We start from the raw sequence: 72,089 nt of genomic DNA on the forward strand, positions 1-72,089 counted from the left end.
ATATCCGTCAAGCCCGTCCATCCGGGAAACATTCCCTCCTGCGAGTCCCACTAGCGTTGGATACCAATCAGTGATGTGGACCAGAGCTTTGCTAACTCTCTTCCTGCGTCTCAACAACGGACTATGGACGAATCCAATGCCTCGGACGCCTCCTTCCCAATACGTTCCCTTTCTTCCTCGTAGAGGCCAATTGCTTCCACCAAAGAGCGGCTGTCCGCCATTATCCGTAGAAAAGATAATGACACTGTTCTTATAGTACCCATACTTTCGGAGTGCATACGTCACGTTCCTTACCGCCTCATCTACAGCTGAAACCATCCCAGCATATTTGCGGCGAAACACATTCCCCATTTGCCGATACGGATAGACATATTCCCTCGGCGACTGCAACGGCGTGTGCACGGCTTGGAAAGAGAGGAAAATGAAAAGAGGCTGGGATGAAGGATCGTGAGCAGCAAGGATTTTTCGGACTTTTTGCGCATACAAATGGGTGGAATAACGCCCGCCCTGATCCCATGCCACACGCTCGCCCTCGTGAAGGTCGTACCCGCAAATTCCTGGCCCGTCACATGACTTGTAGGTGTAATAATCCACACTGCCTGTCAGAGAGCCAAAGTACGTTTGGAATCCGCGGCGGGTCGGGAGGCAATCGCGCTTGTAGAAGCCCAGGTGCCATTTGCCTACCATGTGCGTGGCGTATCCTGCCTCCTGCAGCCTCTGTGGCAATGTCCGGAGGTCAAAGGGCAAACAGCTGGGCTGCCGAGAGCGGATTATCGAGTGCTGAAGACCCGTATGGATTTGATATCTAGAGCGGAAAGGGAAAGGAAAATAAATGGATCAGAATTCACAAACAAATCTGGTTACAAGCACAGACATGGATTGATTTATTGATTTCACTCTTTGAACCTTTCCATGATCCCTATTTTTATGTAAAGTGCTTTTTTTAGAATTGTATGAAATGTGCAATTAAATTAACCCTCTTTGCGCTATCTTCGCTCAATGACCGTATGAATTTGAGATCCATCTTTTCACACTGACGACAACTGAGGGACTCATATGCAACTATTACAGAAGGTACAAATGCTCACTGATGCTCCAGAAGGAAACAAAATGCATCAAGTGAAAACTTTTTTAATTTGAAGATCAAGGTAAATTTAACTTATTTTGTCTTCTGAAGAACATGTAAGCATCTTCTGTAGCTGCTGAAGGGTAATACTAAATATATATATATAATATTTAGGCAAAACAAGAAAAATGTACATATCTACATTCTGTTCAAAAGTTTTCACCCCCCAGCTCTTAATGCATCATTTTTCCTTCTGGAGCTTCAGTGAGTGTTTGAACCTTCTGTAATAGTTGTATATGAGTCTCTCAGTTGTCCACAGTGTGGAAAAATGGATCTCAGAATCATACAGTCCTTGTCGGAAATGCTGAAAAACCAAAGAATTTGTGGGATCTGAAGAATTTTTCTGAAGAACAACAGGCAGTTTAACTGTTCAGGACAGACAAGGGACTCATGAACAACTATCACTAAACAAAAAAACACAGCTGTGGATCATTCAGGAAACAACACAGTATTAAGAATTAAGCATATGTAAACTTTTGAATGGGGTCATTTTTATAAATTCAACGTCTTTTATGTGAAACATCTTATCCAGGTCAGTACTAATTAAAAAATAACATGCATTTTGGTAAAATAATTAACATTTTGCAGATTCTGCAAGGTGTATGTAAACTTTTGACCTCAACTACACATGTATGTTTGACCAAATAGACTGTTGTTGATAAAAATAAACTTATTTTTAAATTACGAGTAACTAATTTACTTAAATTATACTTATAGTATAATACAGTATTTTATTGATTAGATGTTTTAGATATTTTAATGCTTGTTTTGACTTATTTTAAACAAGGTTAGGTCATCTTGAGGCCTCTTTATAAGTCTGAATGGGTGAATTAAAACAAGAAATATCTTGATGAATTGTTTTAAATTATTTTAATGCTAATTTTAAATCATTTTAAAGGGACAGTTCACCCAAAAATGAACGTTCTGTCAATAACTAGTCACTAATTGTTGACATTACTCATTAATTGTTGAATAAAGTCGTTATTTTTATTTTCTTTGCGTACAAAAAGTATTCTTGTAGCTTTATAAAATTAAGGTTGAACCACTGATGTCACAAGGACTATTTTAATGATGTTTGAACGTGTTTAATGATGCTTGAACATGTTCTATGCAGTGGATTTCATCAAAAAATATCTTAATTTGTGTCTTGAACGAAGATCTTACGGGTTTGGAACGACATGAGGGTGAGTAATTAATGACAGAATTTCATTTTTGGGTGAACTACGCCTTTAAGTCATCTTGAAGCCCACTGGAACCGCTTCTGCCACTGTAAATTGCTTTATCATAATAATAACCCTTACAAACGGTACTACAGTGGTGGCAATACCACGGTGCTTTGACAACTAATTAGCATATTTCTAACACGTAAACGTTTACAAACATGTACAAACAGCTGATTGAAGCGACTGTGTGAGTGAGTAAATTACCTGCCAGTGATGAACTGACTGCGGGATGGAGTGCAGATGGGCTGGATGTAGTAGTTCTCCAGCTTCACTCCTTCCGCTGCCAGTTTGTCCAGTGTCGGTGTGTGGATGTCCTTGTTGTGGTAACCGATGTCGTTGAAGCCCTGATCATCTGTCATGATGAAGATAATGTGCGGACGCGGATGGTTCGGCTGCTCGACCTGGTTCGGACTCGTCCAGTCCTGGGACAGATAACCCAGACTTAACAAACTCATCACGAAGAGCGCCGTTAGAGCCGGTGCTGCCATGGCAACGCGTTCAAGCGACGGTACGTGAGGAAAAAAATCATGAATGACCGTCTGAACTGCAGAAACGAGCGTAAAGTTTGTGTGAGGAGGCAGCGCGATGTATGTGCTCGCAGTGAGGGGTCTGGCTGTGTCTCAAAAACTAGTGAGCTGCCTACCTAGAGCGCACTTTTTTTTTCTCCTGCACGTGCCCAAAAAATGCTGCACGCGCAGACAGTGGCCAATAATATCTGAAGATCTAGTGAGATTGATACTTACACAGTATTTTACTACTTACTACTTTTTACTACTTAAATTTTCTATTGAGGGGCAATGTTTGCCCCCTGGATTTCTTTTTTTTTCTTTTTTACATTTGTATGTATTTCTTTTTTAAATCACCTTATTATATACAGACTATGTTGTCTTTAATGTCAAATACTTAAATTTACCCAATTACTTTAATCAGTATTTTAAACTTTTGTCAATAACAATATACTGTTTAAATATCGTTGTTAATATCAATATAAAAAACAATATAAAAGTTTTTGTTTTTGTTTTGAGCACAATGTCAGTCTGCGATGTAAGTTTAGTCTAGTGTAAGTTATCCCCTTATAATCACTTTAAAGCTACGAAATTAATATTTAATTTACATCGAATCTTCACCGTGTTGTTTATGATGAGGGAATTCGCGGGCGTTCACATTCAACAACAGCTCCGTCGTTTTCAGCGCTGACTAATCTAAACACCTCTGATTGGTCAGTGCAATTGCTAAATTCAACAGAAACGCATTTGATTGGTTATAAGGCTCAACTCTTCTCAAAGAAGCGCGTAATCAGATGCAGTGTGAGCAAATCTAAATTGACACTTTTCATTCATTTTCACCTTTCATTGTAATCGGGACAGCCGTAATACAGTGTATAAATCATTGCCCCTTTGTCTTCAATTTATGTGGCATTTTTGTTAGTTTTGCAAATTTTGCCACAAGCCCTCATTAATTTCAGACCCTGTTACACAGTAGCTACATGCTTTATGGCAGTGTTGCCAAGTCTGTGGTTTTCCTGCATTACCGGGCTACTATAACACCGTTGCCGCGGGTTGTTTTTCATGTCTGCGAGTTTAAGCAACCCCAATAATGTGATATTTATCCCCTGAAATTCGTATTTTACCAGGGGAATCCCACCAAAAACGCGTATTTTACACATTAGAACACTATTTTTACCTAGTTTTTGCTAGTTTTAGGTAGCAATTGGCAGGTTTGGTTGTGAAAACCTGGCAACCCTGCTACATGCTGACAAATCCTGCAAACAAGATGGCACCCTATAAAGTGAACAATGCATTTCTGATGCTGCACATCTTCTAAATAACACTGTAAAAAATAAAGTGTAGGCTAATTTATGGTTTTAAAAAATGTGGTTGCCAAATCTTCACCATTTTTTATAGCTTCTTTTACATTTACGTTATTTACAAAGTTAAATGTACTATAAAAACGTATATTTTATAATGTTAATATACTAATTTACCACTGACCAATATACTTAATAGTTTATAATATACACAAAACACCATCATGGTAACACATGACAAAAAAAAGTAGGTAAAACACTAATTTAAGGGGGGAAAGACAGGGGAAACAGTCATTTCAACAAATGTGAGGATTTCCCAGAGGATTCTGGGAATGCCAGTACTGCAAATTCTAAGATAAAACGTTCTTTTTCACTTCTGAAAACTGCACATTTGCAAGTATTTTACTGTAGAATATTTTTTTAGGCCTACAGTGTACTGCATTTGTCCTTGATACCCAAAAATGGTGTACATGACATTTCCACTCCAAATCTTTTTACTGGTGTTTCGCGACACTTCTAAGCAAGCAGCTCACTAGATTTTGACACACAGCCACAGTACAGGTTTTTTTCCTGCCCCCACCACCCCTTAAGTGCAACAAAAAGGCATATTCAAGAAAGATATCTTCTCTCTCGGTGTGTGATGTCTTGCCATTGTTTAAAACAAACTGCCTATAAAATAAATGCATTACGCCAATGTCTTTCATCAGTGGTTTGGAGCCATTTGCGCCTAACTCTTGATTTATATTATCGCTTTATCATCATGAACATATTATGACCTGGCTATAGATGTATAGGAAGTACGATCATTTTTAAAACCTGTTTATTAGCTCAGTAAATGGAAGACATTCTTTGGATTTGCTGTTATTCGTTCAGTCCATGTTTTTTATTAATCTCCAAACACAAGCCGAGGCCCCTAAGGATTCCTGCTATTAAAACACGCCGTAGGGGTATTTAGGGGGACCAGAGGTACAAACCGTGCTTGAACAGAGACAGCGTTTGTGCGCACAAGAGCTCTTTTATTGGGACTTTGAGCGTTGTTATTATATATGAGCTGGCGCTCACTGAATTCACTGTGTGCACATCACCTGAAGCCACACACGCTCAGCTGATAAGATCTGAGAGAGAAACATACGTTTCTGCTCACATCTGTGTCCATTTAGCATGGTGTCAACAAATTGTGCAATGAAGTCAACATTCTTTGTTAAATAAATGCTACAAAGATGCCAGAGTGCTCCAGCCCAACTATCACGTCATGTTGTAGGGAAAACAACATGTGTCAAATTATACATTTTTATAATTTTGTTCTTAATAAAAAAGTCAAACAATAGGTTAAAGATGATTAAAGATGTTATGATGTCACTTGGACTGGTCATGAATGACTCATAATTAAAGAGATAGGTCACCCAAAAATGATAATTTGCAGAGAATTTATACCTTCAACCAATCCAAGACGTAGATGTGTTTGTTTCTTCATGGGAACAGATTTGGAGAAATGTAACATTACATCAATTGCTCACTATGGAGAAAGTGTTATTATGGATTGTGAATTTATATTTTGGCCAAAAGCAAATGTATTCTTACAAATACGCAACTTTTGACTTCACAAAATGTTAACTGATTGACTGGAGTCGTTTGGATTACTTGTGGATTACTGATCAGCTGTTTGGACTCTCATTCTGACGGCACCCATTCACTGAATTTATAAAAATAAAATGAAATTCAACTGATTGAAAGTTTAAAGTTTAACAAAAACAAACGAAAACTATTTGTGCAGTGCAAGACGTACACTTTCTAAGAGTGATCTGAGTTTTCTCTCTTACTTAAAATATTTGACTATGAAAATATCTTACATGAGTGTGTACACATTCCTTTCCTCAAAAACAACAACAACAGCAAATCCACCTTAAATTTCTCTGATGTCAGTTTTAGCTCAAACCTCCACGTTCTGAGTTGCTGCCAGGCTGTTACTATCTTTAATGTTGACTTTGCAGAACAAATGTACACAAGAGCTTTTAGATCTGTCTATTAATAGAACAACTGCTCATAAATCGACCAAATATTATGTCTGGTATTTAAATAAAGAGAGATATTTTAAAAATCTGACCTTTATGGGCACCTCTTCCAAATTCCTTTGGTCACAGTCACCTGGTCACATTGACTCAGTGATTGTTTTGGGATGAATGTAGACATAACAAATCTAAATAGATTAGAATAAATCAAACTAATTTTGTTATTCTTTACAGGCACATTGTGGCATATTGTGACTGCTTTTATTTTTTAATAAATTATCTGTAGATTGAGGAAACCAAATATTTCATTTGAACAGTACTGACACTATAACAGCCAAATTTGTTACATTAGCATTGTTTTCCACGTCGCTCTCGAGTACACAGCCAAACTGTTAGGTTTCGGTGTCGCCTACAGGAGCTAAGCACAAGTAGAAGATGAGTTTTTTAAGCAAAAAGCTATTGTTGCATAGACAGGTTATTTTATTTCAGCTTAATTTGATCAACTTTAAGTGGAATTCTCTTTTGAATCGGCTATCTGTCATGTTTTGACTGTTTAAAATTGGTATAATGTTAAACAAATGCACTTACATCAAAATTTGGTCAGTTACCCGGATGCGTGGCCATATTGGCAATACTCAGATGTAAACAACAGCATTTATTGCATGGTTAATGTATTACTGAATACATTGTTCTGCTAATTTATGATGTCTAAACCATGGGAAAAACGTGTGAAAACTGTTAAATCATATAGAGAATGACTTAGTGAGCAGGAAAGGGTGCAATATTTTTGCAAAATAAAGTTATTAGGTGGTAAAGATAAGTAGGAGCACAGTATTAATTAAGATATCACCCTAATATTTCACCTACCTGACCAGAAATTATGAGAACAAGCACAAATGTTGTCAAGAATCTTGCCCTGGAAATCCTGGTTCAGTTTGGTCAACCACAAATGTGTCAGACCCCTTGGACTGTTTGTGTTGTTTTTGCCCTTTGTCACACCCCCGTTGGACTGTTTTGTTGGCTTCTCCCTCTTGTGTCCATATATGGTTTTTCCTGTTCCGTTCCTTGTTAACTCATTATTGGTTAATCACCCACACCTGTCCTTGTATCGTTAGCACTCCTTTATAAGTTGTATTCAGTTCAGTGTTTGTCGTTGGACCTTAAAGTATGTTGGTGTTGGCTGTTCCTGTGTACCCTTGTTTTGGATTTTATTAAAGACTGTTCATTATATTACGTCTTCGTTTGTCTCAGTCTCACACAACTGTGACAAAATGTCTTTTGTTCCTCAGGGGGGTTTTTTTGTACTCTTCTCCTTGATTTGTTGTATCTTTTGGCATTCTATAGTACTATGTTTTTCCCGGTCCGACCGATTAGTACAGCTGAAATAATCAGCAAAATATGCAAATTTAGTTTGGTTCAGCAGCATTGTTTACGTCCAGTGCCGGCAGTATGGCCTATTGATGTTTCAAACTGGTGTTTGAATTGTAAGCTATGGTTGCAAGTTCCAACTCTAAATATTACTTTTGGGAAACGTACCATTGAATGTGTATCAAATTACCAAAGTCACATGATTTCAGTCAACGAGGCTTTGTTACGTCATAAAGTTCAATGGTTTGCCGCTAGGGGGCAATTTTAGCAAACGCTTGAACCAGTATCTATGGCAGCTTAGCTCCAATACTAATTAAACACACCTGAACCAGCTAATCAAGCTCTTACTAGGCATGCTAGAAACGTCTAGGCAGGTGTGTTGAGGCAAGTTGGAGTTAAACCCTCCAGGACCAAGTCTGGACACCCCTGCATTAAAGGGTATTTATTATGCCCATTTTTACAAGATGTAATATTGGTCTTGGGTGTCCCCAGTATGTGTTTGCATACCTACAGCAATAAACAGTTGGTAGAAGCAACATGACTGAGAGCGAGAGAACTGGCGTTCAGCCGTACATATGAGAAACCAAACGCACTGAAAGTGGGACGAAACAGCGCAATGTTACAGAGCTCGCGAACTAATCTCACCAGCGTGGTGCTGATTAATTAAAATGCTTCAATAATGTACACACACGCATACGTTTAAAATGTTAGCTAAGCACTATAACGACATGACATTCACAAAGCAGACTGGAGTGAAATGATTTGCACAGACATAAACGTTTTTTAAAATTTAGGTAGATTCTGAGGCACATTACCTTCAAAAATAAAAGTAATCTACTGCGTCCTCAGTGCCTCAGAAGTTGGGGGAAATTGAAGACTCTTATGTTTAGTCTTACATCCAAAAACAGGATTGCTTACGAGACGTTGACGCTACAGCTACTCGAGTGTGGAGAAAATGGAAGACAGCGAACAGCTGAAGACAACCGGCAGAAAATATAGTGATGCAGGACTGTCTGTCAGCGGCTGTGGGTGGGGCCTAAACAATATGACATCACACTGCTTTGAGAATCAAAACAGCATGCCTAATGAGACTGATCCACAGCTCTGTGTTTTCTTTTTATTTCCTTGTTTGTCCTACACAGTTAAACTGCCTGCTGTTCTTCAGAATAATCCAGGTCCCACAAATTCCTGTTTTTTTTTTGTAGCATTTTCATGTATTTTAACCCTTTCCAACAACGACTGTGTGATTTTGAGATCCATCTTTTCACACTGAGGACAACTGAGGGACTCATATGCAACTATTACAGAAGGTTCAAACACTCACTGATGCTCCAGAATGAAAAACAATGCATTAAGAGTTGGGGGGTGAAAACTTTTTGAATTTGAAGATCAGGGAAAATTTCACTTATTTTGTCATCTGGGAAACATGTAAGTACCTTCTGTAGCTTCTGAAGGGCAGTGCTAAATGAAAAAATATGATATTTAGGCAAAATAATCTTCATTCTGTTCAAAAGTTTACACTCCCGGCTCTTAATGCATTGTTTTTCATTCTGGAGCATCAGTGAGTGTTTGAACCTTCTGTAATAGTTGCATATGAGTCCCTCAGTTGTCCTCAGCATGAAAAGATAGATCTCAAAATCATACAGTCATTGGTTCAAGGGGTTCAAATACACAAAAACGCCAAAAAACCCCAAAATTTGTAGGACCTTGAGGACTTTTCTGAAGAACAGCAGGCCGTTTAACTGTTCACGACAAGCAAGAGACTCATGAACAACTATCACTAAAAAAGAAAAAACACAGCTGTGGATCATCACAGTATTAATAAATAAAACTACTATTTTCTCATGTGGACTAAACGTCTTTTAAATGAAATATCTTATTCAGGTCAGTACTAAATAAAAAAAATAACATGCATTTTGTATGATCCCTCTTATTTTGGTCTTATTTTGCACATTCTGCAAGGTGTATGTAAACTTTTGACTGCATACATCAACGTACAATTGTACTGTTTAAAGACTTTTGACCCCATCGGCCTTCCATACTGTAGTTTTGAAGCGCTTGAAATGACACACATTGGTTATGCCTGCTGATACGCAACTAAAATGTGCACAGCACCCATAGAGACCAATTATTAACCTTTATTTATCAGCACTAGTGGATTACTGATATATAATATATCACAACCTTAAGCTCTCAGTGGTTAACAGATTGCTGTTGTGAAATGTATGTTTTAGAGTGGCTGTGTGCATATTATGATCTCACAGGGCAAATGTACTTCAGCTGCTGTTATTGTCACCTCTGAACATGTTCGTTAAACACACACTCTTCTGTACCTCCAAATCTGATCTTTTTTTTCTTTTATGGCCTGAGAGAAAGTGAGAAGATGAAAGGAAATAATTAGAAGAGAAGCCAGCAGAGTCTGAGGAGATGTTGAATTTGGCGTTGCGAGAGTGTTATTAAAAACCCTTCCCCTCATACTAACACTAACTCCATTTAATCATCTACCACTTCCAGTAAAACGGCACACTTTTCATTTTCAGGCTTTCAAAGGATCTCGGGTTCTCATATTTACATACAGTCCGTTCAGAGAGGGCTTTTTAAACTCAACTAATTTGGAAATGATTTTTTTCCCCTGCTATGAGCAGTCCAGTCGTTTGGTTCTGCTTCAAGAGTATTACACCATTTCTAAAAACCTTGGATCTAATGTCATCCAGTCCTGAAAGTGTTTTTGTGCAGAAATGACCGATCACATATCTGTTTTCATATATAAGGTAAAAAGCCAAGTTGTTATAGATCGAGAGGGGCCAGTAGTGAAAAGTGGGGCAGCTGTTAAGCAGTTTTCAGCAGAGGGTAGTTGTCAAAGAGAGGGATGTGAGGGGTGGTCAGACCTCTGAACAGCTAAATATGTGGAATGTGTGTTCGTTTTATATCCTGGGGAAACCGAATCTTGTTTTTGGATGAAACCTGAGAAAACGGTGCATACAGCACACACAAGCAGAGCTTTACGCTTAGGCAGCTCAGGGAAACATTACTATATTTACAAGAATATTGGAGAAACATTTTCACTATTCAATCGCCTGAGCCATAAGTAGCTTTAGAAACATTAGTCACATGACATTTACGGCTCAGGTGATTGGCTTAGAAAGTTCTACGGTTCTTCTCCAGGTATAGTCAAGACCTTCTTGGTCAAAATATGAGATGCCTGTTGAACGCCTGTCAAAAGAGAGAAATTTTATGCACACATAATTGTGTAGTTACAGCACCAGCAGATGATACCTGCAGAGGAACCAGCCAAACCCTGACCCCCTGGCAAAACCATTTACAAACTCTTTTTTTCTCCTCAGATACTCATGAATGGAGCTCTGTGAACGCTAGTTACCCCACTCCTCCTGTCAGCTGACCTGAACTGCTTACCATCACCCTAGTGAAGAGTTTCTCCTTCATTATTCATGCAAACACATCCAAATGTTAGGTAATTATTAGTTTTATCATAGTCATGATCAAACTGCTGTTGTGTTTCGGGTTTATCTGAGTTTGTTCTTCCCACCCTGAATCCTCTTTAGAGAAACATGTAAACACGAGTGGGCTGCATCGCCCTAAAATAAACATATCCACGCACACACACGCCCTTCGTGCGGGCATACACACGCTCACACACTCCACAGCTCAAACCCTAATCCAAACACACCTGCTCACACTCATTTCGCCACACTGGCGAGTTTGGACGTCTGGATTTGATTGGTCTTGATTGGTCGGAGCCGGGTGTTGGAGCAGCGGTCGTTTGTGGTTTTACACTTACACAGAGATGTTTTTTGCCTGATGTGACACGCTGACTATGCTGTTTTTGAAATCAGACAAGGATTCTGACCCCGGTGAACTGCACGGGTAACATGTTCAGATCAGACCGCAATATCTGCATTAGGTGCGGTGTCTCTCAAACCTATCAAAGCGTGTACTAGTACTTCTTGATCACTTGATATATTAAATTATATCAAATTGAATACAGTCAAATTCTATCATTTTTTCACAAATCATGCTTTTATAGTTAAAGGCACAATATGTAAGTTTTCGCCTAGAGGGTGCATGTTCAAAACAAACAGAGAAGTTGTGGTGAATGAGTGTGGAATCATGGGAGTTGTAGTCTTCATCCCCACAGCTGATGCAATCCGTCGGGACTCGGGCAGAAATCATGTTCATGGATGAGCTATTGTATTAAGGTCACTGTTGTATGAAGCAGGGTGGGGCTGAAAGTCGTGAAAGAAGTGAAACAAGGCTGCTGGAGCGATTGCTAATACAGGACAAGTGCGATACACAGCTCAAAAGCAGCGGAGCTTTTATTATGCCACAGTCGACCGGTTCCGCTTCTTCCGGTCATGCATATGGGAGGTAAAACAGTGCTGTTTTATCATACCAGATACATCTGAGTTTGTTAAAAGTTCTGTTATAATGCTACTTTGTGCATTTACCTGTCTAATAAAATGCATAACATATTAAAGTGTCTTATGTTTTCTACAAAATAAAACCGAAAAATCAAGGGTGTATGACTTCATTGGCAGGAGAAGCAGTCACTAGTTAAAATTCCTTATTTCTCTGGATTTAAACATTTTTCGAAACATTTGGGATAATGTAAGTACAAACATCAGCAAAATATATAACACTGTTCTAGTGGTTTTTGGATATTTTAATAAAAAAATCTTACATATTGTGCCTTTAAGGAACAAAACTGAAAAAAAACTGCAAGTTGAATCATGGCGTAGTAATTAGTGTATCATTACTCCTTAAGATCTTATAGTATAAAGTATTTTATAGAATATAGTTTTAATTGGATGTGTTCTTACTGAATAAAAATATATATGTAAATATTTTATTTTATTTTATCACACACAAACACACACACACACACATACACACACACACACACACACATATATATATATATATATAATGTTAAATTAAATAGATATATCTGTATAAGATTTATTGTATATTAATAATTAAATATCAATAATTTCCTAAAGGTTCACAATAATGTATTTAAAAATGCACCAGGATCTGTAAGAAGAGAAATACAATTTCAAACACTGAGAAAATACTTGATTTTTAATAATCTTTCATAAAATAATTAAATTGTATTAAATCTAAAATTAATATATGTAATATAATGTAATGTTAATATATACTTGTTATTTTATTACATTTTATAATCTATATATATATATATATATAAAACATATATATATATATGTGTGTGTGTAATGCTAAACGATTCAATTATAGAGAGAGAGAGAGATAGATAGATATATTTTAAGCAAATGAGCATTTAAATATATATTTATATAATATATAATATCTGCAAGAAGAGAAATACAATTTCAAAATGGGAAAATGGCAAGAAAAAACTTGATTTTTACCATTTTAATAAATATAAAGTCAATACATATTTAATTATATATTTCATTATTATAATCCTGAACTATTTACGCACTCCTTTCCTCTCTCTCTCTAAGACCATTTCGCTAGATGTAAACAACACTGGTCCAGAAGCGCTTCCTGTTTTTTGGGTTTTTTTTTTAATTTCACATATTCAAATACTTCTTAAAGGTGCTAATGTAACATTTTCATCCAGTCAAATGTTATGTTGGTTGTATTTTTTGTGATGTTTGTGTAAAGTAAAAAATAAAGAAAGAAAGAAACAGGAAGTGTATCGGGACCAGTATGTTTACATCTAGCGAAATGGTCTACTCTATACAGTAAAATAATCTCTCGTAAACTACGAAAACCGATCACACCATAAAGAACTACATTTCCCATGATGCATCGCGAGCAGTGGAGAGTTCAGGGGTCAGAGTGAAGGAACGCGCATGTCGCTGCTGGGCTGTTCGAACGTAGCGGAAATAGAAACATGCAGCAAAGTTTTTCCTAAGTTTGGCGCGCGCTTGTTTTTAAATTCACCCTCATCACAAACATGACCTCAAATATTACAGATGCCTCGCAGGACGAGCTGATCAATTTAATATATCACCATTTAAAGGACAACGGCTACAAGAAAGCAGCCAACGTGCTGAGAAAGCACGCGCCCCAGGTGCAGATATGTCTATGTGTGTTCGAGAGAGCGAGTGCATACTTGTAAATCAAGAATATGTATTATTGCATGCATTTTAAAACATGTCAAGAGAATTTAAAATAAAGCATTTAAACTCCTGCATTAGAACGTAATCCGATGCCTTTAACTACACCAACTTATTTAGTGTTTATTAGTGAAATCATTGCCTATCGGTGACAGTAGTTCATAAAGCTGTATTACCACTGTAGTTGACACTTACCTCATGTATGCGTTAAATATGACTTAAGCATGTAGTGCAAATGAGCTTTGTTCTGTGGTTAATGTTACTGATATTAGTGCACAGATATACTGTAAGCACCAAATAAGATTTACAGACACTGAGGTCAGTGCAACAGTTTACTGTGATTTATTTCTTCTGTTAGAGTCCATATCACACAAGCTCAGTACTGTGATATGCATAAACATATGAATTAAAAAATGTATTAAATGTGGCTGTCAATTACAGGTTGAAACTGAAGGAGTGAAAGCATCATTGAGTGATATCTTTAAGAAGTGGGCAAGGTAACATGATGCATGTGTGTCTTGTGTTTTAGGCTGCACTGAAATGGTTCAAAACTAATTTATATTTTTTCCTTCTTTTTTTAATGTGATGCATCTAGCTCAAGTGATGGAGATATTCCTCTGGTGCCTTCTGGTATGTACATCAACTGAGGCTTTACTTAGTATTGTTTATCAGAAGATTCACTCTGCAAATCTGAGCCCCATACATTGGATCATATGGAGTGATCACTAATATTAGTAGAAACCAACTAAAACATTTTAATCCCCAGGTGTTCGGACTCCAAAGAGAAAGAAAGGCTCTTCAACTGGAACCAAGTCTAAGATCACAGCCCCCTCTGCTGGTGAATAAGTTGTCCATTTTAATATTGTTTACACGTGTGTTTGAGCAGTGTTTTTGTGTGACATTTGTTAGGAGTTGCAACGGATTTGACAATCTTACTTAAAGTCTCACCCTCTGGACATCAAAGATGTAAATGAGTTTGTTTCTTTATAGGAACAGATTTAGAAAAATGTAGCATTACATCACTTGCTCACCAGTGGATCCTCTGCAGTGAATGGGTGCCGTCAGAATGAGAGTCCAAACAGCTGATAAAAACATTACAATAATCCACTCCAGTCTACCCATTCACTGCAGAAGATCCATTGGTGAGCAAGTGATTTAATGCAAAATTTCTCCAAATCTGATGAAGAAATAAACTCATCTGCATCTTGGATGACATGAGGGTAAATTTTTTGAAATTTTTCAGTTTTGGGAGATATTTTCTTTTGAATGTAAAGAATTCAGAGCTTTATTTTAAACACATATACGCACATCCCTTGTTTTGATAAAGCTGAATTGTGATCTCTTGGTTAAAGTTTCTATGTGTTGCTTATGTTTTTGGTTGTTTGTTTTGTGTATGGAAAGTAGTTGGTCCAAAAAAGTCTCTAAGCAACAAGACTTCAGGATTGGAGAAAAAATCTACGGTATTTAATTTAAAGCTGACCAAAATATTTTATCATAACTTAACTGTGCCTCCATACATAAGTCACCTGACACATTCATCACTAATTCTACTCCACAGAAGCAGAAGAAAAAAGAAACTGCGACAAAACCAAGAAAAAGAAAAAAGTCCACTTCTGAAGCCACTCCGGGGAATGATTCGGATTCAGACTCTAGTTTAGATGTGGAGAAATGGAGGAAAATGCTTTCTCAGTTATCAGGTGAGATGAACTGCAAACTGCAATATTGTTTTCATAAGTTATATATATATATATATATATATATATATATAGTATCTCACAAAAGTGAGTACACCTTTCACATTTCAGCAGTGTTTTTAGTATGTCTTCTTAAGGAACAATACTATAGAAATGAAACTTGGATATATTTTAGAGTAGTCAATGTGCAGCTTGTATAGCAGTGTAAATTTATTGTCCCCTGAAAATAACTCAACATACAGTCATTAATGTCAAAACAGCTGGCAACAAAAGTGAGTACACCCTAAGTGATATCAGCATTATGTCATTTAACCATGCAAAGCCACATGTCCTATTCATCATGTTCATGTTTTTGTGTGCTTGACAGGGCTATACAAAGTTGTGTATCTTGTATTAGAGCAGTTAAAATGTGGTGCTTTGAGTACAGTTCTCTCATACTGACCACTGGATGTTCAACAAGGCCCCTCATGGCAAAGAACTCTTTGAAGATTTGAGAATTAGAATTGTTGCTCTCCACAAAGATGGTCTAGGCTATAAGAGGTTCAGTAACAACCTGAAACTGAGTTACAGTACTGTGACCAGGGTCATACAGAGGTTTTCCAAGACGGGTTCCATTCGGAATAGGCCTCGCAAGGGTCGATCAACGAAGTTGAGTGCTCGTTCTGTGCGTCAGGTGCAAAACCTGGCTTCAAAAAACAGATGCATGAGTGCTGCCAGCGTTGCTTTGGAGGTTGCAGAAGTAGCAGGTCCGCTTGTCAGTGCTCAGACCATATGATGCACACTGCAACAAGTTGGTTTGCATTGGCGTCATCCGAGAAGGAAGCCTCTTCTGAAGCTGGCTTACAAGAAAGCCCGCAAACAGTTTGCTGAAGACAGCCTGTCCAAGAGCATGAATTACTGGAACCATGTCCTATGGTCTGATGAGACTAAGATAAACTTGTTTGGCTCAGATGGTGTCCAGCATGTGTGGTGATGCCCTGATGAGGAGTACCAAGAAAATTGTGTCTCTCCTACAGTCAAGCATGGTGGTTGTAGCATCATGGTCTGGGGCTGCATGAGTGCTGCTGGTACTGGGGATCTGCGGTTCATTGAGGGAAATATGGATTCCATTATGTACTGTACATTTCTGAAGCAGAACATGATGCCTTCCCTTCAGAAACTGGGCCGAACGGCAGTTTTCCAACATGATAATGACCCCAAACACACCACCAAAATGACAATTGCCTTGCTGAAAAAGGTGCAGGTGAAGGTGACCTGACCTGAACCCTAATGAGCACCTATGGGGCATCCTCAAGCGGAAGTGTGTCTAACATGCAGCAGCTCCATGATGTCATTATAGAGGATTTGAAGAGGATCCAAGCAACAACCTGTGTAGCTCTGCTGAATTCCGTGCACAGAATGATTAAGGCAGTGCTAGATAACAATGGTGCTAACACAAAATATTGACACAGTTTTGACTAGTACACTTAGGGTGTACTCACTTTTGTTGCCAGCTGTTTTGACAATAATGGCTGTATGTTGAGTTATTTTCAGGGAACAGTAAATACACACTGCTATAGAAGCTGCACAATGACTACTCTAAAATATATCCAAGTTTCATTTCTATAGTATTGTCCCTTGAGAAGATATACTAAAATGACTGCTGAACTGTGAGAGGTGTACTCACTTCTGTGAGATACTGTATATATTAAGCTTGCTGATATTTTAAATATCATTGTGGGTTTCAATAGATAAAAGAAGGATCTTAGTGAACATTTAACATTTGAAATCTTAAAAACTTTCAATTTAAATGTGTGTGTTTTTTGTTGTGGGACAGCAGCTTACACCAATTCTGTGGAGTGGCTCATATACATTATAAATGCCAGTGCGTTCTATTTGAATAAAAGTATTAATTTCTTTAATAAAAGACTGTACTGATGAGCAATGTGTGTATTATATATATTTCCCCTTCATTTTGATGTGACATGTTTACGTAAGATTCATACAGAATCCTGATTATAAAAGTTTATTTGTTGTTACCAGATTCTGATCGAGCGAAGATGGATGTTTTGTCAACCTTGGATGAATCTCCTGTCTCCTCACCCGCGAAGTCTTCAGCAAAGGGAAGGACGACAAAGAAGCCGGCAAGAGCTAAAAAGGAGGGAAACCCAGCCCAGAAGCGAAAGACCAATACACCAGCAAAGAAAGTGACTGCCAAACCTGATGACATTCCTGTAACAAGCGATGCATCTGAGACTCCTTCAAAAAAGTCAAAAGGCAAAGGTGCTGCAGCTATTTCTGAACATCCTGAAGTTAATACACCATCTAAAAAGGCTGGGAATAAGAAAAATAGTAGTATCTCAGGTCTTGATGTGGTTAAGACCCCTAAAAAAACTAAAGGTAAAAATGCTAACTCATCTGTTCAAGATGAGAACGATAAACCAGAAGCACATAGTGAAACTAATGGACTCTTGGAAACTGGCAAAATGGGCAAAGAGGTTGGTGTATCAGATTCAGAATCTGACAGGACTCCTAAAAGAGTTCATTTTAAAAAAGATAGTAGTTTATCAGAGCAAGTTGAGACTCCTAAAATAGCAAATAGGAAAGATAATGGTACCTCAGAAAGCAGCAGTACTGAAACTCCTTCTAAAAAGCCTAAAAAAAAGAAAGGCCAATCTGAAGCCAGCAATGTTGAAACTGACAATAGTCCCTCAAGTATTAAAGAGGTTAAAAAAGCTGCTAACAATATGAATGCGGACACTACCTCTGACCTGTCAGAGACCCCATCAAAGAAAGTGAAAAATAAAAAGTCTAAAAGCATTGTAGAGCCTGTTCCTGATGAGACACCTTCTAAGAAGGTAAAAGTTAAGAAACCAGAAACTGACCAAGAAACGACATCTGAGAAAGCTGACGAAGCTGAATCTGTTAAACCTGACACTTCACCTAAAAAAGCCAAAATGAAGGACAATTCAGACACAGTTGAGCCTGAAATGCCATCTAAAAAAGCTAAAGCCAAGAAAGTAAAAAGCACAGAAGAACCTGGCGAGGTAGAAACGACCGGTAACAAGCTCAAAGCGGTCACGTCAGATGATCTGCAGTCTGACTCCACAAACAGCGTTTTGAAAAAAAGTAAAAGGAAGGCTGCTGAGGATGTGGAGATCCACAATGACATTTCTTCAGAAACTCCGTTAAAAAGTAGTAAATCTCATGCAAAGACTCCAGACGGTGATGGTTTGGAAAATGAGGAAACCTCTAGTCATGAGTTAAAAAGTCCTTCTAAAAAAAGAAAACATAAAAGGGAAGAAGCTTGTGATGACCCAGCACCAGAGGAAGCCACACCAGAGCCCAAAAAGTCCAAGAAAGATAAAGAGAAGAAGAAAAGCAAGGAGGCTGAAAATGCAGATGGTCTTCAACCACAACCACCAGCAGAAGAAGAAGCATCTGTTCCTGTAGAAGTAATTCAGAAGAAAAAGAGTGAGTGATTAAATGTATGTATATCTTGGCTTGTGGTTTTATTTTACTGCACCTTTTAATTTGCTTGTGTTTCTGTTTACACTGAAATGATGTACAGAGAAGAAGAAAGAGAAGGAGAAAGAAGAAGAAACGGAGGAGATAATCCCTGATGATCCTTCTGCATCTGCTCCAGATGAGGAGGTGGTAGTGCATAAAAAGGTAAAATTGGTGGATTGATTGCATGTTCAAAATTATTTAAAAAAAAAAAAAAAAAACTACTAAATTGCGCAGTTAAAGGAGAAGTTCACTTTCAGAATAAAAATTTACAGATTATGTACTCCCCCCCCCATCATCCAAGATGTTCCTGTTTTTCTTTCTTCAGTCGTAAAGAAATTGTTTTTTGAGAATAACATTTCAGCATTTTTCTCCATATAGTGGATTTCTATGGTGCCCTGAGTTCGAACTTCCAAAATGCAGTTTAAATGCAGCTTCAAATGATCCAAAATGCGGTTGTAAATTATCCCAGCCGAGAAAGAAGGGTCTTATCTAGCGAAACAATTGGGTATTTTCATTAAATAATACAATTTAAATATTTTTTTAATCTCAAATGCTCGTCTTGTCTTGCTTTCCCTGAACTCTGTGTATTCTGGCTCAAGACAGTTAGGGTATGTGGGAAACTCCAATCGTATTTTCTCCCTCAACTTCAAAAATCATTTCAAAATCATCCTACATCACTGCAGAAGTACCGACCCAGTCTTTACAAAGTGAACATGCAAAGAAGATCAAACACCCTTAACAAAAAGGTAAAACAGCGATACAGGACGATTTTTGAGGTTGGGGGAGAACATGAGATGGGAGTTTATCGACATACCCTAACTGTCATGAACAGGAACAAAAACAGTCCAGGCAGAGTAAGACAAGACGAACGTTTGAGATTAAAAAGTATATAAATTGTATTATTTTTATGAAAATAACCGATCGTTTCGCTAGGTAAGACCCTTCTTTCTTTGCTGGGATCATTTACAAAGAAATCCACTATTTGGAGAAAAATGCTGAAATGTTTTCCTCAAAAAACAATTTCTTTACGACTGAAGAAATAAAGACATGAACATCTTGGATGGCAAGGGGTTGAGTACATTATCTGTACATTTTTGTTCTGGAAGTGGACTTCTCCTTTAACATTTGTAATTACTCTCAATATCTTTAATCTGTGATCTTTAATCTTTTATTTATTTATTTTTAGTTATTTATTTATTTTCCCTAACTGGAATGCCCAAATCACTTACTTTTCTGAGGGCGTCTGTGAGTCTTACTCCTGGTTTCATAGACAAGGCTTAAGCCTAGTCACAAACTAAAATGTAAATCTGAGCTGTTTCAACTGAAAGAAACTTGCACTGACTGATCTTATGTACACCAGTAATGTTTTTACTAAGGCATCTTTATAAAAATTACATAAATGTCCTAATTGAACTATGGCCTAATCCTGACTTAGTCTAAGCCCTGTCTGTGAAACCAGGCCGTAAAGTCTTAAATCAGAGTAAAAAGTCTTAAATTCATGAAGTCATGGCATTAAATGTTGCATGCACTTCAAAAAATAAATATCTTTCTCTGTATTTCTGTCTTTTTCCAAGATGCAAAATAAAGAAAATAAAGTTTTGTTTTCTGAGAAATAGAACAAAATTAAATTAGTTTTTTTGCCTAAAACAAGAAGAAATATCTGTCAGTGTGGTATGAAAACTTTGAATAACGAACCAAACATCTCTTTTTGCATTGTGATCAGAATGTACAACAAAATATTATTTCCATATTCGAGTGGTTGTGAGCCTTTAAGTCTTCAGCTATTTATTGTAAAATTAGTTAAAAAATAATGGTTGTGTTTTCAAATTCTGAAGTGTTGCCAGAAGAGCTCATTGTGTTGTTTAAACGGTTTTTACTTGATCTTAAACAATCTTTATCTTTATGAAACCTTTAGAAACCCTATAGCTGATTAAGATTGATTGTTCTGTAAGTAAATTACTTGTATTGCTCTTTAATTGTCCAGAAAAAGAAGTCTTCGAAGGAGAAACAGCCCGGTACTGATGAAACTCATGGACTCAACAGCACATAATGAATGTTACGGCCCTTGAGACTTTACAATCTCACAATGTTGAATGAAATAATGATTTAACCTGAGTGCATGCTCCGTCCCTACTGTGTAAATCATGTGTGTCATATGTATGTAAGTCAGCATTTGTATGTTTTCTTGTAATTTTATAAGGAGGTACTTTTTGAGAAATATTTCGTTTTTGGTTATCTTGCTTTTCTATTTTTGATAACTGGACTTTCTGTGATTAAGAAGGATTTTATGCCTTTTGTATTCTTTTAAAACCTTTTTTTAAAAAAAATATGAGATCCAAGAAAAAAAAATCATTTGGTCATATAAGTTTCCTTAATTTCACTTTAATTTAAAAATGTATAATTGCTTAAGATCAAGAACTGAATTCTATAAATGTCTTTTTGTGTTAAAATTTGTGAACTTTAAGAAAAAAAAATTGTCACATTGTATTTGTCTTTTTTTTGTGATTCAAAAATGCACATAAGATGGTTTTACTTACAATACGTCTCACTTCATTTTTCACAGAAAAGCACCGCAGTGGCAAGTATGTATCGTCGCCTTGGAATTATAAGGTTCTATCTGATGTCAAAATTTGAGTTTCTCACATATTCTTATTTTGTGACAACTTATTTACATCATGTGATGTTTCTTTGTTCGCCGTGTACATTTTGGGCCTTTATGAAAACAAAAAGGGTTCTGTCTATAGAAATCTATGGATTCCAAAAGCTTGGAAGCTCAATATCTCAAAAGTGTTTAGAATGCATATAGAACCGTATAATTTCAAGGCGACGATGGCCAACTAATTAAAAAAAAAAAAAAAAAGACAACCATGTATTGTAATTTGCTGCTTGATGTGCTACAGATTGTATTTGAGACATAAATCTAAATTTAATAATTTTTTCTCCATTTTCTTAGAAGATACTGTAAATTTTGGAATTTTGTTTCTCATGTGCTGCATCGTAAATCTTTAATAGCATTTATATTTTTAAGTATAATCAAAGTTTTTACAGAGAGGGTTGTTCATATATCATTGACTTAACATTTTATTTATAAAAATGCGCTAAAACTTCATTTAAAAACTAAAATGTGTCAACAAAATGAAATTTGAAATCTTTTTCTTATAAGACTGAGCGTGGACGTTTTGTAAATTTTAGTTTTTTTCAACTGCTTACACACATTTTCAAAACTTTGCCTCTTTTTTTTTTTTTTTTAAACTTTACACACAAATCTAAGAATTGCACACACAAAATGTAAAATGCCTCACATCTCTTGCAAAATGAAGCACTGCATTTAAAATATTACAAACACATCTCAAAAGCAAACATTTGTCTTACATTGGAAACACTTTTGCCATAATATTATATTTTTGCATATATCATATACACAGTTATTCAAAACCTAAAGCTCTTCTTTCATGAGCTCCTATGTATATTTCTGTACAAAAATGAAAGTAATTGGCAGAGAGATGTTGAAAAATTCACAGTAAACAAGAAAGCAAGATTGAAAGCAAGATTTTTATTTATTTATTTTTTTTACTGTAAGCATTTGTGGTTGTGAATAAAGTATTACACAGTACAAAAGAAAAGAAATACACTACCAGTCAAAAGTTTTCGAACAGTAAGATATTGTTTTTTAAAGAAGTCTCTTCTGCTCACCAAGCCTGCATTTATTTGATCCAAAGTAGAGCAAATACAATATATATTTTTTAAATTATTCTTACTATTTAAAATAATTGTTTTATATTTGAATAAATTTAAAATGTTAAAAACAGCTCAGTAGAATTTTTTCCAGGTTTCTTTGATGAATAGGAAGTTCAGAAGAACAGCATTTATCTGAAATAGAAATCTTTTGTAACATTATAAATGTTTTTATCCTTACTTTTGATCACTTTAAAGCGTCTTTAAATAAAATTATTCATTTCTATAATTTTTTTTTTCCCCAGAAAATAAAAACACTGACTCCAAGCTTTTGAATGGTGTATAATGTTACAAAAGCTTTTTATTTCAGACCAATGCTGAACTTCATCTTTTGATTCATCAAAGAATCCTGAAAAAATTCACTCAACTGTTTTAAATATTTATAATAATAATAAATGTTTCTCGAATAGCATACTAGAATAATTTCTGAAGCATCATGTGACACTGAAGACTGGAGTAATGATGCTGTAAATTTAGCTTTTTGTATATATTACAATATATTACTTTTAAAATATATTCAACTATAAAGCAGTTATTTTAAAAAGTAAAAATATTTTACAATATCACTGCTTTTGCTGTATTTTGGATCACATTAATGCAGGCTTGGAATTACCAAAAAAAAACAAACAAACATAATTTTGAAAATGGTGATTATTCCAAGGCCTATTCTAAAACCATGATTGGTTGGTGTTAAGTAAAGCAATGAGTGTTTGCACAAGTGAGGTGTTAGTGTGAGGCACTGACGAATTAGTGTGGCGTTTTGATTGGTTGTGTTTGAAAAAAAAATCAAGATACTTGTTGTGTTTTGCAAAAAGTGTTTTATGAAATTGAAAACTGAGTCAAAGACTGAGAATTAGTGTATGGTTTTGCAGATTTGGTGTGTGGTTCTGGTGTTTGAGTGTCAGGTTTTAGAAATTGTGTGACAAGTAAAGATTTTGTGTGTAAGCAGCTGAAAAAAACTGTAATAGGTCTGGATTCCGATCTCATTAGCATCCAGCTATTTTTAGCTGTACAAAACAGCTGGTTTTGCTGCTTGATATTGCAGATTGGTGTCTTACCATATTATTAAATTGGCTTGAGAAAGCCAACTTACTGATATTGTATTTAAACTTCTTCTTCTTCTTCTTCTTCTTCTTCTTCTTCTTCTTCTTCTGAGACCCTTTTTTAAAACGTATCTCCTCCTAGAGCTTTTAAGCTACAGCCACCAAACTCGGCCCAGACCTGCAGACTGGTCTGACTCGGGTTGCTGTATCTTTTCTAACTGATCCGGCTTACGGTTTTCGTAAACCAGACCGTCAAAACCACCAAAAAAATCCCATAGACTTACATTGACGGAATGTTCAGATAAGCCAGCTCCAACTGTCAAAATTAAAATCTAAACTCCAAGAATCCTTTGAGACTAAATCAAGCTTCACTTCTATGTACTATTACTAATCTATTTAGACTCATTCAAACTCATCTAATATTTCTAATCTATTTAAGTCATGTTAGCAGTATGCTAATCAGGCTAATTATGCCAGCAACATGCTAGTAACATGCTAATCATGCTAGAATCATGCTAGTAACATGCTAATCGTACTAGAAACATGATAACAACATGCTAATCATGCTAACAGCTTGTTAATCATACTAGAGTCAGGCTAGAAACATGCTTATCATATTAGAAACATGCTAGTAACATGCTAGCAACATGCTAATAACTTGATAATCATGGTAACAAAATGATAGTAACACCATAGCAATCACCCTAAGTACCCTAGCAACCACCTAGCAACACCTTAGCAACTACCCTGGGTCCCCTAGCAACTGCCTAGCAACACCTTAGCAACCACCCCCGGGTACCCTAGCAACCACCTAGTAACACCCTAGCAAACACCCTGAGTACCCTAGCAACCACCTAGCAACAACTTAGTAACCATCCCAGGAAGCATAGCAACTGCATAGCTACACCCTAGCAACCACCCTCAGTACATTAGCAACCGCCTAGCAACACCCTAGCAACCATCCTGGATACCCTAGCAACCACGTAGCAACACCCTAGCAACCATGCTGAGTACTCTAGCAACCATGCTGAGTACCCTAGCAACCACATAGTAACACCATAGCAACCAGCCTGAGTACCCTAGCAACCGCCTAGCAACACCCTAGCAACCACCCTGGATACCCTAGCAACCGCTTAGCAACACCCTAGCAACCGCCTAGCAACACCTTAGCAGCCAGCCTGAGTACCCTAGCAACTGCCTAGCAACACCTTAGCAACCACCCCGGGTACCCTAGCAACCACATAGTAACACTCTAGAAACCACCCTGAGTACCCTAGCAACTGCCTAGCAACACCTTAGCAACTGCCCTAGCAACCACCCTGGATACCCAAGCAACCACACAGCAACACCATATGTATCTGTTTTTCTAATAGACTGTATTGCCTTCAAAATTTCTTTAATCTTAAAACTATTTTAAACTGAAAACAGTCAAACTTACTTAAAACTTTGAAAACTTTCTGGCTAGGCTTTTTCAAACCAACTTAAAGTTTGTCTACGAACTTTACTGTCTAGTTATTATTCTTCTTACTAAAACTGTTAACTCTAACTCGTCCTAGAGCTTTAACTCTACAAACTCCAAACTCAGCCCAGATCTTCAGACTGGTGTGCTATATCTTTTCTAACTGATCAGACTTACGGTTTTCCTAAAAATGACGTTTAAAACTCTGAAATGTCCCATAGACTTACATTGACGGAATGTTCAAATGAGCCAACACTTTTCAAATTCCAACTGTCAAAACTCCCAGAATCCTTTGAGACTCAATCAAACTTCCCTTCTATGTACTGTATTTATAATCCATTTAAACTCATTCAAACTCATCTATCTATCTATCTATCTATCTATCACTAGCCAAGACTAGCTAGTCATGCTAGTAGCTTGCTAATCATGCTATAAACATGCTAGCAACATGCTAGTAACTTGTTAATCATGCTAACAATGTTAATCATTCTAGAAACATGCTAACAGCATGCTTGTCATGCTAAAAACATGCTAGCAACATGCTAATCATGTTAGCAACATGCTAACGACATGCTAATCATGTTAACAACATACTAATAACTTGCTAATCATGCTAATAACATGCTAATCATGCTAGCAACATGCTAGTAACTGGCTAAGCATGCTAGTAACATGCTAACGGCATGCTAATCATGTTAAAATCATGCTAGCAACACACCAATAACATGTTAATCATGCTAATAACATGCTAATCATGCTGGAAATATCCTAGCAACATGCTAGTAACATGCTAATCATGCTAGTAACTTGCTAACCATGCTAGTAACAAGCTAATGACATGCTAATCATGTTAAAATCATGCTAGCAACATGCTAATAACTTGCTAATTATGCTAATAACATGTTACTCATGCTAGAAACATGTTAGCAACATGCTAATCATGTTAAAATCATGCTAACAACATGCATTATCATCTGACTATTTCCATCCATCCATCCATCCATGACAGACTGTATCGCCTTCAAAACAAACTCTAACCTATTAAAACTACTTTAAACTTCAAACTATTTCAGATTGAAAACCATTAAACTTAAAACATTTTAAAACCCTTTAAACTTTTAAAACTTTTAAAACCCTTTAAACTTTTAAAACTTTTTAAAACATTCTGGTCCGGCTTTCTCAAGCCAACTTAAAGTTTGTCTTGACAAACTTTTTTATCTAGTTTTAATGTATTATCTTACTCATGAACACACTGGTTTGTAGTGCAAACAGTTCTACCGTTTACTGTATGTTGTTATTCTTCTCGTTATTTCCCTATGGCGGCTAATGAACCGGAAGTCTCGTCCGCAGGCTTGCTTCTGCCTTGAAGAATAAGGTGTACACACATCAATGCATATTTAATTATATAATGCATCATTTGCATATCTAACCATGGCATTTGAGAAAGCTATGAATCTTTGTCTTAATGTACTGTGATTAATAACTGCGCAAGTATGGTGATATATTAGTTAGTACGTTTACAATTTATACATATGTCTTGCCATAATACGAAGAAGTGTTCAAATAGACTTTACCAAAGGACTGTCATATCTAAAGGTTTTTCGAGAGTGAAAAATCACTCACCGACGAGGATGGGATTCGAACCCACGCGTGCAGAGCACAATGGATTAGCAGTCCATCGCCTTAACCACTCGGCCACCTCGTCGTGACGCCAGGCTTTCGTCTTGAATAGGTGGGGCTTCAGGGCGATTACAAACATAACAGAAACCCTGTTTAATTCCATAAAACAATACTGTATTACTAGCGTGATATTCGCATACTTTGATGTATACATTTTAATTGGTACTAAGTTTACCATAGACTGTTTAAAGTACCATGGTATTTATGTATGTATACGCGCGCGTCATTTCCACTAGGTGGCGGTGTTACCTTTCAATAATGTGATTCCTTACAGACGATGCCTGCTGTGTGATGTTCACGTCTTCATTTTTGGCTGATCTAGGACGAGCTCTTGACACTGAAAGCTTGTTTCCTAATTACACAAGAGAAAACAGAAAGCGGATGCCTGAGTTTAAACGAGATCCTAGTTTAAATGCAGTATATTTTTATGACCCACGACTTGTTTTGATAGCCTAAATGTACAAATAATTAATACAGATTAAATTAAATTAAACTGGTAAAAGCAAATGCCCTGTTAAGTCCACTATGTGTCTCAATATGTCACCGTGTGACCGACTGATTTAACCGGGACTACACAGATTAGTGCCTTTTTGCTGTTTTCTAATAATGATATCACTCCGCAATAGCATTGGGTGACGCGGTCCGCTCCTGAAAAAATAATATCTTCCGCGGTCAACTGTCAGTCTTGTTTATGGTCATATAATAGATTAAACCAAAAAAAAATTATGGGTAAGTGAAAAGTAATTAGTAATTATTTTATGATTAAACAGTCTGCGGGGGGTTCTTTAAGTTTATAAAAGATCATCACCTTATTCTTCAATGCGGAATTATGGGTGAGACTTCCTGTTCAATATCCGCTAAAGGGATAAGGAGAATAAAAACAACGTGCAGTAAACGGTAAAACTGTTTACACTACAAACCAGTGTGGTCATAATTAAAATAATATATTAAAATAATATGGTAAGACAGCAATTTGCAATATCAAGAAGCAAAACGAGCTGTTTTGTACAGCTAAAAATTGCTGGACCCTTAACATTTACAAATGGCGGAAAAAATAAGAAAGGTACTATAATTTACAAAAATATATATTGGTTTTGTATGTTTACAAGAAAATCACTTAGAAATGTACTGTGGTAATAATACCTTTGGTGATATTACCTTTACAAATGTGTAAGAAGCAACTTTTTCTTGGGTTTTCTTGGGATTCTATATATATATATATATATATATATATATAATTTATTTATTTATTTTTTTACCAGGGTACATTTTATATACTATTACTTTATACTACATTTTTATACTATTATTTCTACTACACTGTAAAAAAACAATTTGTTGAGTCAACTTAAAATAATTTGTAATCTGGCTGCCTTAAAATTTTAAGTTCAGTCAACTCAAAAAAAAGTATATTCAACCTGAAATGTTAAATTATACTAAGTGACAACTTAGATATTTGAGTTGAATCAACTTCAAATTTTAAGGATGCTTAACATTTCAAGTTGACTAAACTTATTTTAGTTGACTGAACTTAAAATTTTAAGGCAGCTGGGTAACAAATTATTTTAAGCTGACTCAACAAATTGTTTTTTTATTTTTTACAGTGTAGCAATTTTTATCAGCTCCAACTTACACTTTTATCTCTGAGTTTGCATGTTAGTGTAAATGTTTAGATATTTCATTTTGTTTAAACTACATATTTAATGAATAGCTATTCTTTATTCATAATTCTTATATATTTATGTCTATGTTGGAGCTGTTTTAGTCAAAAAAGCACAGCCCTGATAAAAAACGGGAATTTTTTTCTAGTTAAGGAGAATGGAAGTGCTTCTGCTTTGAGCGGTACATTGTTTCCAGTGCTGATGTAATTAAATATTAATTGTAAATGATGACAACTGTTAGTAGTGCTTACGACAAGTATCGCTGAACATCAGGAAAAAAAGAGCTAAAAATACTGTTAATTGCAAAATATTGCACTCAGCAAACTCATCCTTTCTTTCTTTCATTCTTTCTATGACTCAAACACTCATCATTACTCATGATTATCATGAAGGCTCTCTCTGTCTCACTCTACTAGCTCCTCCCTAAACACTTTTCCTGTGCAGTTAAATATGTCTCAGACATACATCTCAGCATCACATTCATTCAGCGTGTTCAACTTGTGCTTCAGTGATGAAGGTCGTGCTGTTCCTCCTCTCCCTCACGGTGTCTCTGAAGTCTTCCTGTGTCCTGGCAAAGACTCTGGAGTTCTTCATCGCAGCAGTGGAAACTAAGTGGGAATATGTGTTTACAGACACAGCAGATCCTACTGCAAACCAGAGGTGGGCATTTATACTATTATGCACACAAAATAACATGCTTTTCAATTATTGCTACCCAGAAAGATTTATTATACACCCATTATGTCGTTTTGTTACACAGTGTTCTCAAAACACAACTGAGTACACTGGAATCGGACCATCAAGCATAATGTCATCAGTTAGTCAAAAGGAAATATCTTTGAGAAAGTGTTTGGTGTTTTCATTAGTTGACATGGACTCAGTCCAGCAAGCCTCAAAGGCAAAAACTTTGAGGGCTGTCCAAATTTCAATTATGCTTCCAAGCTGTATAGTTAAATAGAGCATAATGAATGTGAACACAGTTTCCAATTAGACACGGTCAGTCTCATTCATAGTTTGATTGATTGTTTTAGTGATCAGTAGCCTGTCTGTTATTTACATATAATATATTCTCATAGTGATTTTCAGACCACGAATAGTGAACATGCGGTCAGAACAAACACGCTTTGATTTGGTGTTTTCAGAACAGAGCGTGATAACAGTTCACACCCGTTAATGTAAAACCGCAGTACATAATTTGCTGAATAAGCATATTTCTTGCAGCCATGTATAATCCTTTATAAGACAAAATGTTCTGTTATAAGCTGTACTAAAATTATAAAATACAATGTGTAATTATTAAATGCAAAGTTCAGCCAAAAATGAAAATTTGCTGAAAATGTAACATACCCTGAGACCATGTTTCATTACTCCACTTGCTCACCAACGGATCTTCTGTAGTGAATGGGTGCCATCAGAATGAGCCCAAACAGCTGATAAAAACATCATAATAATTCACAAGTAATCCACACCACTCCAGTTCATCAATTAACGTCTTGTGAAGCAAAAAAAAAAAAAAAAGTGTGTTTGTTAGAAGTAAATCAATCGAGACGTTAACTTCAAATTGTTGCTTCCAAAATAGTATAAATGAATGCAAAGAATCACAATAATCCACAAGTATGTGGATTTTATTATGTTTTTTATCAGCTGTTTGGACTCTCATTGGACGGCACCCATTCACTGCACATTGGAGAACAAGTGATGTACTGCATAATTTCCCAAATCTGTTTACATGAAGAAACAAACTCATCTATATCTTGGATATCTTCATTTTTGGGTGATCTGTTCCGTTAAATATTTAGTAATAAATTGCTAACTCTAGTGGATTAATAAAGTCGCATTGTATTATGCTGCATTGCACTGTATTGTTAATATGTCTAGTAACAGCATAATAATTCCTAACAGGAAATTTGCATCTGGTGTCCAGAAATATATCAAGGCTATATATACGGAATACACCGATTCCACTTTTACAACACCAAAGTCAAAACCTCCATGGGCTGGTCAGTATAAACTTTATATTCTTAAAAAAAAAATAAATAAATAAAAAAAAAAAAACCATCAAGAAGTTTAGAATTAAATGAACAGTGTTAAATTATGTTAAATTATCTGTTTCAGGTATTCAAGGTCCCATTATCAGAACGGTGGTGAACGACAGGGTTGTGGTGCATTTCAAAAACTTTGCATCACAATCATTCAGTATTTCTCCCATCGGGATTCCGTACTGGAAACACTCAGAAGGTAAAACTAAAGAATGGAATTTGCATTTATCTTCTTGTAATTCAATTACTCTAAAAAAAAATCCCTAAAGTTCCTAATTGGCATTGGTGGTTTTATGAAGAACCTTTAACATCATGGAATCTTCCCATTCCACAGATGTTTCTTTATAGTGTAAAACGTTTGGAATTCTGTATTTGTTTTGTAACACTGGAAATATTCACGAATTCCATATAATGCATAAAAATCATGTGATTTCCCCATGTTAACCAGCATATAGTAAGTTGGGCCTTACCCAGCAAAACAAAAGCAATATCCTGAGATATACAGCAATATCCGGATGGGTTTGAAAACCCATAATGTGTAAAGCTAAACCTCAACATCCTTCTGCTTTTCAATGGCAGGCGCGGGGTACGAGGACTCAAGTTCTGTTAATGAGCGAGTGGATGATGCAGTGCCTCCTGGTGGTTACTACAAGTACGTGTGGGACATTTCCCCCAACTCCGGGCCGACCACATCAGACCCAGACTGTCTCACCTACATTTACTCATCACAGGTGGACATTGTCCGAGACTTTAATAGTGGACTTGTTGGAACTCTACTCATCTGTAAAACAGGTGTGACTCTATTGCTTAATAATGCTGAATTGTTCTAATATACTGAATGAGAATGTTGATATATATTTGACATGTCCTTTAACATTTGACCTCTTTCAGAGGCTCTGACTGAGGAGAGACAGCGGAAGGTTCCGGAGTTCATTTTGCTTATTGCTGTCTTTGATGAGAGTAAAAGTTGGTACAGGGAAGTGGGTCGAACAGAGAAACTGAAGAAAACGACCAGTCCAACCCAGTTCCACACCATCAATGGATACATCAACTCAACTTTACCAGGTGCGATCAGCATAGTGACTATCATTACAGTGTTGAGAATGAGATTTTTCACACAGAAATAATACATTTTAGAGTAGAATTTATGTTTTATTGGAATTAAAATTATATCATAAATTAAATAGGGGTTCGTTATATACTGGTATACGCAATTAACTAGTAGAAATATGTCAATCGGTAGAGAATTTGGACTATTGTCTCTATCATGGTTACACGCTTACGTGACGTTTCTGTGCTAAGTGATCACAAAAACATATCGTTTTCACACGTTTTTAAACATTGCAGTTTAAAAACATGTTTTTTTAACGTTGAGAGACATTGAAGATGGCTCTTAAAGCACGGGAGTATTGAACTAAGGTATTTTTGCCACTTTGTAGGCCTTAAATTGTTAAATGCACCCACTTTTATGCGTCAAAATGCCTGTCTTTGCAAGTATCCTCGTAAAAACAGCAATTAGGTCTTCAGTGAAAGCAAACAGCTGAGAAGGAAAACATACGTGTAACGGTATGTTGGATCCGGGCAGCTCTTAAAGTGACAGCAGTCATTCATGTTAATCAAACAAAAGAGAGCAAATCTCTCACTGCTCTTGACTAAATCACTTTTATATATGTGACCCTGGACCACAAAACCAGTCCTAAGGGTTTGAAATTTGAAATTGAGATTTTTACATAACCTGAAAGCTGAATAAATAAGCTTTCCATTGATGTAACAAGCATACAACAAGAAATACTAGAGAACTATTTGAAAATCTGGAATCTGAGGGTGCAAAAAAATCAAAATATTAAGATAATCACCTTTAAAGTTGTTCAAATGAAGTACTTAGCAATGCATACTACTTTTAACAGTAGGAAATTTACAAAATATCTTCATGGAGCATGATCTTCATATCCTAATGATTTTTAGCATATATATATATATATATATTTGTTTTTTTGTCCTATTGCTTGAAATTAGTTTCTTATTCTTATTTAATTGTTGACTGTTTTTTAAATTTTCTTATTTAGGCTAGTATTAGTATTTCCTTTTTATACCATGAAATGCCATGAAATGATTTTCATACCATGAAATGCTCATATTGTGATTTTGATCATATTGCCTACCCATAAAAGTTACAAAAATGGTTTCATTTTCTTCATGCAAAATATAAAAATGCACTACCAAAAGTTTGGAATAATCAAGGTTTTTTAATGTTTTTGAAAGAAGTCTCTTCTACTCACCAAACTTGCATTTATTTGATCAAAAATACAGTAAAAAATATTAAATAAATAAAATCAAAATTAAAATAACTTTTTTATTTGAATATATTTTAAAATGTAATTTATTCTTGCGATGCAAAGCTGAATTTTCAGCATCATTACTACACTATTCAGTGTCACATAATTCTTCAGAAACCATTCTAATATGCTGATTTACTGCTCAAGAAACATTTCTTATTATTGTCAATGCTGAAAACAGCTGCTTAATATTTTTGTGGAAACTGGGATTCTTTGATAAAAAGACAGTTCAAAAGAACAGCATTTGTAACATTACAATTGTCTTTATTGTCAATTTTGATCAGTCTCAAAATCTTACTAACCCAAAGCATAATGTGACACCAAAAACTGGAGTAAACTACATTTATTAATAAATTATTTCTTATTTTTTCATTTAGTTACACTCTTATTTCTTAAAAAATAAGAGTTCTCTGGGGTGGACATGCACTATAATGAGCTCAAATAATTCTCCAGTGTATTCTGTAATTGTTGTTTCATCAGGTCTAACCATGTGCCAGAAGAGTCCAGTGGTGTCCTGGCATCTTATCGGTCTTGGCTCGACCCCAGAGATCCACAGCATCCAGTTTGAAGGACACACACTAAAGGTGTTTGATCATAAGCGGGTAACTGTAGAAATGACGCCCATGACCTTCACTACGGCCCTGATGAAGCCGACTGCTGCCGGGAATTTTCTGATCTCCTGCAAGATCCACTCTCATCAGACAGGTAAGACTTTCTTCACAAAAATTGTAGGTTATAGATCTTTTTAAATTGGACGTTTTAAGTAAAATTGAGGCAAAAGTTGCAATGGGGCAGTCTGATAAGGCAATCATATGGTCTTTTGTTGGACAAGAAGTTGTTTAACAAAGGGAGAGATTTAGGTCAAGATGACCTGAGAAATATGTACTTTGCACTTTGATCATCTCAATGAATGTGCAAGGAGTTTGCTTTAGAAATGTAACTGAATAAGAGTGTAAATCACTGATGTTTGATTTAACTCTCTTCTTCAGCTGGTATGAATGCGTTCTTTACCGTTGACAACTGTCCTGATCCTGTGGTGGCCCCGATCCCAGACAAACGAAATGTCATACGTGAAGAAGATGACGAGGAGGATGAAGACAACATGTTCTCCATTGTGTTCAAGCAAGGAGGCCCTATATCAGTGCTTCGATCGAGTGCCAAGGGAAGACCTAAAGTGTGGGTTCATTACATCGCCGCAGAGGAGATGGACTGGGACTTTTCATATCAAAGCGGCGAGCGGTATGACTCTGAGCATGTCCTAAGATGAATGATGTGAAACCGACTGTACATAATATTGATTTTTATGCCTTCAGGCCTTCATCATCATCAGCATCTGAGTGGTTCAGAAAAGGTCCTCAGCGCTTAGGTGCCGTTTATAAGAAAGTGGCTTTCGTGGAGTACACAGACAAGACCTTCACTGTGAAGAAAACCACTGGCAAAATGCTGATGGGGCCAGAGCTCAGAGGGGAAGTGGGAGACAAGTTTCAGGTAGAGAATGTAGATTTAAAGAGATAGTTCACCCAAAATCCATTTATTCATCCTATTATTTACCTGTACAAATGTATTTCTTTCATGAAACAGAGAAAGACTGGTCGGGACTTTCCATTTCAATTGGTACTGAAGCTTTTAAGCTTCAGAAAAAGATGTAAAATTACTATAAATGTATCATAAAAATCCATAAAGTCCATATGACGTTATGCATGATCTTTCTGTGAGGAACATTTGTTGTTATTCACTAATTATCTTCCAATTCAATAAGTTCAAAAACTGCTGGACAAGGTAATTGACAGTTCCTCTAGATATTTAACGCCGCAATGAAGTGGAAGGAGTGACGTACCCTTTCATCCATATCGGTACATTCAAGTGAATCAAAAAAGGAAAAAAAGTAGTGTGAAACATGCATGGATGAACTGTTAAGAAGTTCATTTCCAGAACAAAAAATGTACAGATAATTTACCTACCTTCATGTCTTCCAAGATGTTCAAGTCTTCCTTTTTCAGTCATAAAGAAATTAAGTTTCTTGAGGAAAACATTTCAGGATTTTTCTCCATATAGTGGACTTCAATGGTGCCCCCTGGTTTGTACTTCCAAAATGCAGTTTAAATGCAGCTTCAGAGGGCTCTGCACAATCCCATCCGAGGAAGAAAGGTGCGCATGCAAATCCGGGTCAATACAATTAGGGTATGTTGAAAAACTCCCATCTCATTTTCTCCTCCAACTTCAAAATCATCCTACATCGCTGTAGAAGTACCAGCCCAGTGTTTACAAAGTGAAAGTGTAAAGAAGGTCAAATGTCCTTTACAAAAAAAAGGTAAAACAGCGATGTAGAGCAATTTTGAAGTTGTAGGAGAAAATGAGATGAGAGTTTTTCGACATACCCTAACCTAACTATTGACCCGGATTACAAAGAGTTTGCATGTGCATGGCAGAGCTAGACAAGACGAACATTTCAGTTAAAAAGTATATAAACTGTACATTTTTTTTTAGAAAATAATCGATCATTTCACTACATATGGCCCTTCTTCCTTGGCTGGGATTGTTTAGATCATTTCGCAGCTGCATTTAAACTGAATTTTAGAAGTTCAAACTTACAGGCAAATGTTTTCCTCAAAGAACATAATTTCTTTACAACTGAAGAAAGAAAGACATGAAGATCCATTTAGAAAATAGGCTTTTTCATTTCATGCCAACTTTAAAGTGTTGAAAATTCAATTTGATATTCTAAAATTCACTCTTTTGTTTTTCTTATCAGATTGTTTTTAAAAATATGGCCAGTCGAGCATTCAACATTTATCCAAATGGCCTAACCAGCGTTCAGCCTTTGAAGAACACAAACAAAGGTATGAGGTGTTGCATTTCATGTTTTTACACATTACACATAAGAGAAATTTTATATAGATACACACACAGCAGCACAGCTATATAGGAAGTGTAGGAAGGAATTAAAGCATTTGTTTGTACAAATGTACAAACATTTGCCTGACACATTGGGTTTAGTACTTATTAGTAATTTTGTTGTGTTTTTTGTTGGGAGTTGTAGTTCATATTAATTTTTATTTAACTTTTAGTTTTGTTTGTTATAGTACTTGAAGTTAAACTAAACAAAAACGAGAAAGTGTGTGAGTTGTTCACTTACTTTTTTAAAAGTAGTCCCATTAACTAATTAGTCCCAAAAGTTCCCATTAACGCCATTATATTGTTCATTCAGAACACAAAAGGCAGGATTTCCTGGGAGTTGGGAACCAATCATAGCTGATAATAATCAGTTATTAAATATGTCTATACAGTTCATATTAATTTTATTTAAGTCTTAGTTTTGGTTATTTTAGTACTTGAAAGTAAACAAAACAAAAATGAGAAAGGCTGCCTTGACAATTGGCTTAAATAAAAGTTGTTTATTTTATTTCAGTTCGATTTTTTTATTTTAAGTAACAAAAATGTTGTTTTATGGATAACCCTGGCTAACAACCTTCATGTCAGTTGTCAAATTAATCTAGTCAACTGAACACAAATGAACTTAATTTGACTTATTTTTCTTGCTTTGTGTGTTGAAGACAAACAGGTGGACCTTCGTTCTCTGGCCGTTCCCCCGGGTGAGATAATGACGTACCTCTGGAAACTGACAGCAGAAGATGGACCCACAGAAACCGACCCACGATGCCTCACGCGCTTATACCAGAGTATGGTGGATCCCGTTCGGGACGTGGCGTCTGGGTTGGTGGGACCCCTTATCATCTGCAAATCCCAATCTCTGGACAAAAGAGGCAGAGTGGTGAGAAGAAACTCTGATATAGATCTGTTTATCTCAAACTAGATTGACTGAAAAAAATGTTCCTGTCGCAAAGTTTTTGCAAAACGATATTACGTTGCTTCTTGCGCATTTTGCGGCACTTACAAAGTGAAATGTCCAGTAAATGGTGCTAAAATCACGTTAAAAGCAAAAGATAAAACACATTTGCCAAAAAAACAATGTCATTATATCTTGCTTCTGTAAATTTCTGAACATTTCGCATCACAAGTGCAATGCTGTACCGGGTGCACTACCAAGCAAGTTTACCATAGCAGATAAGCCATGTGTACATAGATAGTAATGTGATGCAAACATGCAAATGTGTTAGTTTACAAATAAATCACTATGGTAAAGGTTTTTGAGATCGTAAAATAGTATTGTAATACCGGAACCGTGTGGAAAATAGTCTTTATTAGTAGATAATTAAAATTTGCATGAAAAGGAATAACACTTGTTGGTGTTTTACTGCCACTAGTGTTCATTTCATCTGAAAACTGCAGTGAATTGCATGCATGTAGGTCTTTTTTTATGTAAAACTGTTGGTAGAGTCATGTTTTTCCATGAAGCCTATGTTGGTTTATTTGGATGGATGAATGAATGGTTGGAAATTATTAATAACATGTTTTCACAGGTAACTTCAGATAAAGAGAAGAAGCTCTTGTTCACCGTTTTTGATGAAAACAAAAGCTGGTACTTTGAGGACAACATTAAAAGAAGCAGTGAAGATCCAACTAAGATTGACCGCAATGATCCAGATTTCTACAATTCAAATGTCATGCACAGTGGGTGTTGATTTTTAGTCTCTGAATGTAAATTACTGAATAATCTGGGGTTGCTTTGAGTGTTTGTATTGCATGAAAATGGGATTAATCTACATTTTTCATGTTAAATTGCAGATCACGTTTTCATTTAGACTTTGTCTGTCTGTTTCAGCTGTTAACGGGTTTATGTTCAACCAACTACAATTCAGGATGTGTGTTGGCGATGTCATACTCTGGCATGTGGCGAGCATTGGCATACAAAACAACTTCCTGTCAGTCTACTTCACAGGAAATACATTTGAGAGGGATAAAACATACGGCACTGTCCTTACTCTCTTCCCAATGACTGGAGACACAGTCACCACTGAAGTGGAGATGCTAGGTAAGGGTCAGAGGTCAAGATATTGGTTGGAATGGTTTAAAAATAAGAAGGGTTATTATCATTAACTAAAACTAAAATTAAAACCTTTTGGTTTGGGGCAAAGCAAGTTATCAATTAAAGATTATGAAGACATTAAGTTTGATGTTTGAACTTTGTAGGTGAATGGGAGGTCAGCGCATTTGACCCATCTTTGAAACAGCGAGGCATGAGTGTTCGCTACACGGTTGTTAACTGTGAAAGAGTCCTGCCCGTGGTGGACAACGAAGACTACGAAGACGAATTCATCGAGTTCATTGAACAGAACTTCCCAAGTCCACGAGGCACAATGAAAAAAAACCGCACTATCGCCGTTCGGGTGTGCCGAAACAGGACTGGGATGGATTCTGCGACTGAGCAAGTAAACATGATCTCAGACAATGAGAGACAAAACAGAACCCGTGTGTGTGAGATAAGATATATTCCTGTAAAGCGGGAAAACGATGTGGATGCGTTATCACAGGGCGGTATTCCACAGGATATTTTGGATCAACTGGACAGGGAGATGGGCGGAAATTCATTGGAGCGTCGGAAAAGGTCCCTCCTTGAATCTGAGATTGATCCTACCACAGAAAACAAAGAATTGAATGTTGCAAACATACAGTTGGATGAAGATAAACTCAAAACACATCCAACAAATGAATTATTTCGAAAATTCCTTTTTAAAGATAAAAACCTGCCGAGTAACCAGCTTCTAAATGACTCTGTGGAGGAAAAGTCAGAGAAAGTGAGAAATCGAAGGGAGCTTTGGAGTGTCAGCAAAGATAAAATAACCAAAGTGGATGTGAAAGTTCTAAGCAACAACGAAGTTCTGGAAGACTCTGGAAGTTCTGGTGTAAAGCAGGACAAGATGGAGGAAAGTTTAAATATTCATAGCTATAACTACAACGATCCAAAGAAGTTCCAACCAGATTTTGAATCCGTTTTGGAGTCAAATTCATCAGATAACCAGACCTATGGCAGGAAATCACTGGCAAGTGACTATGACGATTATGGCGATGAAGGAAGCGTTTTCGATTTGGTTCATCATGTTGAAGATAATGTCGGCATTAGATCCACAGAATCAAAGTTCAGAAGTTACTACATCGCAGCAGAGGAAATCATGTGGGATTATGGGATCAATAAACCAGCTCAGCTCATCAAACAAAGGTAATGAAACATTCTGATGTGTCACAAACACATTTTTGGTCATTTTAGTAGATATTTCTAAAGAATCTCTGCTGTTTTCTAATGTTAGGTAATAATAAAAATTTCATTTGTCCACAGAGATATGCGGAGGGGAATGAGAAAGTTTTTCCCAGCCTATAAAAAAGTGGTATTCAGAGCCTATCAGGACAGAGATTTCCATCATCCAATCAAACGAGGAGAACTGGATGAGCACCTTGGCATTATGGGTCCTGTGTTGAAGGCAGAAATCAATGATGTTCTTACTGTAAGTTTCTACATTAATAGGAGCTAAGAAAACAAGCCTCTGAATGTAACTAAATATTGCATTCTTAAGGTGCAGTCACGTTTACGGTGGTTTGGTGGAATTTTCATGGGTAAAATCCAGTCAATAGAAATTCAAGTGAAGGTGAAAGATTTTCCACACAGACTGGTTTAATTAGCTGCACTGACCAACAGAAAGCTGCTTGGTTTGAAAGTGACTAATGTGTGGGCTGTGCTTTGTGTAGTTCTACATCAAAGACAACAGAAAATTCCCATGAAATTTTCAGGAAATTTCACTAATGTTATCTCCTGCTCTAGCTTATTTCCTAATCTAATGTTCTAATAAATGTGGCATTACATACTGCGAAGATTGCTGGCTCTGTGACAAATTGCTTATTCTGCTCTATTATAAGTTGCTTTATTTAATGTATCAAGCTGACTGCACTTTTATCATTTCACACACTAATTTCTTGCATTTCTTTTGCAAAGGTGGTTTTCAAAAACCTGGCATCTAGACCGTACTCTTTCCACTTGCATGGAGTGTACGATAAGACGCAGGGGAGTTTTAGCCCTGGAATGGGCCCAGAAGGCGCCAAGGGCGAGGAAGTACCAGGTGATCCAGTTCCTCCAGGGGAGGAGAGGGTTTACAACTGGAGAATCTCCAGAAGACAAGGTCCCTCAGCATCAGAGTTTAACTGCAAGACTGGGGCCTACTATTCCAATGTCAACATGGTAATTCAATTTACTACACGCATATCAACATTAGGTAGAAGAACAAAAAACATAGATTTTCATGTTGCCTTCTGTCATGTTGCGACATCAATTGGCCATACTGGCCCAACTTAACGTAAACAATGCTGCTGATCCAAACAAAACTCGCATATTGGGTTTATTATTGCTTCTGAAAATGGTTAATTATTGTTATGTGGGCTGTACTAATTGGTCAAACCAGGAAAAACATTTATAACCAAAAGTTAAATCAAATCTAGGAGAAGAGTGCAAAAAATTGTCTCAACTAGGAGTTCCAGGGCAAGAATCTTGACAACATCTGTGTTTGTTATGATCATTTCCAGTCAGGTAGGTGAAATATTAGGCTAATATCTTAATTAATACTACTCATATGTATCTATCAACTTTAGTTTGTCAAAATATTGTGGCCTTTCATGCTTACTTAGTCCTTCTCTATGTGATTTAGCAGCTTCCACACTTTTTTCCATGGTTTAGACAGCATAAATTAGCAGAACAACATATCAGTAGTGCATTAACTGTGAAATCTATGTTGTTGCTTACATCCATGTATCTCCAATATGGCCATGCATCCAGGACCAAATTGTTAAGTGCAAACCCTCTATAAAGCCTCCGGTATCATATTTGATACATGAAAGGCCTCTAAATGATCAACGTGATGAAAACTGTGCTGCTGTGTTGCACACAATCTACTACGTCTTCTGTCGTCTGATTGATAGTTTAGACTTTTTAGTCAGTAAAAAACTTTAGTATTATTGTAAAAACATCAGGTCAACTTCAAGGTTCAGGTGTCTGTTTGCTGTGAAATCTGATTTTTATACCACAAACTTAAAATAACTTTTATATTAGCAACATTTGAAGCTGAACACTTGCTGGACTTAAGCAACTTAGATTTACTTGTCCATCAGGCCTGGGTAAAAAAAATATGGATTTCTAGATTTTAATCAATTCTTATTTTTTACAAACGATAGAATCTAGCAGTCTAGCCTGTCTTCGGTTAATGAAAGGACATGTTCACCTCCCATCTAATAAATCTCAATGAGCTTTATGCTTTGTGACTTCTGATATAAAACAAAAGTCTCAGATTTCAAATTCTGCCCATGTTATTACAGCATTCAAACAATAAATGCCATTTTGGCGCTGTTTAATGTGGAGCTACAGATCGCTGTCTTATGTAATCGCTAAATCAGTGTTTCCACCGCGGAAAGACGTCAGTATAACAGAATATAAACAATATGTCACGTAACGTCCCATTTACCTCAGAGAAAACATATTCGGTGACCATAAACTCGTTAGTCAGCTAGATAAATTAACTCTAGAAAGGTGCATTTTGCGTAATATGTATTTATTATATAACATATGTATTATAATTTTTTTTACTGTTTTTCAACGTTTATTTTTGAATAAATTCATCAGTTTTTATGACAGCCACCATTTAAATGTTTGTATTTCAAAAAACGAATTGGAGTAGAAATATAATTAAGTACTTGTAACTTTTTTATTATAAAAACTTTGTATATTTTAACCGTTTGTATACATCTCAGTTCATTACAACCTTCAATATTATAGGAATGGAGTGCCAACTGACTCCCATGTATATTTTACAGCATTAGTTGAAAGATTTTGCCATATATATACAGTACTGTGCAAAAGTCTTAGGCTACTAGTATTTTCATCAGCTAAAAATGGTTTAAAGTCAGTTAAACTCGGTCTTTTGCTGTAGTGTGTCAGTAGGAAATATCAGTTTACATTTCTAAACATTCATTTTGCCATTAATTGTAATAATCCAGTGAGATTTTTGTATGAAGCACAGGCTGTTGTCAGACTCCTTGTGCAAACAGAGATGTGATCTCTCCATCATTCAATCCAGTCTGTCTTAAGAAACAGAAAAAACGGAGACAGACTAAATCCAGAAGAACTGTGGCAACATCTCCAAGATGCTTTAAGAGACCTACACCTACAAAGCTACAGTACTGTTACAATTTTTAGACAGTTAGGCACATAAAATGAGGGTGCTGTCAAAAACAATGTCACAAATAGATTTTCTTTATCAATGAACTTCTATTAACTAAAATAAATCAGCATTTGATGTGACCATCCTTTGCATTTAAAGTAGCTTTTGCCCTAGGTGCACTTGAGCAGAGTTTTTCAGGTAGCTTTGCAGGTAGGTTATTTGAAACATCATGGAGATGTTGAAACAGTTCTTCTGGATTTAGTCTGTTTCAGTTTTTCTGTTTCTTCATGTCGTTCCAGAGACAGACTGGATGATGGTGAGATCAGATGTCTGTGTGGAGCACTGGCTGTTGTCAGACTCCTTGTGCAAACAAAAATCTCACTAGATTGTTACAATTAATGGCAAACAGAATGTTTGGAAATGTAAACTGCAGCAAAAGATGGAAATAACTTACTTTAAACCATTTTTTAGCTGGTGAAAATGCTAGTGGCCTAAGACTTTTGCACAGTACTGTATATATATATATACAAAATAAACAATATTGAAGCGAATCACAAACTTGTAAATCAAAATCCAATCAAATGAAATTTGTGTCAAAACAAAATATTATCCATAAATCATTTTGTAGAAAAATCCATCACCATATTCTCACTACCTAATCAAATATGACACTCAACAAAAATTTCCCAGAGAACAGATGATTGCAATGCAAGTCACTTTTACGTAATGTTAAATAACATCTGTATTTCTTGCATCCACCAGGAGAAGGACATAAATTCTGGTCTAATCGGTCCGGTGATGATATGTCGTCCTGGTACCCTCCGCCCACGCGTCTTGCTTCAGCCTGACGTGACAGACTTCTTCCTTCTCTTCACCACCTTTGATGAAACAAAGAGCTGGTACCTCGATTACAACATCAGGAAGTTTTGCACGCCACCCTGCCAGGCCAAAGTAGACGACCCGTGGTTCGAGATGAGCAACAAGTTTGCGGGTACATCTTCATAAATTATGATTAACACAGCATTCATCTCTTATGAAACGATCTGTTTATGTTCTCTGTCTCAAAAATGATTTGTTTCTATGACAACGCTAATAACACAAAATGGGCGCATGTGTTTATGCCTGTCATTGTGTAACTTATGTAATTTGGTTATTTTATCACGCACGCAAACACTTTCCTATTACTCTTTAGTATGAGAAACAGAACGTATAATGTAACATGCTGAACTAATTCAGGTAATTGCCAAAGTTCCAAACACCCAGTTTTCTAAATATAAACAACAATTTGGAAATTCACTGACTCATGTTTATTTGCATGCAAGCATTTGGTAGATGATTTTATCCAAAGCAACTTAAAATGCATTCAAGGTATATGTTTACAAGGTATGCATTCCTTGGGGAAAATTGAACCTATAGCCTTGGTGTATTAGGAAATGTAACAACAGCCATAATTATTGTGTTGTGTTGTGTTTTATTGGTACTTGTAGCTATTAATGGCTACGTGTCAGAGACGCTTCCGGGCCTGATTGTTAAACAATACGAGACGGCTCGCTGGCATCTCCTCAACGTTGGAAGTCAAGGCGAGTTTCACGCCGTTCACTTCCACGGACTGCCGTTCGGGGTTGGAAATAATCAGGAACATCGCATGGGAGTTTTCAATCTCTATCCTGGTAAACTATACACACAACCTTCACCTGACACCTTACATGTCTTTTAGTAAGGTAGATTTACAAATCAAAATTCATTAAATGTAATATATTTATCTTATGCTTACCAAGGCTCCATTTATTTGATAAAAAATACAGTAAAAACAGTAATATTGTCAAATATTATTCCAATTTAAACTAACTATTTTCTATCTGAATATCATTTAAAATGTAATTTATTTCTGTGATGCAAATCTGAATTTTCAGCATCATTACTCCAGTCTTTAGTGTCACATGATCCTTCAGAAATCATTCTACCATGCTCAGTGCTCAATTATTAAGAATGTTTTTTGCTGTCAAAGTTCATGATAATAAATCTGTCTCAATTTGGCAGGGGTTTTTGGGACGGTGGAGATGAGGCCAGCCATTGTAGGCACCTGGTTGATAGAGTGCACTATAGGAGAACATCAGATGGCAGGCATGAGGGCCAAACTACTGGTCTACAACCCACGTAAGAGCTTTAACTCTCTTCCTCTATGGGACTCTGTCACAGATCTTTCTTGGGATTTTATTTCTGACATCATGTTTTGAGTCACTTATAGTTAGAGGGCACCTGAAACTGATTGAGTTTGTTTAACAGAATGCATTCAGCCATTAGGAATGCAGTCGGGATGGATTGACAACAAGCAAATAACAGCCTCGGACCACAATGGTAAGAGACAGGGGTATTTTAGCATCACTGATATACTGTTATAGTTTTATTGAATTAGGTTTTTCATTTATTTGATCCAAAGTACAGCAAACACAGAAATATTTTGAAATATTTTTACTATATAAAATAACAGTTTTTTATTTAAATATATTTTAAAATGTAATTTATTCCTGTTATTTCAAGGCTGAATTTTTTGGCATCATTACTCCAGTCATATGATCCTTCAGAAATCATTCTAATATTATGATTTGCTTATTATTATTATTATTAACATGTTGAAAACAACTGAGTCGATTTTTTTCAGGTTTCTTTGATGAATGGAAAGATCAGAAAAACAGCTTTTATTTGAAATAGAAATCTTTTGTAACATTAATAATGTCTTTATCATCACTTGATCAATGATTAATTTAAAGCATCCTTGCTCCTTAAAAGTATTAATTTCTATAATTTCTTCCAAGCTTTTGAATGGTATAGTGTATAATGTTACAAAAAGCTTTATTTCAGATAAATGCTGATCTTTGGATCTTCCTATTCATCAAAAAATCCTAAAAAAAATGTACTCTGTAACTGTTTTAAATATTGATAATAATAATAATAATAATAATAATAATGATAATAAATGTTTCTTGAACAGCAAATCATCATATCAGAATCATTTCTGAAGGATCATGTGACACTGAAGACTGAAGTAATGATGCTGAAAATTCAGCTTTGATCACAGGAATAAATTACGTTTTAAAATACATTAATATAGAAAGCAGTTATTTTAAATAGTAAAAATATTTCACAATATTACTGTTTTTGCTGTACTTTGGATCAAATAAATGCGGGCTTAGTGAGCAGAAGAGACTTTCTAAAAAAACATTAAAAGTCTTACTGTTCAAAAACTTGTAGTGTTTAGTTTTAGTTAACTATAATAACCATAGGAGGAGCAACAAAATGCAATATAAAACACACAAAATAATAGTAGAATAAACATATTTAATTGTCTAATATGTACAGTAAATTTGATTTTTTATTTCATCCCAGTATATTTGTCTTGAAAAATGAGCCACAAAAACTAGTTTTTAATCAAATATTTTCCACATTTATTGAACTGTTGAAATCCCATTTCTCTTACAGGTGACTGGAAGCCAAGTTTAGCCAGACTTGAGTTATCTGGCTCTATTAATGCCTGGATGGGCAGAAGCACAGACTCCTGGCTCCAGGTAAAAGAAATCTCTCTTTTTTGCAGACATAACATGCAGTTCTTTGGCTCATTTTTAAGGAACCATGCTAAATGCTGACCTAGTCATGGACTGCGATGACTCATTTTTATAGTTGACACACAATGATTTATTTGTGGCTCATATCTCACAGCGTGCCACGTACAATAGTGACTCTTTGCACCACTGTCAGCAAGACAAAGTGGGGAATACTTTTAAATATTATAAATAGGTTTGTACAGTAGTTGTTATTTGACCTTTGCTTCATTAGTGCCGGAAGCAAGAGAAAGAGAGAAAAGGTGTAGGATATAAAACAATTCACTATTTTTAGCAGGATAGTGGAATTCCTGGAAAAGCCTGGGAAAGTCCTGGGCATTTGTAAAAAAGTCCATTGCTATAAATTGCTCTAGTAAATAAGCACAAATTCATTGTTGGAAACGGAATAAGATAACCTTCCATATCTGTTCTCTTTGTTACTATATGTGTGTTTTAGGTGGATCTGTTGAGGCCTATGCTTCTTCATGGAATTCAGACACAGGGTGCAAAGACCTCGATGGGTTTGAACGAGTATTTCACTATCATGTACACTGTCAGTTACAGCATCGACCAGGAGAACTGGACTACCTACCAAGGAAACAGTACCAAGTCATCTTACGTCAGTACCAACTTCTGAATTTCTCTAAACTTAACTGATTTAAAGGGGCCATACTCCCTTATTTACTAACATTATATAGTTCTGTTATAATGTTAGTTAATATTTCTTTCATTGATTACATTTGGCGTAATGACCACCCTATTTCTGTTTCTTTAGAGTGAATTCACAAGATATTTCACATCAAAGTCAAAAAAAGAAATTAAAACTTATAATTCACTCAAAGAAAATTAAGCCTATTTTAGTAGCACCATTAACAGCTCAAAAATAAAATGATTAATAACAATTTGCAATGGAAATTTGAGGGTTGAACTGAAATTGAAAGTGTTTTAAGACTTACATATGTAACATAATTTAAGATTGCCTAATGTCTTTAAGTATTAAATGAGAAACAACATCTCTGGCATTGATATACATATAGATATACATAAATATGTTAACATAGTATATCATACTCTTTTTTTTTAATTGCCAAGATAAACCCTATCACTTACTTTGTGATAACCATATTTTAGGAGCTATTAAGAAATATTGTAGCCAGCCACAAACCCTTTCTAAATCCTCCGCCCATTAAACATTACAATCTTAAAGCAACAGTTCCCCCAAAAATAAAAAAACATCCCATGATTTACTCACCCTCAAGCCATCCTAGATGTATATGACTATCTTCTTTCAGGCTAATACAGTCGGAGTTATATTAAAAAAAGTCCTGGCTCTTCCAAGCTTTATAATGGCAGTGAATGGGTGTTGAGATTTAAAAGCCCACTAAAGTGCATCCATCCATCATAAAAAGTGCTCCACACGTCTCTGGGGGTTTAATAAAGGCCTTCTGAAGCAAATCGATGTGTTTGTGTAAGAAAAATATCCATATTTCAAACTTTATAAGCTTACGCTACTCCTACATCATCCGCTGGAATGACACTCTCTCGTAAACACAGTTAGCAGAAGCAACACTTTAAAAAATACTGGGTTAAAAACAAACCAACTTGGGTTATTTGGCAACCCAGCGCTGGGTAAATATTGGACAGAACACATGCTGGGTTATTTTTAAGTCAGCTATTGTTTAAAAATTATTATATTGCTGGTTTAAAATGAACTGGAACTTATAAACACACACAGAATTACTAGAGGCAACAGCAATAATTAAAAGATGAACATTTATTAAGCAAGAACACATGGACAAAATACAAGACAAAGTGAATTTATTTAGTTGAATACAGCATAGTTTACAGTATTACATACATTTGAACTCGTTTAACAAGCATTTTAGATATAAAAAAAAAAACATTTAAAAGTAGCATTTTTAAAAAATAAACCAACACCTGGGTAAAAATATTAAAAATAACCCAATAAAATGACCCAACTGTCACGGTGTTGTGTGCTGGGAATGATCAGGATGAGCGAGGAGGTCCAATGCATAGAGTTTTATTAATATAATCCACAGGGAAACAGGAACGGACAGGAAACAGCAGGGAACCAGCAAACACAACGTAACTTGACGGAGAAACATACAAACTGACGGAATGACAATTAAGAACGGACGATCTAACAGAGGACACAACCAAACTTAAATACTAGGACAAATCAGGGGGAGACAGGTGTAAACGATTAGACAGTGACGTAATAATTAGAGACGGAAATGGAAAGACCAAATAAGGGCAACACAGGGGAAAAAAACACACAAAAACAGTCCAAACGGTCTGACACCAACGGGCTGAACCCAGAATTTTTTAGAGTGTTGAGATTACAGTTTATTAAATAGCTTTAATTTAAAAATTTTTTTTTTTTTTTTACATAAACACATTATGTAATGTGATTTACTTCAGAAGGCCTTTATTAACCCCCTTGAGCTATGTGGATTACTTTTTATGATGGATTTATACAGTTTATCGTGCTTTAAAAACTCAACAGCCATTTACTGCCATTGTAAAACGTGGAAGAGCCAGTACATTTTTAAATATAACTCAGACTGCATTTGGCTGAAACAATATAGTCATATACACCTAGAATGGCTTGAGGGTGAGTAAATCATGGGCTAATTTTAATTTTTAGGTGAACTATCCCTTTAAGAAACCCATGATGAGACTCACTCCTATGATTTATTTTTCCACTGAAACTGATTTGCTTTGATTTCAAAATAAGCAATATCCTAATTGGACTATTTTTGTATCCTTCATAGTTTCTGTATTATTCACATCTGTTTTCTTGATTAATTGATCAGACCTTTAATGGAAACATGGATGGTTCCAGAATAAAGGAGAACTTGTTTTCTCCGCCCATTGTGGGTCGTTACATCCGAATTCACCCAATGACCTTTCAGAAGCAGCCCACGCTGAGGATTGAGCTGCTGGGATGTGACCTCAATAGTGAGTATAAACACGCAGATTGATGACAGCACTTTCTAATGTAAAACTGAAGGAAAAGACAAAGATGTGATAGATGAGAAATCCATACAATGCATCAACTAGAAACTATTCTAAGACACTTTGCAAAGTACACTTCTCGTTTTTTCTTAAATGGAATGATTTATCAGCATGTAGTGATTTAAAATGGAAATCTTAAAGCTCTGGATGTTTCTATGTTAGTTCATGAGTGTTTCATCTCGCCGTAGCATCAGAAAGATCAACTTCCTACTTTCATTCAAGCTTCAAAGCTTTCTAACTACACCGTTCCTTGTTTACTCTCTTGCTTTTCAACACCTTTTCTCTCTTCAAGCCTCAACGCCCAAAGCTTCAGAGAAAAGTTTGAGTCAAAAAGTTTCTTTAAACTGAAAGAGCTGAATAATGCATAGCTCTTCAGAGACACTTCTCCAAAACAAGACCCTTGCAGTATAAATGTTTTTAGGCTAATATGTTCTTCAAACCAGGGTTATTATAGTTAACTGAAACTGAAACAATAGACATTTCTCCTTTAAAGGAGAACTCCACTTCCAGAACAATTTACAAATAATTTACTCACCCCCTTGTCATCCAAGATGTTCATGTCTTTCTTTCTTCAGTCGTAAAGAAATTATGGTTTTTGAGGAAAGCATTTCAGGATTTTTCTCCATATAATGGACTTGATTGGTGCCCCAATTTTGAACTTCCAAAATGTAGTTTAAATGCGGCTTCAAAGGGCTTCAAAGGGAACGAAATGACTCGAAAAAAGATTCGTTCATTTTGCTGAACGAGACTCAGAGGTCCGAGTCGGTAAAACGATCATCACTACTATGAATCACGTCTAAGTTCATCATCTGTGTAAAGTATGTCAAAAAACTCCATCTTATTTTCTCCTACAATTTCAGAATCGACCGACATCATTGTACCTTTTTGTTCGTAAACAGCGTTTGACTTACTTGCACTTTCTTAGTCTTTGCGCGTTCGCTTTGTAAACACTGGGTCTGTAGTTTCGCCTACGTTCTGCGTATCTTTTCGACGTGATTCAATAGTACGTGAACGCGCATCCCAGAGCCTGTGCTACATAAGCTTTTGTGCTTAAAAAGTATACAAATTTTTATTTTCTGAAAAAAAAATTGTTTTGCTAGATAAGACCCTTCTTCCTCGGCTGGGATCGTTTAGAGTCCTTTGAAGCTGCATTTAAACTACATTTTGGAAGTTCAAAATCGGGGCACCAATGAAGTCCATTATATGAAGAAAAATCCTGAAATGCTTTCTTCAAAAACCATAATTTCTTCACGACTGAAGACAGAAAGACATGAACATCTTGGATGACAAGGGGGTGAGTAAATTATTTGTGAATTGTTGTTCTGGAAGTGGACTTCTCCTTTAAGACTTACATGTGTGTAAAAACACATTATTTAGTACTGGCTTACATCTTTGCAAATGAAATGAGTAGCAAGATATCTGGCTTTGACATAAATGTAGATATACATAAATATTTTGGTGATAATAAATATATTGTAGTTGCAAAAAATAAATAAAAATGCACAATACTAAAAAGCTTTAATGAAAATTAAAATAAACATTTTAAATTGAACAATATAAACAAAGTCAAAATATGAATAAAGATGTGTATGTCAATGGTAGTAAAATCACACTGCTTCAAAAGGATATGAGCATGTTTGTTTGTGTGTTTGTCAGGTTGTTCTATGCCACTGGGAATGGAGCGCAGGAAGATAAACAGCAGTAGCATCAGCGCCTCCTCCTTCTTAAACAAGTGGTTACTGTCCTGGAGTCCCGACCTCGCTAGACTCCACCAGGAGGGGCGAGCAAATGCATGGAGACCTAAGGTATCTGTCCATATGTTTGTCCATCTATCATCTATCTATCTATCTATTCAATCACTGTATGTTGTTCTTAGAGAGTGAAAGTGAATTTTCTCTCTACACTTTGTGTTTTATAAGCCCATTGTGAGAGTGTTTCCTCTATCCTGTCTGTCTGTGTGAAAGTGAGGTGATCCCTCCATTGTCTCACTCTCTTAATGGTTTTTAAGTTATTGCTCGTTCTACTTCCTCTTTGAGTGAGAAGCACAGAGAGCCAAGTGCTGTCAGTCAGGTGGATTTATGAGATAGATTTTTTATTTTAATAAAGTGTGATTTACAGCTCTCTTCTACATGGAAATCAACTCTGCATTATAACTTTCAATTTATACCTATGGAAATCTGTGCTTCTTAAAGGCGAAGTGTCATTTCTTTCTAAGAAATATGCTTAGAAATGGTAAGTCGTAAAAGGAAATTATAAGTACGACATTGCTGCGACATATACATTAAGTTTACGAATGCTTCCTTTAAACCTCAAACATATGGAAGCCCATTTCCGCCACTGAATAAAAAATAAAAAATAAAAAAATGCAAGTTTTTTGATTGCAACTTTTTAGCTCACAATTCTGACTTTTCTCATAATTGCATGATACAAATTCGCAATTCTAACTTAATTGTGAATTTATATCTCAATTCTGAGAAAAAAAGTCAGAATTGCAAGATAAAAACTCTTTTTCAGTTCTAACTTTTTTCTCAGAATTTTGAGATACAAAACTTGCAATTGGAAATTATAGAGTCCAGTTTTGAGGGGGAAAAAAGATTGATATGTTCTCAGAATTACCGGTTATATCTCACAATTCTGACTTGATAACTTGCAATTGCATGTTATAAAGTCAGAACTGCAAGATATAAACTCACAATTCTGAGAAAAATGTTTTTCTCTTCCAATTCTGACTTTATAATGCGCAATTGCGAGTTTATATCTCAATTCTGAGAAAAAATGTAAGAATTGCGAGTTTATATTACGCAATTATGAGGAAAATTCAGATTTACGATTTTATATCTCACAATTCTGAGTAAAAAGTCTGAATTTTGAGTTTGTATCACGCAATTCTGAGAGAAACAAAAGTAAATTGCAAGTTTATATTCCGCAATTCTTAGAAAAAGGTCAGATTTGTGAGTTTACTGTATATCTGAAAATTCTGAGGAAATAAGTCTGAATTTCAAGTTTATATCTCAATTCTGATTAAAAAAAAGAAACTTGTGAGTTTATATTACACAATTCTGAGAAAAAAGTCAGATTTGCGAGTTTATTTCTCATAATTCTGACTTTATAATTCGCAATTGCGATTTTATATCTCACAACTGAGAAAAAAATTTCACATATCACAATTGAGAGAAAATAAGTCAGAGTTTTGAGTGTATATCTCACAATTCTGAGAAGAAAGTAAATTGCAAGTTTATATTCCGTAATTCTGAGAAAACAAGTCAGATTTGCAAGTTTATATCTCACAGTTCTGACTTTATAATTCGTATTTGCGATTTTATCTCACAATTCTGAGAAAAAAAGTCAGATTTGTGAGTTTACTGTGTATCTCAAAATTCTAAGGAAAGAAGTCTGAATTTCAAGTTTATATATCAATTCTGATTAAAAAAAAGAAACTTGTGAGTTTATATTACACACTTCTGAGAAAAAAGTCAGAATTATGAGTTTATATTCTGCAATTCTGAGAATATGTCAGATTTGCGAGTTTATTTCTCACAGTTCTGACTTTATAATTCGCAACTGCGATTTTATATCTCACAATACTGAGAAAAAAAAGTCAGAATTGTGAGTTTATATTCTGCAATTATGAGAAAAATTCAGATTTACAAGTTTATTTTTCACAATTCTGACTTTGTAATTCGCAATTGCGATTTTATATCTCACAATTCTGAGAAAATAAGTCAGAATTTGAGTTTATATCTCACAATTCTGAGAAAAAAAGTCAATTGCAAGTTAATATTCCGCAATTCTCAGAACAAAAAAATCTAATTTGCAAGTTTATATCTCACAGTTCTGAGAAAAAATATCAGAATTTCGAGTTTGTATCACACAATTCTGAGAAAAAAAGTCAGAATTGCGAGATAAAAAGCTGCAATTACCTTTTCTAAAAAAACTGTATTCAATGGCTGAAAAGGGTTTTCATACAAACACCACACATTGCAATGCATAATTCAAATTACTGGTAAAACACCAGTTAAAAAAAATCAATACTGAAATTCCTGTATAATAACACTGTGCACTGAGCTCGATCGCCTTTTCTTAAGGTGCAAACCATTAGTTTGGTGCATTCATTCTGCACATGGGTGTTTTGTTTGAGTGTGAACATTCAATTTTTTAGTACTTTAAAGAAATTGTTGAACTGATCATCTTATATTTTGTTTATCTGTCTTCCCTCTCTTCTTTCTGGTTCTACAGACTAATAACCCTCATGAGTGGTTACAGGTGGACTTCTCCTCTGTGAAGAGAGTGACGGGGGTGGTCACACAGGGGGCCCGATCCGTCCTGAAACCAATGATAGTCACTGAATTTACCGTCTCTGTTAGCAGTGATGGTCACAAATGGACCAGCGTGAAGGAGCAGGGCACAGACACTGAGAAGGTACCACTATAATTTGCCTCACGAAAAACAGTTTTGATGAACATGTTCTTGGTTTCATAAGTCACTCATCCATGTCTATGGTGTTTTGTTTCTTTTCCATCCTGCTGTAGATCTTTGAGGGAAACAGCGAGCATGATGAGGAGGCGCTGAGCGTGTTTGATCCTCCCCTGTTCACTCGCTTTATACGGATTCACCCGAAAGGCTGGGTCAACGATATTGCCTTGCGACTGGAGTTTTTGGGCTGTGACACCCAACCAGCACTTTGAAAGAAAGTCACATCGATCCATTGTGGTTGAAAGACAGTTTTTGACTTAATTTGGTAACATCTAAAACACACAGCTCTGTCCCAAACCATACATTTGCATCATAACTGAACTGAAGCCTCATATATTATGTGAATAATCTGAAAAGTTCTTCACGGGTAGCAACTGGCTAGACCGGTCTGGTGGTTTTAGAGTGGTTTCGTACACTTGTCAGCTGGGAGACTGCCCATAAATGCTGTCTCAGTAGGCAGCTCAGTTTGACTTCAAACAGAGCCCACATATGCACTACATAGTTTTATGTCTAGAACAGGTTTTCGTCATGTGATATGATGATTTATGTGTTTTGAATCTGGTTGGTTGTACATTATAAGTGTTCTGATTAGTACGCTGCTCATTCTACTGTCTGCTTTTGAGACGTTATTATTATTATTATAGTAAATAAACTACCAATATCTATTTTTCGAATAAATGTACTCATGCATATCACAAAGTCTTGGAAGATTGTTTGTATATTCTGGTCTGGAATAACTACTGAATCCACAATATGCTGAACTTTTGTATTTTGCACTGTAAAACAGAAGTAAGATTATTATTTTTTCAAATATTTAATGTTTAATTGTTGAAATAAAAAGACTGCCTTGATTTCCTCAGAGTCTCTGTGCTTTGTGCTTCTTTGACAAATGTTATTTGTCAAAAGTCAAATCTGCGAGTTTATTTCTCACAATTCTGACTTATAATTCGCAATTGCGATTTTATATCTCACAACTGTGAGAAAAAAGTCATAATTTCACATTTATATATCACAGTTCTGAGAAAATAAGTCATAATTTTGAGTTTGTCTTAAAATTCTGAGAAAAAAAAAGTAAATTGCAAGTTTATATTCCGCAATTCTGAGAAAAAAGAGTCAGATTTGTGAGTTTATATCTCACAATTCTGACTTTATAACTCGTATTTGCGATTTTATCTCACAATTCTGAGAAAAGTCAGATTTGTGAGTTTACTGTATATCTCAAAATTCTGAGGAAAAAAATGTCTGAATTTCAAGTTTATATCTCAATTCTGATAAAAAAAAAGAAACTTGCGAGTTTATATTACACAATTCTGAAAAAAAAGTCAGATTTGCGAGTTTCACAATTCTGACTTTATAATTCACAATTGCGATTTTATCTCACAATTCTGAGAAAAAAAAAGTCAGAATTTTAAATTTATATATTACAATTCTGAGAACAAAAAATCAAATTTGCAAGTTTATACCTCACAATTCTGACTTCATAATTAGCAATTGTGAGCTTATATCACACAGTTCTGAAAAAAAGTCTGAATTTCAAGTTTGTATCACACAATTCTGAAAAAAGTCAGAATTGTGAGTTTATATTAAACAATTGTGAGAAAAAAGTCAGATTTGTGAGTTTACTGTATGTCTCCAAATTCTGAATTTCAAGTTTATATCTCAATTCTGATAAAAAAAAAAAGAAACTTGTGAGTTTATATTACACACTTCTGAGAAAAAAAGTCAGAATAGTGAGTTTATATTAAACAATTCAGAGAAAAAGTCAAAATTTCGAGTTTATATCTCACAATTCTGAGAAAAAAAAAAAAAGTTACAATTGCGAGATAAAAAGCTGCAATTACCTTTTTTAAAAAACTGTATTCAATGGCTGAAAAAGGTTTTCATACAAACACCACACAATGCAATGCATAATTCAAATTACTGGTAAAACACCAGTTAAAAAAAATCAATACTGAAATTCCTGTATAATAACACTGTGCACTGAGCCCGATCGCCTTTTCTTAAGGTGCAAACCATTAGTTTGGTGCATTCATTCTGCACACGGGTGTTTTGTTTGAGTGTGCACATTCAATTTTTCAATACTGTAAAGAAATTGTTGAACTGATCATCTTATATTTTGTCTCTCTGTCTTCCCTCTCTTCTTTCTGGTTCTACAGACTAATAACCCTCATGAGTGGTTACAGGTGGACTTTTTCTCTGTGAAGAGAGTGACGGGGGTGGTCACACAGGGGGCCCGATCCGTCCTGAAACCAATGAATCTGAAAAGTTCTTCACGGGTAGCAACTAGCTAGACCAGTCTGGTGGTTTCGTACACTGGTCAGCTGGGAGACTGCCTATGATGCCCAAAATGCTGTCTCAGTAGGCAGCTCAGTTTGACTTTAAACAGAGCCCACATATGCACTACACAGTTTTATGTCTAGAACAGGTTTTCGTTATGTGATATGATGATTTATGTGTTTTGAATCTGGTTGGTTGTACATTATAAGTGTTCTGATTAGTACGCTGCTCATTCTACTGTCTGCTTTTGAGACGTTATTATTATTAATATCTACTTTTCGAACAAATGTACTCATGCATATCACAAAATCTTGGAAGATTGTTTGTATATTCTGGTCTGGAATAACTACTGAATCCGCAGTATGCTGAACTTTTGTATTTTGCACTGTAAAACAGAAGTAAGATTATTATTTTTTCAAATATTTAATGTTCAATTGTTGAAATAAAAAGACTGCCTTGACTTCCTCAGAGTCTCTGTGCTTTGTGCTTCTTCGACAAATGTTATTCTTTCACAGACTGTTTTCTTTCCCTTTTGGTGTTTAGCCAGTAAAGCTCAGTAAATCTGTTTTCAATACCTGGCATACAGCATTCTTATTATTATTTATGACTATAATATCTGATTCTTCATCAAAACGCACACAAAGTCTCTACAAAATGTGTGAAATTACTGGTCAGTGAAATGCGGTGTGTTGTTCAGGGTCACGTCACAGTTCAGCATTGCGGAGGGACAATAAACAAGAGAAACAGACAGACTTGCAAGCAAAGGGTGGGATGAAGAGGCCCACAGGAATACGATAACATTTCCATGTTCTGGCCAAGATAAAAATGGAGCGTACTATCAGTTCCTGTTTGACAGGAAGTGCTCTGGGGATGTGTTTAGCTTGGAGGGAAAATTAAGGCCTGGCTCTGAAAGAAGTCAGTGACCTATTGTGTCACCTGTTATCTCATCAAAGACAAACACTGCTGCTGAGGAACAAACACACGATTGGAAGCAACATCGCTAACTTTCATTACTTTCATTAGGCCATTACATGACCGCGTTGTTATATAATGCTTAACAGATCATTAATGTACATGCTATAGTCACCATTTTTACTGTACGAATACAAAATATGTCTTTTTTTATATTCATTTCTTGTTTGTATTGTGTATATGTCTATATTATTATTATGGCATAGTGTCATTTATGTGTTAGACAACTTTAGGATGTTTTTGACATTAAATAAAAGTTCAAACCATCCATTTTGTTGAAGCCAAATGTAAAGCTAGGTTCTATATATATATATATATATATATATATATATATATATATATATATATTTTTTTTTTTACAGTACATAAGATGTTTATTTATATTTTTAAACGTTTTAATAGGCCTATACATTTAAAAAATTATTAAAAATCCTGCATCCTGCAACATTTATGCATCATTGATCCAAAGTACATCAAAAACAGTAAAATTGGGAAATAATTTTACTATTTCAATTTTCTATTTGAACATATTTTAAAATTAATTTATTCCTGTGATTTCAAAGCTGATTTTTAGTATCGTTACTCTAGTCACATGATCCTTCAGAAATCAATCTAAGGCCACATTCACACTGTCAGTTTCTGAGACTGACAACCGTATTTACTTACAGGTGTGAGTCTTGAAATTTCCCGTTCACACAGCAGCTTACAGTCGCTTTTCGAATAGTAGGGACTTTAAGCAACAGCTTCCAATGGAACGGCTACGATGACCGGAAGTAGGCTGTAACCCCGCCGTAGCCGAGGACGTAAAAATCATTAAGCAACTAGGTGCTGATGCCAACAGCAGACATATCTTTGTACAAATGAAAATATCGTTAAAATTGGCTTAAGTTTAAAACATTTCAACACAGATTAAATGAAAGACTAATGGTAGAATCGTATACTGATGAAATTACAGTGGTATATACTATAAAATGTAACATTTATCTTTAACTTTTGAGGTCTGGTACAAATTATGACATACACTGTAAAATCTAATTAGTTGGGCTTACTTAAAAAAAGCATGCAAACCGATTGCCTTAAAAAAAAAACTAAGTGAAATAGGAATAGTATGTTGTAGTGACAAATGCTTAGTTAGTATAGTTTACTTACACAAGAGCTCTAGTAACTAAAAAAGAACTGTAGGGGGTACTTAATCATTTACTTTAGGCTTACACTTGACTTAGTATAGCTACTCACTGACTCCCAGAGTGCATTGCGGCATGAATAAATTATGCAATTGGTTTGTTTTACTGTTGTTGTTTTTATTTGCTAATTTTATTTACTGACTTGTGTCAGTAGTAGCACAACAAAAAGAGAAAATAAAATAATATAATGGTTATTGTAACAATTAATAAAAATAAATAAAATTGAATTGTTACCATTGTTGTGATTCACGTGCTGAATGTTGAAGTCTGTGACTTGAGCACGTTACCACAAATATTAAAGGACTGTCTCAACCCAATAAAGTTTCTCAAGGTGTTTATGAAGAGCAATAAAATTGTAAAAGATCATGAATAAATATAAAAAATGCATTATTTACAGAATTAAAAGATCTAGCTAATCAAAATATCAGAATTAGAAAGTTATCTTCTAAAAGCAACCAAATTATTACTTTTTTTTCCCTTGAAATCAAAAATTATGACTTCATGTTGCATTGCTGCATCAACAGAAAGAAAATTATAATAAGAAAAGCAAAGTTCCAAGTGTCCAACCAAACGGAACATTAATCACTATAATGGTAAGTAAAAAATAAATAAATAAATAAATAAAATAAGATACACAAACAACATTTTACAAAAATCAACACCAATTTATGAAGTCAGCTTATGTGATGTTCTCTCAAATATATAGTTGTATTGAAACAACATTCAAGATGACTTTGGGAAATGAGTGAAGGTAACTAGTGAAAAATAACTGCAGATTAACAATTGGCACCTCAAAAAAATTTATTTTCTTCCTCTTCTGTTGTTATTTTGCAAATTGGCAATATATTAGTGCACTGCTGCCTCTCACTGGTTTATTAATGTCATTGGTTCCTTTGTGAATACTTGAATATTTTAAGTAAGCGTCACTCAAAGTAGTAAGTAAACTGTTTTACTTGCTTGAAAGTAGCTGTAACTTAATAAAACCTAGTAAGTATAGCAACTAAGTAAAGACAACTAATTATATGTAAGTAAGGTAAACTATTGGATCTTACTGTGTATATAGGCTATAGACGCATATGGATTATTCATTAAAAGTTCGCGATCTCGATTCAAACACACACAATCTTATTACTATGATGATGACTTCGCCATGTCTAAAACATTTGAAATCGCAATCACATAGGAATATTTTAACCTGCTTCCCCGCAACCGCTGATCCAGAGAGAGCTTTGGTCATGTAAGTTAAGCTTTATGTTTAAACAAGCTTCACGAGCAGGATACACGGTATAGGCTACACTGTAAAATCCAATAGTTTACCTTACTTAGATATAATTAGTTATCTTTACTTAGATGCTATACTTACTAGGTTTTAGCAAGTTACATCTACTTTCAAGGCAAGTAAAACAATTTACTTACTACTTAGAGTGACGCTTACTTAAAATATTCAAGTAGCCACAAAGGAACCAATGACATTAATAAACCAGTGAGAGGCAGCAGTGCACTAATATGTTGCTAATTTGCAAAATAAAAACAGAAGAAAAGAAAAGTTTTTGAGGTGGGGCAATTTTTAATCTGCAATTATTTTTCACTAGTTATATTCACTCATTTCCCAAAGTCATCTTGAATGTTGTTTCAAGACAACTGAAATATTTGGTAGAACATCATATAAGCTGACTTCATAAATTGATGTTGATTTTCGTAAAATGTGGGGGGGTTTTTGTCCTTGTTTTTTACTTACCATTATAGTGATTAATGTTCCCTTTGGTTGGGCACTTGGAACTTTGTTTATCTTGTTATAAATTTTTTTCTCTTGATGCAGCAATGCAACATGAAATCATAATTTTTGATTTCAAGGGAAGAAAAATAATAAGTAGATTACTTTTAGAAAACAATCCACTCATTTTCCTTAATTAGTAACTTAATTAATTAGCTAGTATTTTTTAATATATTTATAAATGATCTTTAGCAATTTCAATGTTCATCATAAACACCTTGAGAAACTTAAAGTAAGACAATCCTTTCATATTTGTGGTAATGTGCTCTAGTCAAAGTGAGACTTTAACATTCAGCACGTGAATCACAACAATGGTAACAATTCAATTTTATTTATTTTTATTAATTGTAACAATAACTATTTTATTATTTTCTTTTCTTTTTTTGTTGTGCTACTACTGACACAAAACAGTAAATAAAATTAGCAAATAAAAACAACAACAGTAAAACAAAGCAATTGCATAATTTATTCATGCCGCAATGCACTCTGGGAGTCAGTGAGTAGCTATACTAAGTCTAAAGTAAGTCTAAAGTAAAGGATCAAGTACCCCCTACAGTTCTTTTTTAGTTACTAGAACTCTCGTGTAAGTAAACTATACTAACTAAGCATTTGTCAGTACAATATACTATTCCTATTTCACTTTACTTAGTTTTTTTAAGGCAATCGGTTTGCATGCTTTTTTTAAGTAAGCCCAACTAATTAGATTTTACAGTGTACATTTCTTTGTTGCAAACATTAAATAATAACTTAAGTATTGGGATAAATGTTCATTAGAGCCCAGCACGGGCCTCATATATATGCCCTAGCCCGGCCCTTGTCCGACAGCTTATCAGAATTATCGGCCCGAGCCCGTCTTCACCCAAAACACCTTATACTACTGTTTCATCTATTGAAATAGTTCAGTTTTAATGGCAAAGTGATTATATTTCGTTTCATTCTTTTGTTAAGTTAATTTAGGAAAAACATTTGGAGCATTTTTGTTCATTAAATATAGGCTAAGTTTTTGTTTTTTTACAGTAATGACCAAGTGGTCAGCGAAAGACTGATCCGACACACTGATCAAACAAGCACAGTCTGTTTGATCAATTTTGCCTTCTCAAATCACGACTTGCCTAAAATAAGCTCTATAGATATAGGCCTAAAAGAGTTCAAGTATAAAACAATGTTAGTTTCAACGTTAAACAGATAAATGTGCGCTATTAGACGCATACCCAATCCTTTGTGCGGAGAGTGGAAGCTAAAGCCGAATTGCAGGAAATGGAGGCGCCAGCGCGATTACTCGCATTTTTTTTCAGTGGAAACAGTTTAAAATGTTCCGTCATTTTTGCTCGTAAAGGTAAGAGTAATACATCATTCGGAACTGTTAAGGGTCTTTTGTTTGTGTGCACTCACAATATCAACAAAACGTTGCAAACGGTGCTTTTATTAAATAAAGAAAACAAACATGGTGTGCTTTCTGTTGCCTCAACAGGAGCGCTTCACAAAAATTAACGGAAACTCAGCGAATACATACCTCACAGACATGATACATATATCTATAGAAAGCTTGAAATTATTACTTAACGAAACAAAACTAATACTCTTTCACAAAAACAAAAAACTCTTTCAATAAGTAATCTGTAAAGATGCATTTCTCTAAAGGCGCGTCCAAAGAGGAGATGAGTCAGGATCCGCAACTTAATCCTTGGGACAGTGACTCAGAAAACACTGGTTTGTTGATAAATAATTAAAATATCTCCTTTCTATTTCCCCCGACACATTCATTGTAATTACGTTTGCCGGAGCTGTGTGGGACGTTTCAGCCCATTGCGTGCGCTTGAACGCGGATCTTCCAGCTGCGCCGATTTGCTGCTGCTGGCGGAGACACTAAACGCTTTCGGAGTCGGTCTCGAGTGAAAGCGAAAGTGAAGTCTCGTGTTGTTTCCACCAGTGCAGAAATTTGTTTTCATCACCATAATTGGTGTATGTATAAAATATAAAAATAAGGATAAGCCTAAAACAGGCCCGAAGCCCAGCCTTGTCTGAACTATGACCTGAAAATTGTCCCGAAGCCCGGACTTATTTATAACATTTTAGACATTGTATAAATTGACTCATTTATAAAGTTAAATAAAACATTTTTTAACTAATAACTATACTATTAATATTGTTTTTATTATTAAAATGTAGACTAAAATGTAGACCCCCCCCCACACACACACCTTCCCGGGCCCCCCCTTCTTTTCATACATTCCGCGATCCATGTATCTACTAATCTGTGACGTTGTAAAGACTACTGCAAACCGGCTGTTCTCCCGTAGTAGACGGCTACAGTAGAACGTCAAGAAGTGGCAGTTAAAGTCGTGAACGCGCAATATGACGTCGGAATGCCGTTGCCGTTCCATCCGTGGGTGCTGCTCAGGGGCGGATCTACCAGGGTGGCACGGGGTGGCAGCTGCCACCCTAAGAAAAAGCTGTGCCACCCCACCTGCCACCCCAGAATTATCACAGAATAAAATATAAATATAAGGAGTGTTTCATGTGCTACTTTTCAGCCGCAGCGATGACAGCGTAACGCAAAATAATGGCAAAAAACACGTCTTTCAATAAAATGTGCACGATAGTTGCACGCGCACGCAGCGCGCCCAGTGTATTCGACTTCAGTAACAAATGACTCTTATGAACCGGTTCGTTTTGAGTCAAAAACACAAAGCGCGGCCCAGTTCACTAACGAATTGTTTTACATTTGTTCGTGAATCAGATAATTACTGCTTCTCGTCTAACTCAAAAGTCCTCTGAGACATCTAATCCCGTCCAGATATGTCTGAGATTCATCGCGTAATTCATCATGGATATAGGTCTTTTTGCCGTATCCGACGAAACAATAATAGCATGAAATCAATAAGAAGATGCCGATCACGGACACTAATAGCAGAGTCAAGTAAGCATCTGGTCGTATTGCAGTTTTCTCGATTGTTAACGTAATATAACTGATGTTAGTTGGCTTATATTCCCAAACCATTCATTCAGTGCTAAAAAAGAAGACACATTTCTTAAAAAGTTTAACAATAAGTAAGTTAAACATTAAGTAGCAAAACTGATGGCACACCAATCAGAATCTCTGCATCCAACAACGGAGAGAGGAGAGAAATGAGACAGAAATTAATAATTACACATATGGTATAATTATAGTACAGTATCAGTATATTAGATGATGAAAATTTCACTATTCTATATGTACAGTAAACTGTAGTACATGTTGAACACCTTCAGAAGTGTGACTGTCAAATTTTATTTGTAACCATTTTTTATGTGTAGTCTACTGCATTTTTGCAGAACTGAGAAATGACTACCTAGAGATATAGTCTTGTGTCAGGAGACCAAATAGTACTGTATACTCTAATGAAATTTAGCCAAATGTGCAGAGGATGCTGAATTTAATTTTTGATTTAATTTTTTACTGTTTATTGTGGTGCATACCAAGTTCATATACAGTTCTTTGTTCTTTGAACTTTTCTAATGCTTTTCATCTGCTGCAAGATTACTTTACAGTAGTAAAATGAAAAGATTTTTTCCCAAATGTTAATTGCTGAATTAGCAATCTGTAATTTAATTTATGCTGTATACTGTATTAGACATTGAGTTGTAAATTAATTCCTAATACGACTTTTTTGTTAGTGTTATTGATCTCCTGAGTGTTCACTGGGCTGGAAAGTCATTGTTGTATTTGAATTGTGTGTAATCATTTAAGAATACCTGTAATAACTAGATTGAAATGTTTGAAAGACAAATTTATGCTGGCTTGTCTTAAGACTTGTTTAAAAACATAATAGTTTGGTCAGTTACATGTTCTAGATGTTTGCCAAAGTGTTGATATTTGGTTGCTACGATATTCTGGGTGGTTGCTAGGCTCTTGCTATGCAGTTGCTGGGGTGTTGCTAGATTTTATGGTTGATTGTGTGTCATGAGTGATTACAGACATTCCCACCTCTGTTAATAACAGAAAATCAGACATTGTTTCCAAAACTGATCCAATTTCAGTGCTTTGATATTATAATATTTCTTTCTAATGTTAGGAAATTAACATTAAATCATCAATATTAACATCTTAAACTTGCACTAAAACATGATTTATACCATCTAAGTAGTAATTTTGGTAATGCAATATTTGTGAACACAACTGTGTATGTCAGACTATAAATCCCCAAAAACTATGCATGGGGGCTTTCTTTGGAGTTGCCACTCCTCATAGACCCCATGCCACCCCTTTGCCACCCTAAAAATTATTTTCTAGATCCGCCCCTGGTGCTGCTTAAAGTCCAACGTGCAACGTTCAACATTCCTTACGAGTAACCATAGCAATAGAGACCAAAGCAATATCAAAGATGGCGACGTCCGTAAAACGGAAAGTATTACCACTTCCTGACACGACAAGAGTCCAGTCGAGCCGCGAGTTCATCCATCAAATCATCATTAACCGACAGCAGCTTTTTAATTTGATTAGAGAGCGGAGCATTTGAGCGGCTCTCTCGCACTGAATAACGTGACTAGTAGTCCAGTCCTGTTCCGTTCACACAGCGCGGGTGTTCCAAGAATGCGGTTTTGAGTCCTGAAAATTTATTTTGGTTATAGAATACAGTCGTCACACCCGTAAATAACCGTACTGTGTGTGAACGCAACTGTATTAAATTAGAAGTCCACTTCCAAAACAAAGATTCACATAGAAGGGCTTTTCACACTTGAAATTGTTAACCCAGGGTTATCCTAAACCCCGGATAAACGGAATCCTGGGTTATCTGTAATCATGTTTCACACTGCTTATATTAAACCTGGGGTTAGGGTTAATCCTGGGTATTCATTAACAGACGTTTCACACTGCACATTCCTAAACCCCGGGTTTACGTTCTAATTTGCATATTTGCGGTGTTACTGTACCTGATTGGACGTACGGCAAGGTGCAGGCAAACCTGCCACTTCCAGTTATGCTACCAGTTTAAAAAAAAATGTCGCCGCATAGGTCTTTAGCCGTTTTTAGCCTCATGAGACGCACAAAGGCAAAAAACAAAGACAAAATAACAAGAGAAAGAAACAAAGAAGCAAAGTATATGAACATTTATTTGAATTTCTTTTAAGTTTCGAGAGACTAGTGTTTACGCGCACAGTAGCGTCATTGTTTACAGTCGCATCCTCATCTCGGAAATTATAGGTCGCTCCCAGAAATCATCACTGGTGGCGTTTCATTGTAAACGGCACATCCACTGACAGTGACTGGATTCGCCATTTTCGCATGACACAAACAACGTTTATGTATTTAGTAAACGCTTTGAAAGACCACATTAAGAAAGCAAACACTTCTCTACGAGACGCTATTGATCCAGAACTGTGAGTCGCAATTACATTGTGGCGCCTAGCAACCAACGCTGAGTACAGGACCATCGCCCAACTCTTCGGAGTCGGGATTTCCACAGTTTGCACTGTGGTTCACCAGGTAAACTATTATAACACACATTTAAATGTTTAGAAATAGACCGAGTGATGCAAAAAAAATCTTATCTATCTTATAGAAACAATGAAGCAGGTACTGCATAGGTTAACTCACCTTTCTGAGATATAGCCTTTAAGCTAACTGGTTTTATTTATTTATTTTTTCTTCAATTATCACAAATTAAACAAAATATAAACGTGGTAACAGTTTATTAAGGTTCTTTAGAAAGGATAGTTAATATCTGTGCTACTGTCAATTTCAACATTTACTAATACATTTGTTAAAACAAATGCACTTTCATTAATTTTTATAAACTATTATTAACAAAAATCTATTAATAAATTCTGTGGTAGTCTACTGCTCAGTTAATATTACTAAATACATAAAAAAATGAAACCTCAATTATAAGTGTTACCTAGGCTACATCGTACTCTGTTTAAGTAATAAAGTTGAGATGGTAGAGAAAGAAAATATTAAAGAATACCAGAATAGCAGAGTAGAAATAGGCCATTAAATTTATTATGCGCATATCTATCATTTTATCAGGTCTGTGCAGCCATTGTGGAAGTTCTCGCAAAAGATCTAATTCACATCCCAAAAGGAAATGCTGCTTTGGAAGTCATACGAGGTTTCGAGACCAGATGGGGTTTTTCCGCATTGTTTTGGTGCAGTAGATGGCACTCACATTCCAATACAGGGCCCAAAAGAATTCCAGAATGACTACTACAATCGCAAAGGATTTCACTCTGTGGTTCTTCAGGGATTTGTTGACCATCAGTACAAATTTATGAATGTGAACTTTGGATTTCCAGGAAGCGTTCATGACGCACGTGTGTTTGTCAACTCGCAGCTTTACAAACTAGGCAGCGAAGGACTTCTGTGTCCTCAAGTGCAGCGACAAACTGGGGGAAAGTCTGTGCCTGTTGTTATTCTTGGAGACAGTGCATACCCAGCGCTTACCTGGCTGATGAAGCCTTTCAGTGACAACAGACTACAAACTCCAGGAAGAAGAGCATACAACTATCACCACAGCCGGGCAAGAATGGTCGTCGAAAATGCTTTTGGAAGATTAAAAGGCAGATGGCGTATCCTCCTCAAAAGGAACGACACCAGAATTCAAAAGCTGCCCAATTTAGTGATTGTGTGTTGTGTTCTCCATAATCTGTGTGAATCTTCAGGAGAAGACTTCGACACACACCTGATGAATGAGGTGGACCAAACAGCTGACGCTTGTGAAACTGGCAGTGACAATGATGACGCATGTGTAGTTCACAATGCCTTTGTTGAATATTTTGAGTTATAAAATAACCAAATCTGACATGAGATGATACAGGATGTAGATACCTTGTAAATATTGTTGTAAATACTAAAATATATTTTATTTATAGCTTTGACAAACAGTTTAACAAAAGTAACAAGAAAAATATCTTAAGCTAAACTGAAATAGAAATGACATTTAAATATACATTTTATGTTTTTGCAATCCAAATGGTTACCAACATTTATATTAATTTATAAAACACAAGATTTACTACAATTTAAACAAATTTCATATTTTAGACAATCCAACTCACTTGCCCAACAGGGTTCTATCTTTATGTAACAAATTTGCTATGTTTAAACTGTAATACATTTACAATACATTTGTTTAAAGCACTTACAGGCTCTGTTCCCTTATTTTCAAATGTATGTGTAGGTTCTTGTGTGAGAATTGTTTTGTGGCTCTTGTGGTTGAAACATTTGACCTAAAAGGGCAAAGAGTCTCTCCTCATGTTCGCGATCTTCTCTACGGCGCCTCTCTTCTCTTCTTTCAGCAGCCTCTTCTCGTTGCTCGACCCACATCATAAAGTCTTTTTTGGCTGCATCTTGATACTCACAGAAATGCTTCATGATGTTTTCTAAGTCTTCTGCTTTTCGTCTTCTCTTGGGTGTCCTGGAAACAGAGCTGGCTGATGCACCTGATGTCTGAAAAACAAATATAAGTTTGTGTGTTACCAAATAACTATTTTAAATGATAGATTTTGTGCTAACAGCAATAAATCATGTAATGCTGCAATGTAATTTATTACTTATTTATTATTGTTAGTAATAATATTTTATTGCAACATTTCTGATTAAAATGCTCTTTTTAAATGTTAATTAAAGAATGCAGAATTTTTATTATTATTATTATTTAAATTACACAACTGTTTCCAACATAAATGACAACAATAAATGATAAATTATTAGAATGACTTCTTAAAGGTCATGTGACACTGAAGTAATTATGCTAAATATTCATCTATGCATCACAGGAATATAAATAAATTGCATATTGATGCATCCAAACGTTTATACAGTTATTTATGTATTTTAATTCAAGGGCAAACAAATCACCAAACATGTACAAACAATTTTAATACCTGTTAAATTGAAATATATTTCCATGAGCAATAACTAATATAATACATATATGTATCTGAAAACATTTGAACAGTAATTAATAATTGGTTTTAGTAGTCTGAATATTAACCATGGTAACAAATAAAAAATGGTTTGTAATTTTAGTAATGGCAAACACATTTTAAGGGGTTTCCCGCAAAAACTATAGTTTAGCCATGCTATTTATTAAACAGATACAATAAATACTTACCGATGAGGAGAAGGATGACTCCTCGCTGACAAAAGTATTCTCTTTATCTTGTTCGTTTTCGCTGGGCAGTAGGCCTGTGTCATCAGGTTCTTCTGTCTCCTCCTCGGGACCCAAGTCGGCAGCAGTGTCAACAAGTATGGTAGGTTCGACACTTGGACGATCTTTAAGAACTGCAGCCGGTGAGAAGTAAGTTAACGTTAACGTCAAGAACTTCAAAAGTAAGAAATGTCAAAAGACGGAAAGCGTGTGAACTGGAGTGATGAGGAGACTGTATTGTTCTTACAATTATGGTCAGAAAAAAATATTCAAGACAAATTCGACGGCACGGTCAGAAACAACCGAGTGTTTAAAGAACTGACTGAGAAATTAGCTGAGGCTGGGTATCAACGAACGCCCGGTCAGCTACGGGACAAACTGAAAAAAGCCAAAAAAGATTATAAAGCTGTGAAAGATAATAATGCCTGCTCTGGGGCAGAACGACAGACCTGTCCATTTTTTGATATTTTGGACCCAGTTCTTAAAGATCGTCCAAGTGTCGAACCTACCATACTATTCCCTACCGGCAGAGAGCACCATTGACTCACAGCGAAACCGCTGACCTAAAATCACCCGATTTTAAGCGTATCAGTCACACAGGACTAGTTTTTATGATATGTGTATGTAAATTCATTTTTACTTAAAGTCTTATCTGCAGTTTTTATCGTCTTTTCGAGCAGGATAAGCGATGTTTTGAAATCGTTCAGGTGGGTGTGTCAGCTGAGCACTTAACGATACAGTTCTGATCCAACACAAAATCTATTTCTTAACGTAAGGAATTATGCAGGAAATAGTAAACATGAACATATATCTGGAATTAGTATCTGAAATTGATTCGAATATACAATAAATAATATACAAGCCTGTTATATTGCTCTGTGTTGTATTGGATTTAAAATCTTGGAAATAAAGCTTTACGTCTTTAAATCCGTACCAATTGTAATTAGTCAACGTTATTTCTCCAAGTTATGATGTGTATTTTAATGTCCCTAAGTGAGCAACATCTATTTCAAACTCTTAAAGATCGCGCAAATTATATTAAGTGCCTTAAATTACATTTATCTGACTACACCACCTGATTTTGCTCACTTTCGTCAATAAAATCTGAAACAAAGTCAGCCGCATCTCTTTTCAAACACAGCTGTGTTCCGTTTATGAATGAACGTGCGTTTTTAAACGAATCTGAGTCATTGATTCAATTACACATTGGTAAAGAGAGTTGAGAATGATTCAGTGATAAAATCCGTGGCTTAACGCCATCTGCTGACAGTTTTAGTTTCATTTTTAGTTGCATTTTCATTTGATCTTTTTAGTTATTTAAATCATTTGATATTACTATATTCAAAATGTTATATTTAACATTTTTCGCATTATTAACATTTATTATTAACATTTATCTCAAAATGAATGTTATGTAGGCTGAATTAACAAACGTTTAAATCATTACCTGCTTCAAAATTATGTTAACGAAATCATTGTTGAAACCTATAACGTTAGCCTATAACGTTACGAATAAAAACACTGTAAAAAAACAGCATAAACAATTATTAACTGTACAAGGCAAATTATATGTATGCAAAGCATAAATCTTTTCAGAAGGAGCATTTTGTCATTTGTAAACGGTGAACGTCCGATGTTTATCATGTTCATATGATGTTGGCTACTGTAATGTATATGAGCGTAACTTTTTAATAAGCAGAGGGAATTCCCGACATTAAACAATAACCGTTTACATGTTTAGGACCTTTGCGTTGTGAGAATGTACAGTGAGACGTCAGATATGAAAACGCCGACTTGTTAGGTGATGTTTTCTCATTAAAGTCGTATTATTTCCTATTAATTGAATAGAATGTTTGCGAATACTAGGGAATAGCAATATGGCGGCGCAGTGGCTTCACTTCTATGACGTCATGAGCCATCCAGTTCTCTATTATAGATCAGCGGTTTACAATGAAACGCCACCAGTGATGACTTCTGGGAGCGACCCATAATTTCCGAGATGAGGATGCACTGTAAACAATGACGCTACTGTACACGTAAACACTAGTCTCTCGAAACTTAAAAGAAATTCAAATAAATGTTCATATACTTTGCTCCTTTGTTTTTTTTCTCTTGTTATTTTGTCTTTGTTTTTTTGCCTTTGTGCGTCTCATGAGGCTAAAAACGGCTAAAGACCTATGCGGCGACATTTTTTTTTAAACTTTTTTTTTAAAGTTTTTCGACATACCCTAACTGTCATGAACAAGAACAAAAACAGTTTAGGCAGAGTGAGACATAACGAGCGTTTATCATTAAAAAGTATATAAATTGTATTATTTTTATGAAAATAACCAATTGTTATGCTAGATAAGACCCTTCTTTCTTGGCTGGGATCGTTTACAACTGCATTTGGGACAATTTGAAGCCGCATTTAAACTGCATTTTGGAAGGAAAAATGCTGAAATGTTTTCCTGGGGGTGAGTACATTATGTTTGAATCTTTGTTTTGGAAGTGGACTTCTCCTTTAAAGACTCAAATACGGTATTGACAACTATATTCTGCTGCGGTGTGAAGGTGGCCTAATATTCTGATTTGCTGAAAACAGCTGAGTAGAATTTTTTCAGGTTTCTTTGATGAATGGAAAGTTCAGAAAGAATGTTTACCTGCATTTATCTGAAATATAAATCTTTTGTAACATTATAAGTGACTTTACCATCACTTTTGAACAATTTAAAGCATCCTTGATAAATAAAAGTACTAATTACTATAATTTTGAATGGTATAGTGCATAAAAAAAGCTCTAAATATTGATGATAACAATAATAATAAACAATAAATGTTTCTTGAATCATCAGTATGTTCAGAATGATTTCTGAAGGAACATGTGATACTGAAGACTGGAGTAATGATGCTGTAAATTTCGCTTTGATCATAGGAATAAATTACATTTTAATATTCAAATAGAAAGCAGGTATTTAAAACTGTAAAAATATTTCACAATATTACTGTTTTTTTTGGATCAAATAAACGCAGGCTTAGTGAGCAGAAGAGGCTTCTTTTAAAAAAACATTTAAAATCTTATTATTGCATGGTGTTTTATTTATAACTACTGAAGATTCTCAAACATTTGTAGAACGTCTAACCGTAATAACATATTAATACATAAAATATAATATAGTATCAATTTAAAGGAATAGTTCACCCAAAAATGAAAATTCTGTCATTAATTACTCACCCTCATGTCATTCCAAACCCGTAAGACCTTTGTTTATTTTCTGAACACAAATTAAGATGTTTTTGATGAAATCCGAGAGCTTTCTGACCCTGCATAGACAGCAACACAATTGACACGTTCTAGGCCCAGAAAGGTAGTAAGGACATTGTTAAAATAGTCCATGTGAGATCTGTGGTTCAAGCGTAATGTTGTGAAGCTACAAGAATTAAAGACTTTAACAATTTCACTGGCTCCTGTGTCACCAGCACCACATGCATGCATCGTGGTATTCTTGTGAACATGCGTCAAAAGACTGACACGGAAGAGAAGAAAGTATTTTCGTAGCTTCATAACATTATGGGTGAACCACTTATGTCACAAGAACTATTTTAACAATGTCCTTACTACCTTTCTACGCCTTTAATGTGTCTGTTGCGTTGCTGTCTATGCAGGGTCAGAAAGCTCTCGGATTTCATAAAATTTTTGGGTGAACCCTATTTTTACTTTCAGTAGGCTTATGCATTTAAATATTCCTTACCTTAGACATTTTCCGTGGAGATGTGTGCATGTCTGCTTTACTCTTCATTGATCCCGTAGGGCAGCACATGTTGAGTTCATTCTGACTGCGTGACTCAGCATGTCATACTTCATGCCTCACCAGCATCACTGGAACGGAAGAAACATGACTCAATAATTTAACAGTGAGTAAAATTGCCCTCAGTAATGGATTAAATAACGATGCTACTACTTTTTCCTCCCAACCTACCCAAACATAGGCATATAAAAATGAGTTTTTGTGCCGTTTCAGTAGTCAGTGACTAAATCGGTTGAATCCGGGGGCAGAGTCGCTCTGAGTAACACACTTAAAAAGGCAGACGGTGATTTTATGTCTCACACACTTAATGTATTTCCAATTGCAATCCTGTCATCTGTTACCTGTTTTCCAGACTATCCATGTTTGTCCTAGCAAGCCTACTGAGTTTTAAATGATGGGAGGCACTTCCGGTTTGGGGACGTTTTACTCAAAAAACAAATGTAATACTGCACTACAAATCATCTTTAGCCGCATATTTTTACTAAATGAGCTGCATATATATTTTTAATTGTCTATTAATATTAACAAATGGTCACGCCGCTATCAAGTTAACAAAAATAAGGTAGATACAGGCGTGATTGGACATATGGTTGTAATTGCTAAATATTTATTTTCTTAGCCTCATAAAGCAGATCTGGAAATAATATCGTAAACGTTCCTGTGTATAACCTTAATGGCATGTAAACTGATCTCTTGTGCTTCTGTAATGAATTTAGACTGTCTTTTTGTATTTCCGTTTACTGGTATGTGAAGACATCCCTGGTGAAAAAAACAGCATATGCTGGTAGGTATGTTTTGATGCTGGTTTAAGCTGGTCCTTTGCTGGTTTATGCTGGTCTTTAGCTGGTTTATGCTGGTCCTTGACCAGCAACATGACCAGCAAAAACCAGCAAAGGACCAGTTTAAACCAGCATCAAAACCTACCTAACCAGCATTCCAGCATCAAAACATAGCTA

At 35.6% G+C, this 72,089-nt stretch overlaps 3 protein-coding genes and 1 non-coding gene across 6 annotated transcripts in view; 2 read left to right on the forward strand and 2 right to left on the reverse strand.

Moving 5' to 3' along the window:
* arsia (arylsulfatase family, member Ia) overlaps positions 1-2,837 on the reverse strand; it is a 4,020-nt gene extending 1,183 nt beyond the window's left edge. The window contains exons 1-2 of the mRNA XM_051127314.1: positions 2,554-2,837; positions 1-805 (exon numbers count right to left, since the gene is read on the reverse strand). The exon at positions 1-805 is cut by the window's left edge and continues 1,183 nt beyond it. Of these exons, the coding sequence (XP_050983271.1) occupies positions 1-805; positions 2,554-2,837 (1,089 nt within the window). The remainder of the gene's footprint in view (positions 806-2,553) is intronic.
* A 10,531-nt stretch (positions 2,838-13,368) lies between these two features.
* tcof1 (treacle ribosome biogenesis factor 1) lies at positions 13,369-21,683 on the forward strand. 2 transcript variants are annotated; one of them, XM_051127311.1, is made up of 9 exons: positions 13,369-13,615; positions 14,103-14,158; positions 14,257-14,291; positions 14,428-14,499; positions 15,063-15,121; positions 15,220-15,358; positions 17,378-18,808; positions 18,906-19,006; positions 20,829-21,683. In XM_051127311.1, exons 1-9 carry the CDS (start codon positions 13,499-13,501, stop codon positions 20,892-20,894), a joined length of 2,076 nt encoding a protein of 691 aa, XP_050983268.1. In that variant the 5' UTR covers positions 13,369-13,498; the 3' UTR covers positions 20,895-21,683. The 2 variants fall into 2 exon arrangements, with proteins under 2 accessions (XP_050983268.1, XP_050983269.1); XM_051127312.1 differs by having other exon boundaries at positions 15,066-15,121; positions 20,829-21,682.
* Positions 21,684-26,704: 5,021 nt separating this feature from the next.
* Positions 26,705-26,786, reverse strand: trnas-gcu (transfer RNA serine (anticodon GCU)). The gene has a single exon. It is a non-coding gene; the product is annotated as a tRNA-Ser (tRNA).
* Positions 26,787-28,881: 2,095 nt separating this feature from the next.
* Positions 28,882-55,312, forward strand: f8 (coagulation factor VIII, procoagulant component). Of its 2 annotated transcripts, XM_051127302.1 has the most exons (25): positions 28,883-29,082; positions 30,325-30,422; positions 30,538-30,660; positions 31,041-31,253; positions 31,353-31,526; positions 33,278-33,502; positions 33,787-34,036; positions 34,111-34,285; positions 35,550-35,637; positions 36,352-36,569; positions 37,219-37,369; positions 37,521-37,730; positions 37,889-38,915; positions 39,033-39,198; positions 39,684-39,926; positions 42,658-42,886; positions 43,383-43,565; positions 43,936-44,052; positions 44,182-44,253; positions 45,376-45,461; positions 45,952-46,113; positions 48,332-48,476; positions 50,190-50,338; positions 52,770-52,952; positions 53,063-53,867. In XM_051127302.1, exons 1-25 carry the CDS (start codon positions 28,934-28,936, stop codon positions 53,216-53,218), a joined length of 4,992 nt encoding a protein of 1,663 aa, XP_050983259.1. In that variant the 5' UTR covers positions 28,883-28,933; the 3' UTR covers positions 53,219-53,867. The 2 variants fall into 2 exon arrangements, with proteins under 2 accessions (XP_050983260.1, XP_050983259.1); XM_051127303.1 differs by lacking the exons at positions 52,770-52,952; positions 53,063-53,867 and adding an exon at positions 55,163-55,312 and having other exon boundaries at positions 28,882-29,082.
* Positions 55,313-72,089: the final 16,777 nt, after the last annotated feature.

This window comes from Labeo rohita, chromosome 14, assembly GCF_022985175.1.
Source record: "Labeo rohita strain BAU-BD-2019 chromosome 14, IGBB_LRoh.1.0, whole genome shotgun sequence".
NCBI classification, from domain to species: Eukaryota; Metazoa; Chordata; class Actinopteri; order Cypriniformes; family Cyprinidae; genus Labeo; species Labeo rohita.

Coding starts and splice junctions, on each gene's coding strand:
- tcof1 (XM_051127311.1), top strand. CDS start 13,499: ATGACCTCAAATATTACAGATGCCTCGCAGGACGAGCTGATCAATTTA. Junction 13,616..14,102: donor TGAGAAAGCACGCGCCCCAG/GTGCAGATATGT, acceptor TGTCAATTACAG/GTTGAAACTGAAGGAGTGAA. Junction 14,500..15,062: donor GATCACAGCCCCCTCTGCTG/GTGAATAAGTTG, acceptor GTGTATGGAAAG/TAGTTGGTCCAAAAAAGTCT.
- f8 (XM_051127302.1), top strand. CDS start 28,934: ATGAAGGTCGTGCTGTTCCTCCTCTCCCTCACGGTGTCTCTGAAGTCT. Junction 30,423..30,537: donor GTCAAAACCTCCATGGGCTG/GTCAGTATAAAC, acceptor TATCTGTTTCAG/GTATTCAAGGTCCCATTATC. Junction 31,254..31,352: donor TCTACTCATCTGTAAAACAG/GTGTGACTCTAT, acceptor GACCTCTTTCAG/AGGCTCTGACTGAGGAGAGA.